Here is a 72,089-nt window from a genome sequence, read left to right on the forward strand (position 1 = left end):
TGGTGGGAAGGGAATTGCCCAGCATATGCCAGTTGTTTTCCTTCTCAAATTTAGAACAGAGACTCATCTTGGCCATTGGCTGCACAAAATATTCTAATCCTATGAAGATGATGGATTTTTGGAGCTAGCCGACCTGACCGGAAAAGTCCGCGACCAGAAGGAGGAGGAATATCAAGAGGAATGAAAGAAATTCAAAGACTATTTAGTTAAATATTGTTAAGATAACGTAAATAGAATAACTTGCGAGTATCAGATTGGCCTAGGATTTAAATATGTGAGGTTGTAGAATACTAGGGATAAAAGTTAAAATGAAAAGAAAGATGTTAATGGATTAAGTAAATTTTATGTGAAATCAGTTTTGGAAAACTGCTACAATGATTTATATGGAAACTCAGCCAGGGGGATTCAAGAAAGTCACTTAACAATGATAACAAAAGTGGAATTTCTACAGTCAGGATATTTGTTTGTTTGTTTTTTGATGTTTTATTTTTATGTTTGTGGATATGTTTGTTATAAATTTGGAAAACTAATAATTTTTTTTACAAAACCCCAAAATATTCTAGTCCTAAGGAACAGCAGTTAGCTTAAAAGTACTTCCTAAAAGCTTAAGCATTTCCTCGCAGCCCCTACAGCCATGATCCAGTCAAGGTTCACCATTTTCAAGTCTTACTGATTTTGGTGGAGGATACGCGATGTATGCTCAACACTTTTATTTATTATAGTCATATTCCACATTTCATCCAAGGAGTTTAAGGTGACATGCACGGTTCTCCCAATTTTATCCTCCCTCAAACCCTGTGAGGTAGGTTAGGCAGACAGTGACTGGCCCAAGGGCATCCAGTGAGCTGCATGGCGAAGTGAGGATTTGAATCCTGGTCTTCCAAATCCTTGTCCATAGGAGCCAACTCATTATGGGCTGAGACCCCTTCGGTCCCCCCAATAAAATATTTGAGGAGGCTACCCCCCCACAAAGTTCATGGGCAATGCCATTCAAATGGTGTGCACGCTCCACATCTTATGATCGATTACGCAGGGAGGGGCTTACCTGCCCCCCAGATCCAAGCTGGCACCCCTGTCCTAGTCCAACAATTAGACCATGAGACTTATTTGGATTATGCCAAATTTGTACCGATGAACTATAAATGTATTTCACTCACAAATTATTTTTCAGTTGTGAACCCCTCTACTGATTATTGGAATTGAAACTGAGAAAGCAACTTCTAAAAAGCTCTGCTCAACTGCAAATTTTGTGACTTTTGAACAAAATTAATATTTACTTTAAAATCAAGTTATGATTGCCGGTTGCTGGCCTCTTCTTATTCTCCTCCAGAAATATATATCCACACAAATTCTTTAGTTCTATTTCCTGCAAAATAATCTACGTTTCTCCAAATGCAAAATTGTTTAAACCTGTTTCTGATCTCTCTCATGCTTATTCTCCCAAACAGCCTATGAAGAAGTAAATCAATTCCCATGAAACTGCATGAGAACTCATGGCTGAATTTTGGTCAGGGAAATAGCTAGGCTGGAACCTTTCCCCCTAGACATTCAGTTTTCCATGTACAGATTTGTACATCGAAAAGATTTGCAGGAGTGCTCAGGGAACTCCTTTATTAGTGGGAGATATCATGTTTGCTCTCACCCGTCTAAAGTACAGTCCAGAGACAGATTTATCACCTCAAATGCTTCTTGTGAGAAGGGCCTCAATGATCGTAGAGAACAGCTGCTCTTATTCTTTAAAAAAGGAAGCTTATTTTATCATCAACACATAACAAGTGTAGCTTAAGAGAAAGTGAGGTGATAATTTCATATCATCCAATCATGCCTGTGTAAACAAAACATTTGTGCTTTAAATTATATATTAAACACACACAAACACAAGAATCCAAATAATTTTTTATTTCCCTTCCCAGAGACAAAACACAACATTTAAAACAATATTACAAAAGGACAAATATAAGCCTATAATAAATATTTTATTAAAATGACAAAAGCCACTATGGAGATGAAGACAATAGAAGCAGTTTTTGGAAATGCAACTGATGACATTAAGGCTACATGGTTAAGCGGAAGATTAATACACAGGAGCTTAAAGTTTAAATGTATTTTGGCTAACTATCACTGTACTTTAAGTGGCATTAGTACAAATGGAGTTTCATAATTTAAATGTCTCTGAATATCATTGGTTCTTTTATTAAAATACATAAGGGACATACAATGTAGTATATTTTAGCAAAATACATGCCTGTGCCTTCACATCCTAAGTTAAATATAAAATGTATACTGTATTCCCATTAAAGTTAATTACTTTTAAAATACTCAGGCAGTGCTTGAAAATGTAAACTCTTTTTCTAAATGTAGCAAAATATGGCTATATTTAAAAATATTCAGGCAGTGCTTGAAAATATAGAAACTTTTTCTAAATGTAGCAAAATATAGCTATATAAATATTCCGAAGTGTAGAGAGGAATTATATGAAGAAAAGTTAACAGCAACCAAGAGTGATCTCTAGATAAAAATGACAAATATTTTCAGAAATCTAAAGAATTGAAAGTGAGTGGAACTAAATAACATTTAACACTGGAAAATAAAACAAAGCTATATATGCTCACATATTTACTAATTCCTAGAAACTATAAATTAATAGTCCAGAATTTTGGAGTCACATGCTAACAGGGCTAGGACATTTCTGTTTTCACAATTCATTTAATACATTGTAGTAATTTAAAATCTATGCATTACTTTAAACACCTAAATCATGGTATACTTTCAAGGTTTAATACATTTTCCTTCTAATCTCTGGGTGTGTATGTTAGTCAATTAGGTTTTATACACATGGGTTTTAAAACAGACGAAAATTCATACTTGGAAATTTGCCTAAAAGTGCAAAATCACCTACCCTAACCCAACTCTTATTATCAGTGACAGTATGTGTATCAAAATTATCTTAAATAATTTATTTCAAAATCAGGAAACAAGGCCCCCCACAGCAGCTGATTGCTATGCGGACATTAGTGTCAACATGAGCAGAAGTTAGCTTGCATCCAGTAAGAAGTTTTTTTCTTTTTTCTATATGTAACAATACTTGAGGCTTGCATTAAGTTTTGGTTGGCCTGTGAAACGCAGCACCAGATAACCAAATTCTATAAACTGAGATTCACAGCCTCTGCATTTAGTTTGCCACCACTTAAGCTATGTATCATTGCTATCATATGAGAATGTTTGTTTAGCTCTTCCTGCTGGACTTTGACTAAAGCTTCCTTTTCTTCCAGTCGTCCTTCCAGCTGTGACTTCTGAACTTCCAAGGAAGATGCCTAAAGTCATATATTAAGATACTATTCAATCATATTTCTCCAAAATACATATTTGCCATCTAGTAAATTGGGTGAATCCATACATCACAACAAAGAACAGTTAAGGAAACTTTATTGGTTTGGTATCTAAATGGACAATCCATGGGTTATGACTGGACAGAAAACTGGAATCAAACCAAGCTTTGAGATGAGGTTTTGGAAACCATAGCTCATGCTAATTATATTTTGGAGTAACAACTGCCCTAGAGACTGTTGCACGATGGAAGTAGGAAATAATTTATGAATCGTAGTGCAGAGAGAACAGTGTGATGCTTCAGAAAGAGTCTGGCAGTAGCTGGTGGTTGCAAGTCCAGGGCAAACAATAAATTGCTGGTCAGAAAAATCACCATACTCAGCTGATTCCACACATGAGATGAGGGAAAAGCTGGAGGACACGAGACGTGCCTCATGTGACCAGAACTAGTGACAAAACTGACTGTCAGAAGATGCTGACAAGAAGGTGTGCATATCTATCTGTCAGTGGATCACAAAGAGAGACCACAAAAGGGGATACACAAGGGTGTACAATGCCATGAACAGGAAAGGGAGAGTTCAGAAAGCAGAGGATGCAGGGGACTTGGTAGGAGAGGGACAGAATGTACATAGCAGGGAACACAATCTGTGAGACAGAAGGTTTTGGCGATTCATTGGCCAGCAAGTTGAGGAAGATTTACTAGAATATGTTCAACTATAGGCTGTATTACTGTCCCTCCCCACTATGAGAATAGTCAGGCCTTATTATCTTTACACTATGGGTTCAGAATTGCAAACATCATTGCTCCACACAGAAGGGTCAATGATAAAATGCATTTCCCATCAGCCTCAACCAGCATAGCTAATGGTCAGAGATGATGGGAATGGTAATCCACAACTTCTGAACCACCAGTTTCCCAACACCTCAATCCTTCCCATCCTACATATGACTATGCAGAAGCTTGTCTTATTGAGTTCAATGAGGTTTACTCCCAGGTAAGCAAAAACAGCATTGCAGCCACCACCTACTCTACTTAGACAGAAATATTTATTTGCAACAGTAGTAACTAATTCCTTGATACCATTAGAATTTTTCTAAAATGACGAACTCCAGCAGAAAGCTTACCTTAATGCTCAATTCTTTTCTTGCTTGTTCCGTTTTACTCAATTCCTTTCTAAGGATGTCTACAGTCTCCTCCATATCTGATTTTTCCTTCTGCCTGGCTTTAAGTTTTTCTTCCTGAATCTTTACCTTCTGTTGCAAATCTTTTGAAGAATTTGTGAAAGAAAGAAGTTTGGGTTTTTCTTTTTGCCAGTTTACAAAACTTCTCTAAAGCGACCACTGAAAGAGTTACACCACAGTGCCATCTACTGAGCAAATGCTAATAGTTTGTGCTCCAGAGTTAAGTGATTGCCTGCCTAAGCAGATATACATCTTTCAGTTGAGACAATTGAGTTCAAAGGGGTAACACAGAGCTTTCCCCATTAAAGTATATTTACCTTTTTTAAAAATAAATAAATAAATAAATATAATGTGTCACCTGTGCTTTTTTAAACAAACATAATTTACTCTGAACACACAATGGAAGCTGCTTGCATCTAACAGGTTACTGTAGCTACAACATGACCACCTTATGACCAGTAAACAACCACCACAATGGTTACTGCTGTTTCGTAGACTGCGAGCAGGGACATACTGTTCTCAGGCCAAATGAAGAAAGTAGTTGTGACATCTGTACAAACCTGTGCTTGTGACTGTGCACCAATAAGGTGTCTGTGATGATTAATGGGAGTTTCCCAAAGTAGCAGCAGAAAATACCCATGAGCCATTAGAGGCATGCTACACTTGCATATTTGGTGGTTTATTTTGAGAGTTTGAATCTGGGTCTAAATGAGAGAACATGCTGTTCTTCAAACATCAGCAAATCCCAGAGCGAGCAAAGGAAACTGGGTAAAGTAATAGTATCATAGTGCTACAGAGCTGTAATTGCAAACTCCAAAGCAAAAATGATAGGATCACCCAATCTATTGAAATAAGAGGTAGGTCTGTGTATTTAAAGATGGTTCAAATGTAGCATAGCTGGAGAAAAACATGTTCCAGGTTTTCTCTATAAAGCCAGACTCCTGATGAAGCTAATATAGAAGTCAGAACTAACTTACTTGATATTTTCCCATCTTTCTCTTGCAAATGTTTGTGTAATTCTTTTCTATGCTCTTCTGTTTCTAGCAACTGACTGACAGTTCTGAAAAATTGAAGGATACAAACATTAAAGATCTTCCAATGGAAGAAACATGAGAAAATCGCCCCCCTTATCATTAGCGTCATATTACAGCAACATTTGCCTATCATTCAGTGTGATTAGCTAAGAAAGTCAAATGAATTTTTCAACTTTATTTCTTCCTGCATTTCATTATTTCCGTATTTATTGTAAGCCAAATAGTATTCCTCCATATTGTCAATTGCAGAAAAGGGACATAAATAAAGCAAAGTACAAACAAAACAAAACACCCACCACAGACATTTGCAAACAACATACCAAGCATTAGAACTTCCTATGTGAAAACAGGGGAGATACTATTTTTAATTTAATTGTACTTGCAACATCCCTGTAGATTGATTTTTTAATATATATCTTACTTAACATTCAAACGCTATGTATTTGAAACTCACACAAGATAACCACAGATCTTATCTCTCTATTTAACTGAAAACAAGAACAAGGCATTCTCCTACCCATCACCACCATGAACGTCAACTGGCATTTCCCACCCAATCATCATTTAAGAAAATGTTAAATGAGTCTAATTCTGAGATACCTATATGAACACATGGTTTCAATTCTCGTTTGTTGGGACAGGAGCCAGGAAATATATATAATTTATCAGATAGAGAGATGGAACAATGTGAATTTGCTGCCTTAGAATGGAGAGGTGAAGGTATACCTGATTTTCACACTGCATCCTCTTTACGAAACTTTTACACATAATTCCCCAAGTGGGTTACGTTCCGGGGTTTACGTTCGAGTGACCAATGTGCATAAGTGAAAATCACATAAGTAAGGAAGTACCCTCTAAATGCCCTCTCAGCCGCTTTCTCTCCAAAATACTACTCTCCCAAAATAAAAAAAATACAGTGGTACCTCGGGTTACAGATGCTTCAGGTTACAGACTCCGCTAACCCAGAAATAGTACTTCGGGTTAAGAACTTTGCTTCAGGATGAGAACAGAAATTGTGCAGCGGCAGCGGGAGGCCCCATTAGCTAAAGTGGTGCTTCAGGTTAAGGACAGTTTCAGGCTAAGAACGGACCTCCAGAACGAATTAAGTTCTTAACCCGAGGTACCACTGTACTGTACCAAAAATATCCACAACTGGAATCGAAGCTCTGGGACTGGCTGAAAGACATGTGAGAAAGCTGCTGCTGCATGCAACAGCCATGCCTCCAGTCTCTTCTCGACGCTCACAGAAGGGTCTCCTTGAAAGCCACAAGGACTTTCCAACTGTCTCCAGCCATTTCTGGGCTTGAATTTAATTCTTTTAACTTTTTCCCAGTGCCATGCATATACACAGTAGCAAACAAGTGGGGGGATGCCTGCAATGCACTATTCTGATTTCCAGCATAATTGTAACTCTAATGCTGAAGTAGACCCAAACCATCATCAACAGTTTTGTTTGTATGCTAGCTTTCCATGGTGAACCACGCTCAACCATCTCCCTTTCCCCCCCACCCCCAATACTCCATTCCACGCTGTTCAGGAGGGGCCCCCAGAAAGACTTTAGAAGGTGGTGACAAGGAGCCGACAGGAATGTCCCAGTTTGCAAGTTTCCTTCAGTTCGCAGTACTCAGGAGCCAAATCATTTTATTTTATGTAGTTCTAAAGGCAACTAACTGGACTATCTTGCATTGTTGAGTTTGTTGGAAGAGCTGTATTAATTTTTACTATTCATATATAAATATAGTCAGAAGGAAAATGAAACATTCTTGCCCTTCCACAGTTTTGAAAGCTTTTGTGAATGTGGGAAATGGGTGAAGTGAGAAGTTGAAAGTCTTGGTCAGAAGTGTCAAACAACTTCAAGTTGTGCATTTGACACAGATTCAAAATGATCTGCAACGAATTACACCAGAGATTAAGTTTAATTTAATAAAAAAAAACCCCAAACCCACAAAAGCCATAAACAATAGTTTCACTTTTACTACACAACTATATGAACCTGCTTGATTATCATCTTCATGATTGTTCTGTGCATGGAAAGGCAGCATACAAACCCTTTGAAAAACTGCAAACAAATCATAATACACTTCAGAATATTCCAGGTATGTTAAAAAAAAAAACCCCACTTAAAGCAGTTTTGATTAAAAATGAAGGTTTTCATTGAAACATAGCATCCTTTTAACTTAAGGTAAGAACTGAACTTACTTGTCGTTCTGTTGCTTGAGAGATTCATTCTGCCTTTTAATGGTCTCAAGTTGTTTATTCAGAGAATTACACATTAGCTGCAGGTCGTTATATTGTTTTTCAATGGTTTCATGCCTAAAAAAAGAAAAATATTATTATTAAACATAATTAATTTGAAGCGCTTTTCCTAAATGTGTTCTAGAAACATGTGCCAAAGTTCCTACTTTCAAAATTACTGGATTTGCTCACAGGTGTGTTGACAGATGTGCAGCTTTCAATATAAGCCTTAAAAGAGGGGTTATAGTGAATCATGATCACAGATTTTAAACATTTGAAATCTGTGATCAGGACGACTTTTCGCGGTTATACTAAAAGGCAGTTCATGGCCTAGGGAACTACTGCTAATTTCCCATGTATATATAACAATAAGAAACCTTGCACAGTAGGAAAAAGTCATAGAATTGTAGAGTTGGAAGGCTCATCTAGTTCAGCCCTCTGCAATGCAAGAATAAGAATAATTTTTTATTTATACCTTGCCCTTCCCGGTTCAGAAAACTGGGCTCAGGGAGACTAACAACAAATTTAAAACACTTAATTGTAACACACAGCTAAAGAACCCCTAACAGATGGCCATCCAACCAACCTCTGATTAAAAGCCTCCAGTGAAGGAAAGTTCTTATTAAAGTTCAGTCAGAATCTCATTTCTGGCAATTTGAAAGCATTGGTTCAGATCCCGCTCTCTGGAGCAGCAGAAAGCAAACTTGCTCTATCCTCCATGTGACAGCCCTTCAGATATTTGAAGATGGCTATCATATCACCTCTCTGTTTCTCTTCCCCAGGCTAAACATGTGCAACTCCCTTAACTGTTCCTCATAAGGCTTGGTTTCCAGACTCTTGATCATTGTGGGCACCCTCTTTTGCACAGGTTTCAGCTTGCCAATGTCCCTTTTAAAGTATGGTGCCCAGAAGTGGACACAGTACTCCAGATAGGGTCTAATCAAAGCAGAATACAGTGGTGGTACTATTATGCCTTTGATTTGGACACTCTACTTCTGTTGATGCAGTCTAGAATTGTCATAGGCTTTTTGCTGCTGTATCACACTGTTGTGGTCTGCTAACCCCTAGATCCTTTATGTGCTGCTGTCAAGCCAGGTGTCCCCCCTCCCCCATCCTTTACTTGTGCATCTGATTCTCATTGCTTACATATTCCTGCTTAACCTTACATTTGTCCCCAGTGAAATTAATTTCAAATTCATCACCAAGGACTAGCTTATTTTCTGGCAGTTGTGCCCAAGTGTCAACACACAAACCTGCTTTCGATAAGTCCTGTTCAGATGTTCAGCCTAACCAGCCAAGGACAAAAAGTGTGTAGGAGTCAGATACACACACACACACACACACACACACACACACACACACATATGCCAGCCCCACCTTCAACATCTCCATGTGCACCTCATTTCACCCTCCACTCCAACCTTTGTGTGAAGGTCAGCAGTGGAGAAGCAGAGCTGGAATCCATGTCCCTAGCCCTCTACATATCTGAAGAGGGCTAAAGACTGCAGAACCTAATTTGAGATGCCAGTTCTATAGAGGTGGAAGCTGCAACAAGATGTTGCAACATAGTCTCACCTCCTTTTAGAAGTGCTCTTTTTCCTGTGCTCTGGGCAGCCTGGATATTTCATCCCACACCTCAAATTTTCCATTTCCATTTTCAAACTGACACTTTGCATTCAGACACTGCTGGGAAAACTTAGCCTTCCTGGGCTGTTTGGTGTGGAGAAGAATTTGCACCTTCCTAGTATTTCCCCCCCAGATGCTTCTATGCCGATACCTCTCTCTTGTTTCTCTTGGTGGCTCCATTTCATCATAGTTCCCTATGAGACAGTTGCAAGCAAGCAAGGACACGAATTACCAAAATAATTCCTAGCCGAGATCAACCGTTGCCACCTAATTCTGCAAGCTTCCCTGAATATATAGATCAATCTGAATAATCTAATCTTATGAGATAAACTTCTATCCATATGTGTGAGGTCTTATATAAAAAAATCACATTCATGTCTTACAACTAAGGCCTAAATTCTCAAAACCACAGGTCATGGCTCATAGGCATTACCTGCTGTTTCTAGAATAAGAAGTGGTTATAAACACCAAGCCCCTTACCTAAAGGGAAAGTGTCATCCCCCCCCAAGACTGACTGTGCACCAGACTTGACCCCATGTTGTGTGCTCTGAAACCCATGCCCTGAATTCCTACTGTTGGATACTGTGGTTTTGGTTTGGCATCTACCAGATGCCCACCTCCATCCCTGCAACAACCAATACAACTTTTGCAAAATGTGCATATTTGTATAATCATCAAGTACATAAGGTTGTGGGGTTGTTGTTGTTTTGCTTCAAAGACTCATTTCTTCACACATTTTTCATGGTAGCTTAACATCTTACTTTTGAAGAAGGTCAATGGAAGATCTTTTCAGTATCTCATGTTCCTCTGCTATTGTCTGTAGCTTCCTATTGTGTTCAAAGAGTTGTTCAATATCACTCTGGGCCCGTTCAGATTCTACTTGCTGTGCTTTCAACAATGACTCAAGTTCTTCATTTTTTCGTTCAGTTTCCTTCAACATTGAAGCAAGTGTTCTAGCCTTTTGGAAAGACAAGGAGAATGTATTTCACTAGTGGCTTATGTTTGCTGCTCCATTCCATAGCTCACTTAAGGAACATTATCTGGTCAATGAGAAGTCTACATTCCATCAGTAACTTCCAAAGGGCACCAATCTATTCTTAAACTGGATAAATGTTAAAATTTTAAGGCTTTAGAAACATCAAGTATTGTGGACTGCAAAAGGATTGCAGTTATGCAAAAATTTAATATCAGTATTTATTCCACCCCCACCCCCAAGTAAGTATAACCTAGTCTTCAAAAACAAGGCATACTGATGTACAACAAGCTTGCAGTGGTAGCTATGGGCAGACAGCAAATTAATTCTTGTGCAAATGTTTGTTTTACATACCTCTGACTCAGCTTGAGCTCTCTGGCAACGGTACTGGGCAATAAGTCTATCAGCTTGAGCAAGTGCTAAAGCCTTTGCTTCCAAAAGGTCTTGCAATCTAGTTTCTTTGGACTAAAAGAAAAACCAAAAGCAAAAGTAAATTGAAATACAGGTATGGACAAAGCAATCAGATGAAAAATTGTGCATATTAAACATGTACTCACTGCTAATGCAGACAGTTTCTGCTCATACACATCCATTATGTCAGACACCCTTACATCAGTGGATGATTCTTTCACCTGTGGAAAATGTTAATAGCATAAGCTATGACAGAATCTTTCCTACTCGGGCAAATGAAAAGCTCAACAAAAGCAACAAAAAATGACTACTATATTGGCAGATAACATTGGTTATCATTCCTGTATTAACAAAACAGTAATATAAATTGTTAAAGGATTTATATAGAATCCATATAAATATATTTGTGCTTTATTCTCTGGCTGCAAGAAAGAGGGCTAGACAGTATTGCAGTAAGTCGTGTGGGAGATTCAGAGGTCTAACAGAAGTTAAGCTAGGTATAAGCTAACAGACATTTTTTTTATAAATTTTGACTGCCTTTCTTCAAATCATTGATCACTTATTTTATGTAATTATTGTATACCGTATGCTATAATTTTCAGTGTGGCAAATTGTGGTGGTTGGGATTTTTATTGCCTTTGGTTACTACAATAAACTTTTGATTGAACAGAATATAAATATACTGACATTTCATTCAACTAATTCTCCATGATCTTAAGCAATTTACACTTCAAACAAAATTATGGTAGAATTCAGCGTCGCACTATGATGAACATTTGCTTTGTGCAAGCAATTCAGCTTGCCTAATGGGAAAAAAATTCCCTCTCCTCCCCCTCTGCATTGTTCCAGGTGTTCTCCTAATGCCCCACCAACAAGGCCAATTTGGGTGGGGGGGAGGGAGCCCTGTTGCGAAAGTCTAAGTCTTTGTGCAGGGCTTCTGCTGCTGGGACTCATTAGGTGAATACAGACTACAGAATTTAATTTTTAGTTTGTGACATACTGATGTCTGCTACAGAAAGCACATTCATTTCAAGTTTATCTAGAACGCTTCTGTTCAGAAGTGTCCTGTTACACGTTATGTACTTAATCTACTTGCCAATAGGCTTTCTTGAGTTCAGTGGAGCTTGGCCTAATCCCTGGTCATTGTGGGTTCGGATCCCATATGGAACCTACTGCTTTGTAACAGTTTGGGCTTCTACTGTCTCTATCATGCCTTTGTGCAAAGCTTTCTATAGAAACTAGTCAGACTTCAGAAGCCTGAAAAATCCGATTGGAGCAGACTGCTTTGCATTTTACATATGCCAGGACAAAGCTGCTTTTATTCAAAAGCTGTATCTTAAAGCCATTAACCTCCAGGCTAGACTGGAGTTTCTGTATCAGGTCCTGAATGTTGAAAGTTGCAACATCGTCATTTGGAGCACAAGCAGAACATTTCATTGGGTTAACACAGGTAATGGATGCTTGCATGTGGTTCCTTTTAGATGCGTGCTCTGCTTCCTGTTGTCTGTAAGAGTTATTGGCCGCAATACTTTCACCAAGCCTATATGAAAAACACATATAAGATTAAATCAGCAGGAAGGAATTGCAAATAAAATATAAACAGCTTTTTAATGAAGCAGGATCAAAAACTGACAACAAAAGCCCAGAGTAAACTTTTAACACAAGACAATTTTTAAAAATATGAAGAATAAGAAACTCACTCTATGGCAGGAAAATCTGGCAATGGTGCTGCTTCAAACAGAATTCTAAGTCCTGCCTGCACTTGCTCTCTGTGGTCTGATGTTAAAGCAAAAGCCAAAGGTGTAACCAAACGTTGGTCCTAGACACAAACCACTTGTGAGTGCAGATAAGCAATTATTTTAAGCAGCTAGACAAATATATTACACAAGAAGGAAAAACAAGGAAAAACAAATGATAAACACGTTCACTTTATCTGTTGCATTCTTAATGAAGCATTCTTTCATTCAACCTTTAATGCCTCCTCTGGGATATTTTGAGTTGAAGCAGAAGATGTGGAAAGTAATCAGATCTGCTAAATTCTATTGGAAGATCTCAAATGCTGCCACTGTACAGCTACACTCTGCAACCAGGCCTTTGGATGATTAACACCCTAGACCCTTTAAAGTTTCTGTGGGAGGGGTTATTGGTTTGTGGGATTTTTTTGTCCTTGGTTTTATTATATACCTTGTGTTTATATCTTGTATTTTTATGTTGTAAACTGCCCTGAAATCTATGAAAGAATAAATAAAAACATACCCCATGCTATAGGCAATACTCTTCTAAAAATGAAACTGCACTAAAATTAAATTGGAACAATTATGTTGAATCAAGGGAAGTGTGAGCAAAACTCCACTTATACAGTGGGGCTTTCCTGGCCACCCCCCTTTTGCTCCCACAAAAGCTCCTAAAGGTTAAGTGATCCTTTAGAACAGGACAGATGAAAGCAAGGAATTGGGAGAGTTTGGAGGTAGAGGCCATTTCTATGCATACAAGGCACCTGTGGATTCAAAACACTGCCATGTACTTCTTAAAAAGGTATGACTAAATTGCAGTCTGGCTATGATGGAAAAGGTAAGTATTTGAAGAATGGCAGCTAGTATGTTGTCTGTGGATGCTGTTAGTCACTACCACAGAATGAGCATAATCATGTACACTGTCTATCTTAACAGGCATTTAAATGATCAAGCAAACCTTACCTGAAGAACTTTGTAAAAGTTGACTTCCATGTTAGAAACCAGCTGCTTAAGCTTGCTCATAAGATCCAGTGTTTTTAAGATTACATCAGCAGCAAGCTTGCTGAAAAAAAGGTGATAATTAAAAGAAAAGTTATTGTACACCATAAATTCCAGCAATGACTAGCATGTCACATCTACACACTGCAGCCACCTACCCCAAACCTGACATCTGCTATGGGGCAGATAAGGACATGTCTTCAAAGGAACAATTAGAAGCTTTAAGAGCTTCAGATTATTCCTTTGCAATTGGGGCTCATTGATCAACACTGACAGTGAGCCCCACTGTGATTGGCTACACTGCAAAGTTCTGCCCACCTGACAAATCAAAAAATGATTAGAATTATTAAAACCACCTATGAAGCAAGCCAACTTAGCCATATGGTAGAATTGATGTCATCCAGTAAAAGGATCCAGTCGTTCTCTGTTATGTTGGAGAGGACGCCAAATTATAGGTACATACTAACATATGTGGTGGGAATGTTCACAAATAGAACAATTTTAGAAGGAAGTTTCAAAAGAGATATCTCAGATTACAGCTCAGACAATCCCAATAAAGCCTCTTCAGATATGGACCAAGTAAGAAGCAAGGAATTTATTAACAGCAACTAGAAGAGTTATAGCCAGAACTTGGGAATCCTTGCAATTAATGAATATTGATCACTGGTATAATATAATCTGGCAAACAGCCATAATGGACAAGCTGTTGCAAAAATTCATGGTGCCAAAAGGAGAAAAAAAACAAGATTATTTCCATGCTGCATTGTGTGATTTTATTAAATACAGTAAGCCCGCAACTTACTCACATTTAACTCAGGCACATTCAGCTTTATGTGCTTGGCAAAAAATAAAAAGGGGGTGGGCACCCAGAAAAAAGGCTCTGGCAATCCCACCTGCCACTGAACCCAATGTGTTTTGACTATATGAGATTTTGGCTTTAGGCAGGATTGCTGGAAGGTAATCCCTGCATAAACTGCGGGCTTACTGTATACAAATGAAACAACACAGAGACAAGAAATACTCACAACGTATTTTGCAATATGGCATAGATAAGCAGGCAGTTCTCATTAGCTCACTCCTATTACTCTGTGTTTCTCCAAGTTCATTTCACTAGTTTACTGTTATCACCTCATTATTATGTACTGTAAAATAATGTTTCATATCTCCCCTACCCTGCTGTGACCCATTTTTTCTTAGTCATGTCATGCTTTATGATTTGTGTGTGTACAATTTTGTAACAATAAAATATTTTTTTATAAAACTACTTTTGTTTGTTTTTTTTAAACTGAAATGCAAAAAACAAAAAAGTAACAAACAGATTTTCTTTTGTGAAGAAACTTTGAACCAGCTATTTATATCTTACACTGCTCTTTGCTCTGACACTGGGTCTTTCATTTACATAGCTTTTGCCCTTGGAGGTTAAATCAAACGTTGCATATGTAATAGTCAATCTGCCTTGCATACCGAGATGTCTTGGAGTTCTTTTCTTAATTGAAAGAGGCCTGCTCTGATGAGTATTACTGTGATGATGCTTACAACATTTCCCCACCCCACCCTATTTGCCTGTTTAAAATTATGTATAAATGGAAAACTTGAACACAACACCTTTATTCCTTTCAAATGCATATCCATATAAATAGAAACTTCAGAATATTGTAATTAAAATGAAGGCCTTCAATTTCAAGGATATCTTGCCAGCTGCTAGGGTTCAACAAGAGTCAGTGTTAAGCCACCAGGCATGCTCACTTCCCCTCTCATGCAGCCAGGCCTTCTGCAGTGTTTACTTTTATTTTCATTGGATCCTGGCTGGTTGTACTTTACTAAATTAGTGGTTTTAAAAAGCCAGCGACATAACCCAGGGTTTGAAACTGGTTCCTTTTGAAATTGATTACAGTTTGTTTTAAAACATGGTCTGCTGTCTGTAGGACATGAGCAGTCAAGCTTTGCAGAAAGTGAAACTAAAAGTTGCAGAACTTGACCGCAGGAGGGGCAAAAGGGGAAGCGAAGTGCATGAACCTGAGGCTCCGCTCAAGCTTGTTGTAGCTTACACATGGCTTGGTGTTGTAAATGAACAAAATCTGTATGTTTGGGCTATTTTTCCCCTAAAGAAAGATAATGTAAGTGTATCCTTAAGAAGACTGAACCTAAGGGATTGGTCCAGGGGTTTTTAAACAAAAGGTGCTTACCTCAGTTCAGAGTCCATTACCTTTGTCCCAAAGCCGAAGTCAATCCCACTGCATGTAAAGTGGTATTCAATTAAAGATGTACATTTGTTAGCTGTTAGAGCCTTAGTAACATGCATTTTTAGCGTATCATCTGCACAAAGCGGTAGGTTCTGTTAAGGATAAAACTGACTAATGAAAGAAGATTTATTTTTTTTTACAGAAGGAAATATTTAGCAGGAGAACATTTGTACTTTACTAGGAGTCTCCAAGTAGTGTTCATAAGGGCTGATGCTATTCCTTAATTACTTTTCAGCAATTTAGAGACTGGATAACTATATGTATTTAAAAATAAATAAATAAGCCAAACAGAAATTTGCAGCTCTAAGCTAGTCTAATCGATCTTGATTTCTGTCTAAATGCCAGAAAAACTCAGATCATATAATCATGAAATTCAGGGCACTTTTTGGTCCATACTTTTCTGGATGTACATTTCCTATAATAAAAACGCAGTGCATGAAAGGAAAATGCATAAACACAGAGAATACATATTCAAGAAGTGCAACTGTTTGATTTCCAAACATTCCCTTCACATACTTAGACACATGACTCTTCACACTTATGTTTGTCATGACAAATGCTAGCTTTGTGCAGAAAATGAATCTGTTGTGTAAACTGTAAAGCAGTCTTTAGCAAACACTGTTCAAACATGTATCACCTTTCTAAAGTCCCTTTTAACCGTTACATTGTATTCCAGTTACAAAATATAATGCATAGACACCATATTTTATCCTGAACCATTTTAAGAGCAACCTTTTCTATAGTTTGCCTGTTTACCCAAAGTCTTGGGTTTAAAGTATTATTTAAATCAAATGCATTTCAACTATTTTACAGAATACTGAGTATAGTTTCATGGTAAGCTCATGATAAATAAAAAAAAAGAACGTGGATCAAGGATATTTCTCAAGATATCAACAGCCCCGATCATTCTTTCACACTTCTTCTTTGCCAACAGGTCTTCTAAGACATGATCCGGCAAATGAATATGGTCAAGAAGAACAGGAAGAAGAAGATCCACAAAGCGCTCAGCTGCAGCACTGCAGCCTGTATCAATAACATCCTGTAGTAGAAGAATGACATGCTTGTTGGCACCCAGGTAACTGATAAATAATATATACTACCCCCTCCTCAAATCTGCTTTCTAAGTCCAAAGCCACTCAGTCTTCATCTCAAGGTCCATGAAACATACCATTCCCATGATTAGTTTTTTTTCTCACAGAAGATAGATTCTGAAACATATTCCAGTCCAATCTGATGAAACTTAACTACAATATTTTGCAGTGGCAAGTGCACTACTGTTGGTCTTTATACTGTAAGCTTAAGAACTTGCAAAAACTATAAGTGGCAGACATTTTATTACAAGATGCATAAGCCTTGTTAAGCAGAGGCTTAAGATCAAGGGAAAAGAAAGGTTGGAGGATCCACGTACATCTTCTCCCTCTTCCTTTAGAAACAATTCTTCAATACTGTTCCTTTCCACCCCGTGGGGAGAAACATCAGACTTCACTTCCTTATCGGGGTACTGGGCTGATGCAGAGGAGTCCTAACCTAGCTACTCATGAAAACACCCTGAGCCAAGATGAGGCAAATATACTTACAGAACACCAGGTGTAAAGACTGCCCTCTCAAACACTAGATAGAGGTAGTTTACCCCAAATTTCCATTAAAGTTGATTTGCAAAAACATGCAAATAGCTAGCAATAACCTAATGGGAGTGGCCCAAATGCAACATGTATTTTTTAAAAAAAGTTAAACATGAACCTTTTGGGATATTGTTTATAAAATATAAGAACTATTTTTGCATTGGCTTCATTTGCTATTTTCATATACAGTTACCAGCTACAAAACTAGCTAAGGGCTTAACGATATTACCAAATGACAAGGCTAAAAGTGAAGCAAGTTGTTTCTTATTGGGATGTGTGTGGCACAGCTATGAGGCTGGAGCAAGTGCCTCATTTTCACATTGAATGGACTGGCTCGCTGAGAAGACATTTGAAGCCAATTGTAAAAGAAGTCGATACCTCAAATATCTCCCTGAACAGCTCCAATGCAAGAGCTGAGCAGTTTTCAGATGCTTCCAGCGGTTGGTTTGACCAATGTACTAAGAGGACAGATGGCTCTGAAGGCTTAGATCGAGTTGCAAGTCTTGTGCTCCCATAGCTTGCCTTATTTTGCTCCAATATTGCCTGACGCAAGATGTGACGGAGTTCCGTTACCGAACAGAAGGAAAGTAGCAACTCCAACACCTAAGCAGAAATGACTATCTTTCAGATTACAGTAATGGAAAGTTTCGACACACAAATAAACTGCTTGTTTTACCCATGTTACAGCTGTAAAGGACGTGCCAAAAATCTGACCTCCTATATACAAGTCTGTATTATACCGGAAACATACCACTGATGCATTCAGCCTGCAAATGCCAAATGTTTACAGTTCTCTCGCTTCTGCCCTCAGGGATACTTTAAAAGGAGATGTCAGGGCATGTAAAGTTTGTGGTTTTCCACAGACCTACGGTCAGTCAATGCCTGTATCAGGGAGATCTTATACAAAAGCATGGTGGAAATAGTGTTCACAAAATATGAAGGAACTGAACAGAGCATAAACCTCACAGCCACAGTTCAAACACACACATTTTCCTCACATGAGGATGTAACTTTCTACACAATCTGCAAACTGTTATATTTGAATACACACACTCATTCATATAATGTTGTGGCTTACTTGGCTTGTAAGTAAACTTTAATCTTACTGTAATAGTAAGCACAACATGATCCATACAAGCCTAGCTGCCCAAAATATGTAGGTATCAACATTAGTGTATTTCACCATATTTCAAGGCATTTACTTAAAGTTAAGGATGGATGTAAGAATGCTCAGTATCTGGATTCTGTTAAGGCGTATCACTACAAAGATATTTAGCTGTAAAGTACCTTTGCTGAAGAATCAGAATCCCTTCCATGAAGGAGACCCAATACCTGAGTGACGCAGGAGGTAAAATGTTCATATCTACATTGTTAAAAGAAAAAAAATGTTGAAATGCATTTTTCATTTTGGAGACATTACTCAACATTCAAAAGGAGGATTTCTTGAGTATTGCTCATAACTCATTTTTAGTTTAAATATTGTAGCTTTAACTATTGAAGAATGTCAATGAGTCACAGTAAGTGGTGCTAGGAAAAACTGGCTACAAGGGCTAATACACCAACTAAAAGAGTAAAAATAGCCCAAACACAGCATATCAATGCTATAAATCAATATTATCAAACAAGTGTTTTTGAGTCTGGGTGTCAATCCCAATGTCTAATTCACAGCACATAAAATAAAGTTCAAATTCTTACATGTTGTTAAGGCAATTCTAATTAAGCAAGACATAAAACCTAATGCAAATATGACAATTCTATGCACAGATGTCATTTAAGCATTTTTATCTTGCTCCTCGGCCAAAGACTTACATAAGATCAATAAAAACAAGGTCTCCCTGCCTACAGGCTTACAAACAGAAAGATGTCATACAAAAGGAAAAAGGGATGGGGAATGGGGTGGGGGAAGCAAACAAATGCAGACACCACTTCTTAAAATTTCAATGCTCTGGTAAGGACCACTTGAATAGAAACACTATGGGAGAGGAGTCAATTGGAACTTCTCTCTCAGCAAAACATGCCTGTATGAATATTGAGCACCTATTTGCTTTCCATTTAGAAAGCCATACATGTTTCAAATATCTATTCTGAAAATTAGATTCTGCTGCTCTTGGAATACAGCTGGAGACCTGCTGTTGATTACAGCATTATAGGAACTGACTGCAAATAAGAAAATGAGCATAATTTCATTTTCTGTTGATTCCAATATGGTGAAATTTCAGATCTAGCAGGTGATAACAATGTAGGCAAAGCTAAGCACATTCCACATGTGTTGAATGGGCACGAGTGATATAAAATTATATTCTGGTGCAAGGGAATAAAGATATTTATTGACACATCTTCCTGGGAATAAAATGGATGCTAACACCAAAAATGTCAGGCAGCTGGATAATCTACAGCTCTTTCTCAGTGGCAGCAGGAGGGAGAAATGACATCTAAGGGCATGATTATTGAAAATGTCCACTCCGCAGGCCTGTTTCACAAACAGAAGGGAATGCATCTTCTAAAATGGTGCTGAATGAAACAGTGGCCGTCATCATCTTTTACTATACTTTGAAATTTAGAAGCACCACAGGTAAAAGTGCTCAAGAGACAAATCCAGCCTGCCTCTTGCCTGACATTGGGGTGGCTATAATCCCAGTCTTCTCACCATAGACAGTTATGCACAAAGGGTTACAGGGAAGACTGAAGTAGAAAACTTAGCTTGTCACCTTTAAAGCCACATGATTACAGAGCTTAGGACAGAAAAACATGCAAAAATGAACACACAAATTAAGGAACAATAACAGAGAGCCCCCAAAAGAATATTTGTAGGTAGGTTTATTTTGAAGACATACTTGGTAAGATAAACTGCAATCTTGGGATTTTTCAGAAGATCCATGAGAAGATCAACAGAGTACTTTCTTGTTAGTGTTCCATCACCATTCACAAGAATGTTGAATATCAACTGGAAAGTCTGATGAATATTTCTGGAATGGAAAAGCTAAACAAAGAGCTCTGATTTACAATAATGAACCATCACACACCCAGCTATATCAATACAAACCTATAAACCTGAAATATGATAGCAATAAATATGATTCAATTGGATGATAAAAGATATGCATAGTTAGTATAACAGGCCTGCATTACTTGATTTGCACAGGTTGCTGGTGTAATTCCACATCCTGCCACAAATATTATTATCGGCAAGATTAACATGCCTGAAGTAAAAGCTATTTCTTTAAAGGAAGAAGAAAAGAACACATCCTTACCTTTTCTCCAACTTCTTCATTTAATGTAAGACTTGACAATATTGAAAGTGCGAATACAACCATTGTTAGACTACTGTGGGCCAAGAAACTGATCAGAGTACGATAGAAACTCTTCACATTTGTCTAGTACAAAGAGAAGAAAAAACATTCCTTAAAAAAGTTGCATTTGAGTGTAACCTGTTGCTGCCTAAGTCAATATATTCTATTCCTTACCATTTCACTAGATTAATTAGAAGATTGCTTTCCCATGGAATGTACATGTCATTTCACCAATATTCACTGGAACCGATAATGCATTAATGTTTTATTTTAATGTTACTTTGGAATTATGTTTAGAAACCTTTAGAGTGTGAAGGGCAGTAGAGATCCAGGATGGCCAACTCAACAAAATAAAAGTTTACACTTCATCTCTGAAGTTATTTATATGCAAATTTCCACTGAAATCAATGAGATTCATACACATTTGTGAAAGATTGCGAAATGTTGGTGTTCACTGAGAAGTGAAGTGTATTTTTTGAGGAATTGGATTTCAGAAATATTAGCATAGCTAAAGGGGGGGGGAATGAGGAAATGTGAAATCTATATAAAAGACCTTTACCGATGAACTTGGCCAAAATTAGATCTAGTGTTTGTTAAAATAATCAAAAGCAAGAGAAGTCATATCCAAGTGCGGTGGAAAGTCCTCATTCTCGACTTTTCTGCATTACATTAGTGTAATCATTTTCTCTGGGCTGATTAGCATAAGGTTATAGTCCTGTAGTTTTGAAGGTACACAGGAAATGTCTTTACCACCTCTGCTAAATATGTAAATACAGAAGGAAATTTCCCCAGATTAACCAAGCCATTTCTTGAAATTCTAATTTCTTCCATGTTCTTTGGAGATAATGGTTGCGCTCATCTGCTATATAAGATCAAGAGAAAGAATCAACTCCCACTTGCTCACTTAAAGTGCTAATGTTTCACACGCTCAAATGATTAGACTCCCCTTTCTTCAAAAAGATTTCAATAAATAAAGTTTCTTACCAATGACTTAATATGTGCTTGAATGGATAGATTGTGTCGACACAGATTTGCCATAAGTCCTAGGCATGGTATTGTTAACTCGTCTTCTGTAGACTGACTAAAATAAAAGCCCATAATAAAGCAATCTGCTTTGTTAACATGTTTATTAGAATTCCATACTTCGTTTCTTATAAAACTGATTCCTTCAATTTAATCATTATCCCCTCAGAGCAGCTTTCACTTTGTTATCCAAATCAGCAGAATGATCCCACGTGCAGAACACAAGTAAATCACTGCACTGGAATTGCTGTATGCTTATACCTATCATTTCTCAAACTATGTGCTGCTGACTTTATAATTATGCACAGAGTGCAATCCTGCAAAAGTAAGCTCCACTGAGTTTAACAGGACATACTCCAAGGTTAGTGTGTACAGGATTGCAGCATAAGCCGTTCAAACCACATATCAGCCTGCCCACCCACATACAGCTGTTGGTGTCATAATGACTTTAGTGGTAGGACTTAACACTTCTTGCAGAAGAGAAGCCACTAAGGAGAATGAAAACCCAAGTGTAATTATCCTTATAATTTTTACTGAAAACAAAAGTTATATGTCTTATTCCCCTGCCCAAATACATATGCTACTTTTATTTTAGTGCATTTTAGAGACTGACCTGAAGGTGGCCAATTAAACTCTCCTCTGAAACTAAACAGGAGTGGGTATGACAAATATCTGCATAGGACTCTCATTCCTTGGAGGTTTTTGAGCAGAGGTTGGATGGCCGTCTGTCATGGATGCTTTAGCTGAGATTCCTGCATTGCAGGGGGTTGGACTAGATGACCCTAGGGTCCCTTCCAACTCTAAGATTCTATGATTTTATGATTCTATGAAACCACCTGGGAAGTGGAGAGGAGGGCAGGGAGTTTGCTTATTGCAAGTTCAGCTCTACCCACCAACACTACCTCTTTCCCATCTTCCTATCTCCTAACTCAATCGGTAGAGCATGAGACTTTTAATCTCAGAGTTGTGGGTGTGCGCCCCATATTGGGCAAAAGTTTCCTGAGTTACAGGGGGTTGGACTATATGACCCTCGTGGTCCCTTACAACTCTACATTCTACGATTCTATGAATATACCTCTGCTGGAAAATATTTGGTCGTTTTGTTCTATCATCCTCAGTCTAACAGTCTTCTGTTCCTTAAAATGCACCTGCCCTTTCTCTCGCTGCCCCAAGGCCTTAACTACCTCCCTGAAAACAGCTCAGCAGTTTTTACTCCAAGATGAGCAAGTATACAACTGTAGCCTTACTGAGATAAAGATTTAATCCTATGAGGTACTTACATATGGTGCATAAGAAATGAAATTAAGTCATCAATATTAGTACTGCCATGGAATACTCTTGCATTATAGGTCAATTTCTGCAGCAGTTGAATACTCTTGAGGGGGAGAAAAAAACAAATTATGATACAACTAAAAGATGTAACTTCTAGATATTAGGTAAGTATTTATCTGTATTAGAGCCATTGCATTCCATTTTCAGATTAGGAACTAGACAATATACTATTTCAAAACTATTAAAATCATTTCTCCTTGATGATTAATAGTCTTCTAAAAATTCAGTTTATACAACTAATCGGTAGGTTAAGGCAGAGGTTTTCAAAGTTTTTGAGTCCGCAGCTCCCTTGACCATCTACATTCTTTCTGTGGCAGCCCTGTGGGACTCAGGAGCCCAGTTATGTCACCCCTTGCCTATGGAGCTGGCAGCCTCTCACCCTTTTTTAAATACCCTCCCTTGCAAAGTGTTCCCTTAGCCTCCTCTCCTCTCCCCTCTCCTTGGGAGTCTTCCAGGCAGCCACTCTTGGTCTCTGAGCTGCCTGCTCCAACCCCAAAGAGAGGTACCTCCTCATGCCACCTACCAGGGTCCTGGGAAGAGGGTGCCCTCAGCCTAAGTGGATCAACAAAGACTGTCCAAAGGTGAACGTGAGGCCAGCACCTTATCTTGGGAGGCTGCAGTAGCAGCAGCAGGCGCTGCTGGGCCTGCATGCTGGAAAGGCTCCCCTTCAGCACTGGACACTCAGCTTCCAGGCAGGCCTTGCAATCAGCAATCACAAGAAAGGCCAGCACAGTGCCTGCCTGGCCTCCCACTTGTCTGTGGACTGGCTGGCGGGCCTCCCTCCCTCACCCACCTGCTTGCTTATTCCAAGGCCACCTCAGCTCCTGCAACCAGCACCCCAAGACCAACCCCAGAGGCACCATTCGCCTGGGGAGTTTGTAGCCCGGGCTGCTGCAACATACAGCCGCACAAGCCTTTGGGAGGCAGAGATGCAAGAGGACATCAGAGAAGGGAGAGAAGGAAAGAAGGACAGAGACCAACATTGCCCGTGCCACCTCTGACTATCATTCAAGTGTGCCATGGTACACTGGTTGAAAACAACTGGGTTAAGGGCTCAATTGTATGCACAAGAAGCTGTCATGAAGCAAGCTTAAGCCTGGAAGAGGGGAAACATGCCTTTCAATGTTCTACACCAAGTTGCAAGATCACATGACCAAGCTGAATGGGCTTAGGATCCAGCCTAAGTCCTCACTCTATGGTCAGGCTCTTGCCACACCCCAGAACACATTTTTTGGGACTTACACAGGCCTAGGTTCAGCCAGCTTAGGCTCACTTGGATGAGCAAGTTATGTGCTGGGGCTGGGGACTTAACATTAGCTGAGCCACAAAAGCGCTTCACCCTAAGGTGCTCATCCTGGCTGATTGCACCCTAAGACTATTAATCATCAAGGGGAATTAATCACTGAAGTGCAGATGTGAAACCAGTAGTTGGCCAGGGGAGGGGGTGGAATAAAACCAAAACAGTTTCTCTCACTGACTCTAGTCAATCAAGTTTTGGTTTTAGTGAAGATGAGACTAACCCATTATTTCACACCAAAAAGAACATGAAGCAGAAATAATTGTTCCATGGCTATAGGATACAAATCTATTTAAATCAAGCAAGGCAGGCGTGCCATTACTTTTCCACATTTTATTAGAAATCTCTACATTTTCATTTCACCTATAGCCTGATGGCATGGACACCTAAGCAGGTTTGGATCTCATGTGTGCTTGGGTGGGAGGACCGCCCCCCCCATGTGAACATAGCTTTAAGTTCCATGGAAGAAAGGCAAAACATAGCTAAAAATAATTTTAAAGCTTTGTTGTTGTTGTTGTTGTTTAGTCGTTTAGTCGTGTCCGACTCTTCGTGACCCCATGGACCAGAGCACGCCAGGCACTTCTGTCCTCCACTGCCTCCCGCAGTTTGATCAAACTCATGCTGGTAGCTTCAAGAACACCATCCAACCATCTCATCCTCTGTCGTCCCCTTCTCCTTGTGCCCTCCATCTTCCCCAACATCAGGGTCTTTTCCAGGGAGTCTTCTCTTCTCATGAGGTGGCCAAAATATTGGAGCCTCAGCTTCACGATCTGTCCTTCCAGTGAGCACTCAGGGCTGATTTCCTTAAGAATGGATACGTTTGATCTTCTTGCAGTCCATGGGACTCTCAAGAGTCTCCTCCAGCACCATAATTCAAAAGCATCAATTCTTCGGCGATCAGCCTTCTTTATGGTCCAGCTCTCACTTCCATACATCACTACTGGGAAAACCATAGCTTTAACTATACGGACCTTTGTTGGCAAGGTGATGTCTCTACTTTTTAAGATGCTGTCTAGTTTAAAGCTTTACATTACCACAAAAAATAATTCCCACTATATGAAGTGTTAAGCATTACATTATGTTACCTGTAATAATACTGGATCAAGAGGATTGATAGAACTTCGATGAATCACACCTGCCAGGACACTACACAAATTGTAAGTATTCAGAAGGGCTTCTCTGATCTCATTATCTAAAACTAAAATATAAACATACACACATAGTCACTAGAAGCAACGCATCAAGAACAAAGGCAATTAGAAAATATTTCAGAAAATTTATAAAGCAAAATTTCCATCCAACAGCCAATTATATTTTAATAAAGAGTCTTTGAACCTATTTTTTTTTAATTTTCCTGAAATGTGCTGGGATATAAAGTAACTTAATTAAGCATATTAAGAAGAAATGCTAGTTGCTTCTATAGATCTAGTCTTACACACTGGAAACAAGTAAATTTCCATATTAAAACAAAAAGCCAGTTAACATATTTCCCCAAAGTCTGGCATATCTGCAATAAAATCTGCTAAAGTAATGTTGACATATCTCTAGCTTAACACTATATCGCTGCTCACTCAGCAGCATTCAAATCACCATCTCATTTATTTAAAAATATTTTTTAACCATTCATCAAAAGTTTGTGTAAGTATACAAAAGTGTGAATAGAATTAATTCAATACAACTTATAAATACAATGTAAAAATAAACAAATAAACAAAGTAAAATAAAAGATAGAATACACCACAATTCCAAAGGCCATGTAAAATTTAAAATGCTTGGTCAAATAGGAAGGTTTTCAACTAGCACCAAAGCTTGTAATTTCAGTGCCAGCCATGCCATCGTAAGGACGCCATTCCAAAGTTGTGGCACCATTGAACAAAGAGCTTTCTCCTTGTAGAACCACAACATACATATACTAAAGAGGGTACTTGGAGCAGAGCCTCTCCAGAAGATAAGACATGGGGGGGCTGCTATGGAAGGAAGCACTCCAGAATGTGGGTTCCAATTCTTACAGGGTTTTAAGGTAAAAGCATCAGCATCTTTAATTGGACTTGGAAGCAGATAGGCAATCAATATAGATCTTTCAAAATAGGTGCAATATGAACAGCTCTGGCTAAACCTGTCAAAATTCTAGCAGATGAGTTATGACCTTCCATAAACTCTTAAAAGGGCAGCCCCAACACATTACAGAACTCCAACCAGGCTAACAGAGTGGTAATCAGCATGGCAAAGCTATCTTGTCACATGTGGTGAACCAGCCATAGGTAATAAAAGGCACTCCAGGAATCAAGTGACAATGATGGATCAAGGAGTACTCCCACCCTGTATACCTGTTCCCATCCAGAGCAAGTGAATACCAATTTCCTGGACTCCAAGTACTACCCACCCACATCCATCTTGTTAGGATTGTGCTTCAGTTTATTGACCTCATCCAATGCATTACTAAGTACAGACACTGATTTTGTATTCCTGCTTTTCTTACAATAACTAACTTGTTGCATTCATGAGCTGCACAAAAGCAATAAATTTAATATTTAAAAAATGATTTTTTTAAAAAAAAATCCAGCCAAGAAATTTTGGTTATGACGATCAGAACACTCTACATTTTAGTGTGATGTCTAAGAAAGTTATACACAAAAGTATGCAAGAAATCAGAGCCAATCGTAAGTTTTACACTACACTTTATCTGTAATTATGAAGTATCTTGACCTATAAAGTATTAAACAGCTCAGGATATGCCACTCAAATGTATTTAAGGCTTACCCAGTTGAGAGAGCAAGCCTACCACATTCAGGGTTAACTGGGGGCTTGTATTTGGATCTTCAATGAGTTCCACTAAGCAGCATAGACATTCACTTGGTAAAATCTGGTTCGATGCAAAAAATCTTGTCAGCTTCAATCCTGAGATGACCTGGAAAAATGTATTTAATATGGTAACTACTAACTGAAGCTAAATAGTAACACTGAACCAAAGACTCCTTAAGTATATTGGAACTCTAGTGAATACACAGCAGTCTTCCACAAAGCTAAGTGAACTATTCACTTCACTGAAAGTGAGTACAAAGACATAGTACAGTATCCTTAACTTAAAATCAATAGAACTTAACAGGGCTTAATTTAGAGTGCGGCCATTCTTTTCAAAGACCATTCTTTGAAATAAGTACACAATCAAATACATACACAATAACTTACTATATGTTATGTCTTTACCATACTTCTAAAGAGAGTTCTATTAGTATAAACACACCAGAGCTAAATAACATGTTAACAGCATCTTCCAAAAGTATGACAGTTGAACAAAACTGACAGTTGAAAAAAATTGTCCTTGTGAAGAACACTTCAACCTAGATGCTTACAAAATTGAGGCTCTCAAGAAGTGGCTAAAGGTACCATAGTTTTTTCTCTGTATTCTATCAGATCTGCAAGAATTCTAACCTGAATACTGTATGCAGACAGAATTGGGGAGCTGGTGGAAATTCTACATAGATTTATTAACTACAATAAGAGTATTTTCAGACTTGTTCTATGCATTTTAATTAATTAAAAAAACTAACCAAGTGGCTTCCAACTGAAAATAGGCAATATAGACTCCAGTGCTACAAGAACTGCCAAATGCCTATGGATAAGCACTTTCTTCCATAGCACCCACTTTCCAGAGGGGGTCAAGGTTACAATTAAGCGAAATGTAGTTCAGATAAATAATGAATATTGATGTTCCCTATTTAAGATTTATCTCCTCCACCTTTCTGAACATCAAAAGGGGTTTGTAAACCAATATAAAATAAACAAACCAGAAAGCCAAAGCAATCAGAACTAGCACCTAAACAAAATTTCCCAAATCAGTTGATTCTGAATGCCTTTTTTAATACAAGTGTATACAGGCAACCATCTTAGACGTGTCTGATGTGTTCGACCATGCAGTATATGCAATTTCACTTAAATGTGTGGTGCTTTGGAACGTAACCGCTGTGTAAATTGGGAGTTGCCTGTATAGATTTATTTCAGAATGATCCAAGGGAGCCTCAGTAGAGATTAAGTTCCGTAAGTTTGGTGGTCCTCTCCCCTGTGACCACCTTCCATACCTCTGAAACAGAAAGTACACAGAGAAGAGTCTCCATAGTCAACCACAGTGTGTGACTAGGTTCAGATTGTGAATCCCACAGATCAGGGCTTTTAACATTTAGTGGGAAATTACGTAAGCCATTCCGAGTCCATAGAATACAGCAAGCTATAAAATAAAGTGCAATAAATAAAAGAAAAAGCCTGTGATGAGATCCTGAGTTAAGGGGTTTCAGAATCATATGCTCCTTACGATGTGGCATTATAGCCCTCATATGTTGCTGGACTCCAGCTAGATAAGTTTCAATCCACAGGTCAATCATCAGAGTGAAAATTCAGCTTTGCCTGGAGGGCCACTGGGACCCCATCCCTCCTTGAACAGCAGTGCCACACAGCACACATTGCAGTAACCACTACAAACACACTGCAACTAAACATGCTGTACAATTCCTTGATTGCATATGCATTCATAAGAATCTTTATTTGCAACAGCCACTAGCCATAGCAATAAAATGTAAGAACTTAACTATGCAAAATATATTTTGGAGGTTTGCATGAATAATCAAATAATATATCTTATTCTAATTGCCCCCGCCAAAAACCTTACAGTTTTTGCTGATGATTGCGTATGTATGGCAGCTTCCTTTGTTGTGAGCAGGCCTGTTATACCCCTGCCAACTAAGGAACCAGTAGAAATCAAACGGGGGTGTATTTCCCCTCCCCGCTTCCAATCTCCACCCCTACCTCTCACTTCTTTTTCAAATAATGTAGAAAACTGCAGTTTGGGTCCCCACGATCGCCAAATAGGGCTTACTGCCAGGTTAAGTTTGCAAAGGTTGTTTGCCTCGGCCGCTTTATTTGCAAGGCACTTATTCGCTGTGCGCATCGGGGTTTGTTTGTTTGTTGCAGTTGTTTTGCTTTCGAGAGAAAACTCCTAAAAACAGAAATCCCAAAGGAAAAGGGCCATTCCCAGCCGCTTCCGTCCACTCCCGGCCAGGCACCCGCGACCAGCCGAGCCGAGAGAACGGAAAGCCGCACACCGAGCAGGTCCGCTCGGCTGCTCTCACCTCCAGACTCCGCTGCAGTAGCGCTGCGTTGGGCGGGGTCCGCGCAGCCCGGTACTGGGAAGCCGCGAGGAGCAGCGACTTCATACAAGCCGGCGCGTCCATAGCGCTGGCGGCCCAGCCGCCTCCGCGGACCTTCCCTCGCAGCGCCTCAAATCCCGCCGTCAGAAAATCGTATTTGGCGCCTTGGCCGCCATTTTGACGCGAGGAGCCGCCCCCGGCGCAGGCCGGAAGCCCCGGTGCATGCCGGGAAGTTGGAGAGGAGAGCCGTTGAAGTCCTCTCGTCCCAGTCGAAAGGAGGAACGGAGGGGCGGGGGGAGGAACGGGGGCAACAAAACAATACACGAGACACCCCCTCGCAGCCTAGAAATCGATGCTAGACGGAGTGGGCGGCCGGGGCAGAGTTATTTCCGTCCGCGGCGGTGGTTCTTTCGCGTCGTGTGGCAAAGTAGCAGCTCTGTGGGAACCAGGGCGAGCTCGAGAGCGAAGCAGCCCTTCCCCCGGTGCATGCTGGGAGGGAAGGGTCACAAGCGGCGCTATTTTTGTCCTGTGGCTGCGGGTGAGGTGATGCTTTTCTCCTCGCGTGGGAGCTCTCGTGGCGGATGCGCACGCAAAGCCGGTCCGGGGTGGGCGCAGCTGTCCGGTAGGAAATGAAAGATAACAGCCGCGGAAGAAACGTGGCTGGACAAACATCACAACAAGCAGCAGTGAACTGGCCCGTTTCCTATTGTGCGTGCGTGTGTTGTGCCAATTTGGTTTGCGTGTTTACATCAAGATAGGGTGCTGCTCTGTGGCTCTCGTGCAATAAGCGCAACAGTGCATTGTAATTCCCCATGCATATACAGTACCGGTTTATTTAACATCTCAAAGGAATGGCCAGGCTACCTAGAAAAGGCAATCAGATCAGGCAGGAATGTCCAACAGGTAGATCGTTATCTATTGTAGATCACTGGCTCCCCCCAAAGAAGCTCAACAGCTTTGGCTCCCCTAAAAAAAGCTCAACATTTAACATTTTAGCCCTTTACCCCCCAAAAAACGGGACTTTCCTCCCGCCTCAAAAAATCTCAACAACTTTGACCTGAACCCCTAAAACACGGAGCTTTCCTCCTCCCTAAAAAAAGCTTAACTTTGACCTGAACCCCGAAAAGGGGGTAGATCACTGTCAGTTTTTAACTCTATGAGTAGATCGCAGTCTGTTCAGAGCTGGCCACCCCTTAGATAAGGCTTTATCAGGTATCCTGGCAGACAGAAGAGAAGCAACACACTCAAATTTCTGCTGGGGACCACCTGTTTCTGTGATGCATGTATGATGTTTTGGGGGGTGATCTTGAGCTACAGGGTAGGCAATTTCAAAAGTCTATATAAGAGCTTGCACCCCAATGTTCCAGGTTCCTTTCCTCCCTCCCTGCGTTGGGTGAGCGGGGAACCCTGTTGCAACAGTTTAATAAAGATTATGCTTACTCGCTGCTTTGCTTCTCAATATTCTCTGGTTGGCCTCTGTTATTTTCTCCTACCAATAGAGAAACTACATAAGGACTCTATATGGGCTCTTGGATACCTCATAAAGGAAAAAGGAGCAGGTTTTTCTTACAACAGTGACTTACTACATACAACTGATGAGGTGGACTCTAGTCTAAGGTTGCTGCAGTTTTTTTTCCTGCCACTATTTAAAATACCATTTCCCACTACTATATAAGGATACTCATCCAGGCCTGTGCTCAGTGAAATGAATGGTGGAAAACAAGAAGCATAAATAGAAACACTTAAATGTACCTCACAAACCAAAAACATCATGCAGAGATGTTCAGGACGGTGCTCCTTAATCTTCCCTGGAGATGACGGGGTTATTCATTTTTTGGAAATCCTCTAACGTTACAACAAAACACTGCTTCTGAGTGAATGTGGATGAAATGTTCTGCTAGCAGCTGTACAACTTCCTGCTCACATTTGCTGTCCATCTTATCTCTCCTGATCAGTTTTCATGTGTTGAGATTATTCTTGAAATTGTTGCACTGAACTTTGTTCTGATTTTGCCCTTTTTAATTCCAGGATGGAATTTGGTATTTGGTACGTTGATTGACCTGCAAGGTAGGTTTCTTCTCTTATCATTGCTTACTATCTTCATATAATCATAAAGAGGACATCTACAAGGGTCCTCTGGTGTTTGGTGAAGCCTAAGGCTAACCCTTTTGGCAGCCCCAAAGACACAGCTTCTGGCTCCTCTCCCTTGGCCAGTTAATCCACTTTCTATGTCTTGTTATTTCAGTTTCTGCATTCTTCTCTTCCAGATACCATTCCCATGGTCTTTAAAATTGTGTAGATGCCCTACATCTGTGGGGTTACTTCCATGGCTACCGGAACTCTTAATTTTGAAATTTTATTGTGCAGATGAAACTATGTATTGTTCTGACATGGTGGCTGTGTGACTTGGTGCTTACATAGCTACTTTAACTCTGTTCCAGCAGGAAGTATCACATTGGATCAGTTATGGTTAACCTAGGACTCTCCCAGTATTGTTGGATTCCAATTCTCATCAGTCCTAGCCAGCATGGCCAACAATCAGAGATAATTGGGGTGGGGGGGAGGAGAGTGCAGCAACATCTGAGCTCAATAGATGAACCAGCCTTGCCTGGGATAGTATGACTATAATAGGACTTATCTGGAGTAAATAAGTAGAGGCAGCCAAAATAGATATGAACTGCTATTTCCTGTGGGCACAGATAACTTTAAAGGGGTATTGACACGCTAAAACAACCAGCCACTATGAAAGTGCTAAATCCTGTGTAAGCTAGGTGCTAACATATTTTCCACCCACTTCTGACATTGTAATGTGTACAAAAGAGTTGAGTAAATTGAACAAGGAGTTTTGCTGTAAAAAACTGTGTTGGAAGTAAGCCTGATATACAGGAATGATAAGTACAATTATGACTTAAGAATTAAAATTCCAGTAAAATTAAGTTTAAAATATAATAATAGTAATCAGAACAACACAACTTAAAAGAGAGTAGCATAAAAGTAGAGCTAAAACAGGTCATATTAAAAACCCTGGGAAAATATAACTGTCTTTGCCTGGTATTAAAACAACATCAAAGTTGGTGGCACTTGAGAGATGTATGTTCAGGCATTGTGCATTAGTGCAACGGGGCTTTATTTCTTGCCATCTTATGGTACAGGTAAAGTGGTACAGGTGTCCTACAAGCTGAAAAAATAGGAGGAAAGCTGTTGTGTGCAAGTGAATCACATAGCACCATATAGTTGTAATGTATGAGCAAACAATGGATTTGGACATCTGGCAGCCTCAGATCATGAGCGTCCTAATATGGTACCTTAAACTGGTGTATGGAGTAGTTTTATTTATGTTTTACCAACTTAAAACAATTATGAATTTAATATGACCACAGGTTGCATGTTAAAATTGTCATGTAATATTTACAATTCTGGCTATGTATAGACTGGCTACATATAAACTGCTTTCCTTTTCACTAGAATAGGGGTATTGGGAACTTAAAGCTATTCTGAAGGAGAGACAGAGCCTTACTATCTATAGAAGGAAAAAGTCCTATTTTCTAAATGCTCTTACCTCCCTTAGGCCCAAGCTAGTCAATTAAGTGATTAAATTAATGAGACTGCAAACTGCGCTATGTCTATTCCAGAATGAAAATGCGCCTTTAAAGCACTAGCTTCTACAAACTCTTTTTTCTTTACTACATATAAGTAAAAGGGGGAAAGCTGAAGGGGGGGTTCAAAAATAGTTCCCAGAGTGTGCTATGCTTTTTAGCTACCTGCAAACACTTGCACCTAAATGTACATGTGTATTGCTGTAAAACTGGTTATACTTCTGGGGAGTAGTTTTGGCATTTCCGGGGTATAGCTTGAAGTCCTTTGGGAAGTAGAGTGGCCTCTGACCTGACTAGAGACTACAGTGAGACATTTAAAAATAATTGAACTGTGGACAGTGACAACTTTATAGTACTGTCTTTGAAAATTTAAAGATCCTTAACAATATAATTATAAAATTGCTGTGACTTCGCCAGGATAACAAGATACAGTTGAATCAAATTATCGTTTAGTATTTGATATATTGTTATGGATATCAGCAGTAACTCTTGCAGAGCTCTACGGTGTATATCAAACTTAATCCCCAATTATTTCAGTAGGATTTAATTGCAAGTAAATATATTTAGCATTACTCTGTTCAACATGCTGCTACTGATGCTAGTTGCGAATTGCCAAAATAAATAAGTGAAAATTTAAAAAATAAAAGCAACTGACACTTGTGTTCATGACTATTCACAAAGTTGAATGAAGAAAACAACTAAAGATTAAAAACTAAAAATTGTTACAGAATAAGCTTTTCTGGTCTAGAGTCCACTTCATAATTGATGTAGCAAGTTTAAACTTGAGTCCATGTAGGGCAGGCATAGTAAAACTTGGCCCTCCAGATGGTTTGGGGCTACAATTCCCATCATCCTTGACCACTTGTCCTGTTAGCTAGGGATGATTGGAGTTGTAGTCCCAAAACATCTGGAGGGCCAAGTTTGGCCATACCTGATGTATGGGATGCAATTAAACTTGCTTCTCTTAAAATGGAAACACCTTAAGCACTGCAGCTTTTATCGTGGCATAAGCTTTTGCAGCTCAGTTTCCATTTCATCAGGTCTATGAAGTGGTCACTTAAGTGGGCAGGTATAGGTACCACGAATACAGGAAGGAAAAGGAAGAGTGTTGGTTTTTTTGCTGGAGCAAGAGCCAAGCGAGCAAGAGATAACCATGTGGGCAGTACTATCTAGAGCACAAATGAAAACAAAATCCAGTCAAATGGACTATCCAGTTAGCAAGAGTGTGACCCACTCAAGACTAGTGTCTGTGTTGAGAGATGAAGCAAGTCATGAGAAATGTTCCCTCAGCCAATCACTCAGGTAAGACTTCAAGATAATCCTCAGCATCTTCATTTTCTGGGGAGGAAAAAAAAGCAAGTCATTTGATTACTGAGTACTGTGACGCTTATTTATCCCAGTTGCAAGTTGCTCCCTTCTAATTCCTCTTTTCCTGAGAAGGGTCCATCGAGGCGAGGCTTTTGCTCACAAAGTTTCAGCATAATATGTGCTTCTGCGAGCACATAATAATTTTGCCCAATTTGGGCTCATTCCTTCCACAAAGCTGCAATGGGAAAGGTGGAAATAAAGCCCAGTTGCTCAAGCAGAATAACACTTGTAGTTTATTAGATCCAAACCAAGTCAGGAAATATTTCCATTTAGACCAAGGGTGGTTAACCTCTGACCTTACAGATTTTACTGGACCATAGTTTACATATCCCCATTAGTTGCACTGGTGGGGGGCTAATAGGAATTAGAGTCTTAACAACATCTTATTTAGACTGTTCAACTGTTGCATCATTTTTTAATTCAATTTTGGTCCTTTGAATTGGAAGTAATGCAAATATCTAAACTGGGCATTTGTGATCTAAACTTGGACCAAATGGGGAATTGTTCAAACATTCACAGCATTTACTCCCTCCACTTGGCAAATATATTAGTAAAAATATTCAATAAATTACAACAAGGCAGGCAAAGGTAGCATGAGATATCTTTCCCTGCCAGTGATATAGCTTCGTTCCTAATTAAAGCAAAGGTATCACTCAAATTGTAAAATATTCTAATTCATTCCTTATCTAATGGGAATAGAGAAAAGTCATGATGGACAATGTTAATATGATGCACCCAGCACACTACAAAAAAGTTGACTCTTTCACTTAAAGAAGGGATGGAAACAATTCCAATTTCTTCCTCTTCCTTCAATCACCTGTTGCTCTAGTGATTCTACAACCGTCCTGGGTGAATGTTTACTCTGGTGAATGTACATATGGCTTCTGATTCCATTTTCAAAGTTCTGAAGGGTAGAGTCTAAATCCAACACCTCCGGGTCAAACATTTTATTTATAGATTAACTATTTAAAACAGGCTTTCCATTTTGAAAATGTTATAGTTCCTGAACAAACATATACCTTACTGGTTACTACAGTCATTAAAACATAGCGGCTCGAAAGTAGATAGAATCATTTGTACAACTGATACTGAATTCCTTGCTATTTATTGCTTCATTGTGGTGGGTTTTGGAAACAATTTCTAAAAATTATTTTATAGTAGAAAGATGGTAAATGAATGAAAGAAGTATGATCCAAAGCTCTTTTCGTGCAGCCTACGTGCATTTTAGTATTGGGCCATAAGCATTATGTATTCTATGAATCTTTACAAATTTAATATACAGCTGTGCTGCTATAATTTTAAAACAAAAATTAAAACCTGTATCCAGTGCTGGTCATATGCTAGTGGAAGAGACTTGCACAGTGGAATTTTCCTCTTTTAAATGCCTCTAAATAAGCTCCAAAGGGTTGGGAGAGTAGATTATGGGGGAGCAGATTTTAGGGGCTGCAGATTGAAGAAGTGCACAAGTGGAAGTCTGATCATGCTGTATTTTATTCCACTTCACAGATATTCTCAAACTGACATTTCAATAGCTCCAATGACTTGAATCACAAATTCCTTGACCTATCCCATTTTGCATTCATTCTGCAGCATTTGCAAATAGAAGAACAAATCATTTATTACCTTTATTCATTATTTAAAATTTCATCTTCCTTACCTAATGCATATTTTTCAAAGCCATATGTGAAAAGGAATGAACATAACATAATGTGTAAATCAATTTTCATTGCTTTATTAGTAGGAATACCCACAAAGAAAAGACCAGGTAGAATACATCCCTGTTGGGTATCTCTTGATAGAGTAAGATTGGATTATATATGCTCATTTGTTGTTACTTTTGCTTTGGGATTGGTTAAAGCTATCCAGTTCTAAATATTGAATCATAACAAAACTCCAAAACTTGAAATAGAAAAGGGCACTCAACATTATCAAATGCTTTTTTCAGTGTCTAAAAAGAGCAAGAGTCTCTTCTTTAGCGGGATTCCCTTGAACTGCAGTCCTGTTCAAACTTACCTGGAAGTCTCATTGAGCACAATGAGAATTACTTCTAAGTAAATGTGTATAAACTGTGTATAAAATATGGCTAAAATCCAATACACATTCAAATCGGGGATGGGGATGGAATTCCAGCTGAACTTAATGAGTCCTAATTAAGAGTAAACATGTCTGTGATTCCATAAATATATTATTTCCCCTACATTATCTGTATCCTCTTACATATAAAGCTAATTGTTCTAATTATTTTATAATAATTATTTAAGAGTGATATTTTTCTGTAAGAAGTAATTTAGAGACAAATTCTTACCTTGCTTAAATGTAGGCTATATAAACTTCTATCCAAAAGTTCTTTTTTTTTTAAGATTTCATTTACAGTACCTCTTAATGCCTCAGTCAAAATCTTCAAAGACTTTGGAATAGCTGATTAGACCAGTTAAGCTGAGAGCAGTGCAGTATAATGATTAGAGTATTGGACTAAGCCCTGGGAAACCAAGATTTTAGTCCCCACTCAGTCATTGAGCTCATTGGGTGACCTTGGACCAGTTGCTGTCTCTTAGTCTAACCTAAATCATGTTGTGAAGTGAAAATGGGGAGAGGAAGAACAATGTACACCACCTTGAACTCCTTGGAGAAAAGGTGGAATTTAAGTATAATAATCAGATCCAGGAATTTTATGGTGCCTCACTGTTGTTGCAACCTTTTTTATTTCCTCTTTGGTAACTAGTGAATCTAGTTCTTTAGGCTCTGAAGCTGTCAGTTTTGTGATTTTTATTAAAGTAAACTTTTGTATATGTGATTGATACTACTTTTTATATAGAGATTTGAAATAATTCCTCTGATATGTCATCATATAGCACCTTTAAAGCTGTTGACTACTTCAAATAGGACATTCTTACTATGTTCTATTTTATAGCTCTAATTGAATTAAATAGACCATTGACATTGAGCAAACATGCATAATTTTGCATATGAATTATGAGAAAAAGCCTATGTGTTTTTAAATTCTGTACTCACATTTTAAGGATAGCCATTATCTCCTATGTGTGAGATCAAGGATATTATCTGTTCTAAGATGGTACCTGCTGGCCTTGGTTTTAGTGAGTATCAATTAGAATCTGCTGCTTGATTGAAACTTCCCTTTTTACTCAGAAGGTTTAATTGCTTAATTGACACAGCGCTGCTTTCAGAACCTCCTAAACTATTCTATGCTTTTAATGTCAAGTTCCATGGAAATTCATGAAGGGCATATCTGTTAATACAGTGGTATCTGGTTAAGAACTTAATTCGTTCCAGAGGTCCGTTCTTAACCTGAAACTGTTCTTAACCTGAAGCACCACTTTAGCTAATGGGGCCTCCTGCTGCCACCACACGATTTCTGTTCTCATCCTGAAGCAAAGTTCTTAACCCAAGGTACTATTTCTGGGTTAGCGGAATCTGTAACCTGAAGCGTCTGTAACCCGAGGTACCACTGTACATGTTTTCTTATATTATTATTTTATATATTTTTCCCCCTCTGATTTTTTTAAAAAAACATATCTATTATATTTTAACCCAACTCTGCCTCCTCAAAACTCAAAGCAGATACATGGTCCCCTTACCCCAATGTTCCAAGTCATGGGTACATTGTGGCTGAGAGGAGACTTGTGTTTAGGTTTAGGTCTCCAGAGTGCTAGCTGTGCACTCTTAAACTACCATCCCACACCAGGCTTGCTTTATCATTTTTAAAAAGATAGAGCATTGTGATAGTAAGGGCCGCTCAAGCTGTTTGAGAGTGGAACAGTCTCCTTCGAGAGGTTGTCGGTTCTCCTTCCTTGGAGATTTTTAAGCAGAGGTTGGATGGTCATCTGTCATGGATGCTTTAGCTACGATTCCTGCATTGCAGGGGGTTGGACTAGATGACCCTTGGGTCCCTTCCAACTCTATGATTTTATTTATAATCAATCCTCTACTGCAGAGTTTATTGACCTTTCCCATTACAGATCATGGTAATATTCAATGTTAGCCATACCCAGAATAGACCCATTACAATCAATGGTCTTTAAAGTCTTGATTTCATTGGGTCCACTGTGAGTGAAACTTAATTGGCTTTCATCCCATGTTGTTTCACTACTTTTGTTAATTTGAAAAAAATATATATACCCGTAATTTTCCTGCATTACAAGAATTGTTATACAGCATAGTATTAGTAGTATGTCATTCTTTTCTGATTATTATTATGTGGGTCTCTTACCAGGAATCAAATATGCTTCACCTTTAGTGACGTAGACGGTCTGAGATCTTTGGGATGTTGTAGGTCTATTTACTGGATAGCGCAGGTTGCTTACTAGCCCTTGATTTGGTTTCTCATAAGTAGCAATTAAATCCTTTAAAGTTCTGAAGTCCTGTTTTGGAGCACCCTCAGAAGTCTGCAAAAGAAGTAGATTGTTGCCACATTTTCATTTGATTATACTATTTGTAAACTGCTGTTCCTCACAAGAGCGAAGATTAATTAATTTCACTGAAATGGATAACTAGAATAGTACTCTCCTTCCTTGGAGGTTTTTAAGCAGAGGTTTGATGGCCATCTGACATGGATGCCTTAGCTGAGTTTCCCGCATTGCAGGGGGTCAGACTAGATGGCTCTTGGGGTCCCTTCCAACTCTACAATTCTGTGATACTGTGAATATGAAACTGATACATATTGTGCTCTTGGCAGAGTTCCATCCCGCTGAAAATTAAGGTCATGGTGGCCACCAACTGTTAGAATGAATGAATACCCCCAAAATAAGGTCATCCAGAGACGTAGATTTTTTTAAAAAGTAGTTAAATAAACAAAAAGGTTAAGTAAGGTGGCATATGCGTCTAGTAGGACCTATTAAGTGCATATTTATTACATTATTTTACTCTAGATGTAGTCGTTTTCTTACCCAATAAACACACAAGATGTATCTGGCTGTACTTTTGAATCAAATTGTAGGTTTCAACGGAAGCCTCATAAAGTTCAACGAAAAAAGCAGAAGACCCAGTGGATCAGTTCATTCTCTAGTCAGACTGCAACCACTACTATGCTATAAGATCCACTATCCTGTAATATTACGTATGAGCCTGTTCTACTGATGAAGCCTAGCACGGTGAAACAAGGCTAATATTCAGGAAATCCTTGTCTTAGACTCTGTGAAAGGATTCTGTGGAACTGTAACAACCCTTCATGTGGATTATTGGACTCTTTGAACAGACAGGTGGAATAGATACTTTTACATGTATGGACCTTATGCATGAACTGACTAGAGAATGAACTGATCCGCTGGATCTTCTGCTTTTTTTTTATGAGGCTTCCGTTGAAATCTACAAATTGATACAATGAATAATATACCTTATTTATTCAAAAGTACATATTGAGTATGTTTCATGTAACCATAGGTTTGTTGTTGTTGTGTCGTTTTCTTACCTGCATCATAAAGTGTCCGTTATGTTTCCTGAAGATTCGGTAAGTGTAGATAATCTGTTCATAGCTGATTTTTAAATAGGAAACAGACACATTAATAAATAATTGCCTTATTTGTCAAATTGCTGTAATAGTCATATATGTCAAAGAGTCATTAGGTCTGTAAATCCTACCCAGTTCATTCAGAGAGAAATGGTCATGTGAGCTACCACATTATGCTAGAGGAAGACTGCCATTCATGCTGCTAGATTTCTGGTTATCTCTTATGAGCTGAATGGAATCCCTGCTATAATTAAATTTGTATAGCACTTCAAAAGAAATAGATGTGTTCCAAGTAGTGTGTACATGAACTCTCTTCTGATGGTATCTGGGGTTGTTAGCAATAATTCTGGCTTTCTGATAAGGAGATCAGAGATTGCACTAGTTTTGCCTAGTTTTGTCCAGCAAGCCGTTAAGATATGTCTTCAGTGTGAGACAAACAAATGTTATTTTCCTACAACTCAGAAACAACAACTAACAAATCAGAGTAATCATGTTTGGGAAACGGTGTAAGTTCGATACAGCAGAAACTATAAATATAACTTGATTTCCAGTAATATTTACGACGATGAGGTTTCTTGTACTGATTGAGATCAACAGTCCATTGTGATCAATACTACACTTGCCATCATTCATATGTGATAACTGGTTTTATTATGTAGATCACTCCTCTGGATGTAAACCTGCACATCTAAAAAGACTCTGCTCCTACACCACAAAAACATTGGAGAAGGTATGGTGGAGAATAACGTACCAATATATGGGTGAGAGATGAAATCTGTAGCTTACTAGTTGAAAAACTTGCTGATTTAAAGATTTTTTTGTGAACATTGTGCGTGTGGAGGGGTTATAAGTACCGTTTACTATGAATATGTAAAGAGACAATTGATTTACCAAATATTTAGAGTTATGGCTTCGATAATTTGAAGAAATTAAAATAGATTTCTGACAAAAATTGTGCCAATATATATTTTACTGTATATGTACATTTTACAGCAAAAGAAGTACTTTGATCTGAGCCAGACTCTAAATGCAACTTACAATCAAAAGCAGAATCATTTTCATGTGCACATACCCCTGGGATTACATTTATATCCACCTAGATGAACTTCTTTGATTTCTTAAAATCAGGGGGCTGTTATCTCTCAAAAATTCCAAACATAATAAAGATTGGACCCAATCCATAGAAAGTTGTTTGTAAGCCCCATTGATATCTGATAACTGAAGTGTAGTTAGGTTTCTCTGAACTGAAGCTATTCTCTCCAAAAGAAAAGCAAGATAACTAGTTTAAATGAAAAGGGAAATACTTACAAAACACAAAGGCACAAGACTCCTGGAATACTCTCACTGTTTCGTATTAAAAAGCTCCCATTTTTTCCTGTTTTGCTCAGTAATTTTTCACAGTCGTCTTTAGTTATAGTTCCGTGGAAATACTGCAGTTCCATTTACCTATGAAAATGTTTTCAGATCAATTATTAAAGATTTAGATCAAAAAGAGGATCTGTTCTTTACCTAACTAAAGCCAACCTGTTGAGCACAGATGTTGAAACTGGCACAGCGCCTTTATGAAAGGCTTTCAACTGTGTTGATTCAGTTCAACAACGTGATTGTTTTTTCCCCTATGCAAAACCTAGGAAACAGCACAGGAAATGTAAAACTGATAAATGGATTAGTCGTCACCAGAGCTCTTTAAACAAAGAACTTTACTGGGTTTCTTAGTGGTTGGTTGTGGGGGAGAAAGGTGAAGATTGAATCATTTCTTGAAATATATTTATAATCTTTTGTCAGCATGATTAAGATGATTATGAGCTACACAAAGATATGCTTATTCAAAAGGATTTTGTGTGTGTGCGCGCACCCAACAAATGATCATCTGTCAGAAATGGAAGGGGCTGGATACACTTATTTGGCAAAGTGAACAAGGGTCATTGGTTTTGTCTTGCAAGTACAATCCAGTCCAGCAACTGAAATAGTGTACATGGCAATTGGTTTGTGATACATTGCTCCAAGGAAGGACAACTGTTCCACAGCAAACTCTTACATGTGAGATTCAAAACACAGGAGATCCAATTACCTGAAAACTGCTCCACAGGATTTCTCCTGCAATGTTGGGGTGCTAGGCTCAAGATTTTGTTCAGCCACGTTTTACTCAGTGGCCTGTCAGTTCCAGTTCCCCCTAGCTCAATAATGCTCCTATTTTATCAATCTCACAAGCAAGTTGTGAAGGCAGAATACAGGAAGCATTATAGAGCAATGTAAAATGTAACATTAGAGTGGGGATCAACATTTCTTTATGTTTGATGTTGCAACAACCCTATGTTATAGTCCTCTCTTTTTTCTCTCCCTGTAGATGGAGATCTGTGGCTAATTTTTATTTGACTCTTCTGTATCAAATGAATAAACAGTAAAAAACACACACGCAAGTGCCAAAGGTTGCACGGTGTGCATTTTATTATTCTGTTACAGTAAGCTCAAGAATGTATTCTTGCATATTTTAATTCAGCGGGTACTGATTCATCCAAAACTATCCAGTACAGAAATTACTGAGCTGGGATTTTAAAAAATTCATTGATTTCTAAACCAGATACTTAAAAGGTGCCACTTTACACAGTAGATCTACAGTGTCAAATGTGCCACCTATTCTCATTGTTGATTGTCATCTATATCAGTCTCCTCCATTTCTGTCTTTTTTTTGTCTGGAACCCTTTTGCTGGTGTGATCAAGGGAGAATTTTTTAGATAGCTGAGAGGGAGGAGGTGATAATGGTCTCCCCATAAGTCCCTTTCCTACGGGCAAAAAAACCATACTGATTTTTATGCAAAAAGTTGTCTAGCTCTAGGCCACATTTCCATATTCATTCCCACCACTGATGGGTCTTCTCACTAATATGGTCACGGTGATAGACCACTGCAGGTTAGGTACCCCAGCATACTGAGTACTCACATACAAGGAAATATGCATGCATCTGCTTGCCAGATGTTTATCGCCACCAACTTTGACAGCACTGATCACCTTTGAGGAGTACAGAAGGGCAGTGGGCCCATTCACATGGCCTGCCCTCTGATGAAACCCGATTATGTGTTCCTGAATGATCTGGCGGATTTTCCAGCAGAGAAAGTTGATGGCTCTGTTGAAAGCCTGGTTTCAGTATGGAATGGTGAGATGGAATGGGCGGTTTACACAGTATCTCCCAAGCATCCTCTGGTGTTGTGGAGCCCAAGTGATTCCTTGGTATTTGGGGGGAGTTTCAGGTTTTGAAGCAAGCCAGATCAAGACTGCAACATTAGTGGCATAAGTCTCACACCAAAGCTGACCAAACACTGGTTAGTGCATGTAATCCTGCCCGCCATGTGGCAGTGTCAGGTGTGAAGATGGCTCATTTTGCAGCTTGCATTGCATCCTCTAGGAGCCATCCAGCAGAGTTATTTTGGATGTTCCAGAGATTACTGACCCCCTCTGTAATTTCAGTGCTGTAATTTCATATAATCCTAGAATTGTAGAGTTGGAAGTGATGCCAGAGGTCATCTAGTCCAATCCCCAGCAATTCAGGAATCCTAACTAAAGCATCCCTGGCAAGCGGCCATCCAACCTCTGTTTAAAAACCTCCAATGATGAAAAGTTATTCCTGATGTTTAGTCACAATCTCCTTTCTTGCAATTTGAATCCATTGGTTTGTGTCCTCCCTTCTAGAACAGCAGAAAACAAGTTTGCTCCATCTTCCATGTGATAGCCCTTTAGATATTTGAAAATGGCTATCGTATCACCTCTGAATTTCCTCTTTGCCAGGCTAAACATGCCCATCTCCTTCAACCACTTCCCACAAGGCTTAGTTTCCAGATCTTTTCTAATCTTGGTTGCCCGCTGCACATGTTCCAGCGTTGAAATTTACCACAATTCATGCAGCTTTCTTCAAAATTCTTGGAGATACTTTGCCCCCTCCAACTCCAGCTCCAAATTGGCTTAAAATAAAATTTCATGACAATGTTAACATTCAGTTGTATTTATTGCAAAATTCGTATCCTGCCAAGTAACTGACTTTTGCAGCAGCTAGTACTAATTTAAAATAGGAAATTAAAAATACAAGAATTACAGATACAGGTAGGTAGCTGTGTTAGTCTGCCGTAGTCGAAACAAAATTAAAAAATTCCTTCCAGTAGAACCTTAGAGACCAACTACGTTTATTATTGGTATGAGCTTTCGTGTGCATGCACACTTCTTGTGTAAACTGCAAACAAGAGAGAGCGAAAAGGCATGAAAAAGCAATGCAGCTGTTCTCCAAGTAATATCTTGGCCTGCTTTCTTGACCACAGAGGTATTTCTAAATGAGTAGCCAGCCAAAGGAAAAGGCCTAGTTGCCTCCCTTGCGAGGGTGGAGTGGATCAGGTCACAGAGGCCAAAGATGACAAGTACCCAGGTTCTACTCAAGTCAACTTTCTGGCAGCAACTGCAAGTCAACCTGACACCAGGGATCTTGAGGTTATGAAACTGGCATTGTTTTTGTGTGCATGTGTGAGTGAAGTGGTTTTGCACAGAGAAAGCCTCCCGTCTGCCAGCGTAGTTGCTAAAGCCATTTCCATCAGTGAGCTGTCAACATATAGTTTCCTGTTCCCCTCTGAGAGTCTGATTAAGCTCTTAGAGTTCATCCTTGCCTGTTTTACTCCATGCTGTGCACCTGCATGAAGCTGAAGCCGGGAGTTATTTTACTGCTTGGTGAAAAATAAGCAAAAGCCTGTCACATCAGTTTTTCATGCTGAAACGATCCAGCAAATTGCCTTCCTTGCTCAGAAAGCCTGCTTGTTCGTGATCTTTTGTAACACAAAATGTCACTCAAACAGTTACCACTGCCCCCTGTCCCTGTCAGAATATCAGGACTGTTCTATACAAAACTATCATTGTTTGATACATTATTCTGTAATGCAGATATATTGGAATGTCCCCCAGGAGCAGGCATGTACAGGATATATCCCTTGCTGAGTTTTTTTTTCATGAGATTTTTGTCATGAGGAAGAAATTGTACTTTACTGTTATGGGCTGTTGCATTTTACTTCAGCGGGAATGCATATTTTCTAGGCTTTGTTTAAACAGACGGTTGGTACAAACTGTTGCATATAATATCAGATGCATATTTTCACTTGTCTGTTCAATGTGGATTATAGGGGTAATTTGGAAGCCTAGCAAATGCTGAGAGTTTCAGCTATCAAGGCAATGAAACGCCATTGTGGAAGTGAAAGATGGCACATATCTTGGCTTCAGGGGTTCTGTGACACTGAGTGGAGCATATGATTGACAAGTGGAGACTGTATCTTGGGATAGCCAGCCTGGAGACAAGCAGTTTTGATGTGGTACAAGGAAGAAAGGCCGCTACTCAAGAGTAAGATTCTCCTGAGAGCCTGGTTGAGTTTATGGACTGATTCATCCAGGGCTATTGGATTGCTCCAATAGGGAATATGTTAGTTTCCTGCAACTTATGCATTGCATTAACTGTCTTTTCCATCTTGGTGAACTATTTTCTTGTTTCCTAAACCTGGGGTTGCTTCTCTTTATTTTAACACCTTCATGCCTGGAAGCCTTAACCTATTCTACCTTGCAAAGCTTCAGAGGAGCTCAGGAAGGCTGATCGATGAAGGGGAAGCCTAGGAGAAAACCCACCCCTTTATCCAGGGGCAGCAAATTCTTTTAAAGATGGGGCTGAGCAGAGGCGTACACTCTGTGCTACCCAGGAACAGGCTTCCTCAAATGGCAGGAGACCTAGGGGGGCCGAGAGGTGGCTGCCATTCAACCCAGACTTTGAGTGAATGAGAATCTTTTGGAATCGTGTGCCATACTCTTCTTTCCAATAAAAATCCAAGACATGTAGTGAAACGGTTTTGACCGCATTCTCCCTTTCAGAACTTCAGGGGACCACCCCCTCCTCCTGCAGTATGCTTATATTCCAAGCGGTGGCGATATATCTCAATCTTCCAGGCCACTCCACCACTGACGTACATGTTGAAATTCTTCTACAAAGGAGTTATTATTCTACAGAGTGTAGCTTAGCTCAACAGGGCTAGGAGGCTGCTGTTGTGAATTGACACAGTGTTTATCTTGCATACTTCTCACCTTTCAACATATTGCCTCCATTCACCCTCCACAATATCTGAAACCCACTGCTTGTTGTTTTCTGCACCCTCATGCACTGTTGGTGTTGTTGATTATAGCCTCTTGAAACCTTTAGATGGCACTGTAACTCTGCCTAATGCAAAGGCACAGGAAGCAACAATATCAGTTTTAAAACGTTCCTGTCCCCCAGCGGATAAAGAAATCAAAGCCACTCAGTGATATGCTTCTAACTCCTGATATACTGTTCCGTATTGGGCAAGTACTGCAATCATTTGAGTTATATATTATTAATAGGATTTTGTGCCACGATACTCATGTATGCTTGATGGAGAATTTGGAAGCAATGCCTGAGCGATGAATAAGAGCATAATTGTTGGTGCGTGAATAAACAAGCAATTCACTTCAAGGAAGTGTGCAAAAAACGGCTAATATTTCGTTTTCATCTTAAGATCAAAAGTTGGTCTGTGTTGAGCAGCAGAGTTCATAACCATATGTTCCATTCAGGGTATTGGGCGGGGCTGTCCCCTGGTGCTGAGTGCAGGGCAAAAGGACATTCTTCAAATTCTAGAGAACCTCTTAATATAATGCTCCATATTTATAAGCTATCTTACACAGCATGCTCACCTCCAGAATTACTTTGCTTCCCCAAGTAGAAGAAGGGAAAGGAGTAGACTGTGATTTAGAAACCTGTTATCTTATACAAGAGCGAGGCTCACCAGTGCATCTTCCTTCAAGGAATGGGATTGCTGGCTGCGACTGATGGGATTCTTAGACTAAAACGCTGGGTTGGTTCTCAATGACTAGGCTCGTTTAGAACAGGAGGCAGGATTAAGCCCCACACCAAGTGTGGTCCAGTACTAAAATGTAACCACTGCGACTAGTGGACAATCATTCATGGAGTGCTGCAGATTGGCACTACACAGGCAAAACGTCTACATTTTCAAATTCCCACACCCCCTTTCAGAAAAAGAACAGAGAGCAGTATAAGCTTCCCATCAGTCATTTCACTCTTTGATCGGATGTTTACCAAAGCAAGTAAGCAGTACTGATGAAATAATGCTCCTGCTGCGATGTCATCAGGAGTGTTTCTGTAACAGCCCCATGGGAACATATATTGCTATCTAATTAAGGCTTATTTTTCAGCTATCAGACAGACAAATTTGTTTCTAACTGCAGCTAGCTGCTGCTGAATCGGAAGCCTGTGAGATTTAAAATGAATTATATGCTACAGAAAGGGGAAGAGATAATAGGGAAGATCCAGTGCAATATCACACAGACATAGCTTCCTTAAACTGTGAACCCAGTCCAGAGAAATGCTGCAGTCATGTTCAGATTTACATGGGAAATACTCCCATCGGATTCAGTGAGGCTTACTTCTGAGCAGACATGTCTAGAGTTGCACTCAAAGTTGCATTGCTGTTGGCATCAGGGGACATCTTCATCATAGCTAACTTGTCCCATTCATTTCAATGGAATTCAAGGTCCATTCATACTCTGGCTTGGGGCATTTGTCTCTTGTATGTGACCCTGATCTTTCTTGAAAATGGGCATCATATAGTCATTCACTCAGAAGAACCAGAGTTTTGTGGAAAGTGCATTTGCTTACTATTCACTCAGCAAAGGAAAAGGACCTTTCGTTTTCGGTATTTATGTTTTCTTGTTGACAACAAAGGAAACTGCCTTATACCAGGTCATATTATCTGCACATCTAGATCAGCATAGTTGCTTCTTGAATGGCAACAGTTCCCCAGGGTTTCCAACAAAGAGTGATTTCCCCAATCACTACCTTACCCTTCTCACTCGGGTTGCAGGTCCAACCCCCTGCCATACAGGAATCATATCTGAAGAACCCCTGACAGATGACCACCCAAATTCTGTTTACAAATCTCCACTGAAAGTGAGTCCATTACCTTCTACTGTAGTCCATTCCACTGTCAGGCAGCTCTTACTGCCAGAAAGTTCCTCTAAATGTTGAATCAGAATCTACTTCCTTGGAATTTTAAATCCATTGGTTCGTGTCCCAACCACTGGAACAGCAGAAAACAAGTTTGTTCCATCATCTACCAGCCCTTCAGATATTTGAAGGCGGCTATCATATCACTTCTCAGTTTTCTCTTCTCCAGGCTAAATGTCCCCAACTCTCTCAACCATTCCTCATAAGGTTTGGTTTCCTTGATCATCTCCCTTGAATGGTTGTGGGCTCTCCTCCCTTGGAGATTTTTAAGCAGAGGTTGGATGGTCATCTGTCATGGATGCTTTAGCTGAGACTCCTGCATTGCAGGGGGTTGGACTAGGTTTACCCTCAAAGTCCCTTCCAACTCTACAATTCTATGATCTTGGTCACCTTCCTCTGCACACGTTCCAGCTTGTCAATATCCTTCTTAAATTGTGCTGCCCAGAACTGGGCACAGTACTCCAGGTGTGGTCTGACCAAGGCAGAATAGAGTGGGACTATTCTTTCCCTTGATCTGGACACTATGCTTCTGTTGATGCAGCCTAAAATAGCATTAGCTTTCTTTTTCTTTTATTTCTGGTGCATCACACTGTTTCCTTTATGGAAAAATAATAATCACATTTTAGAAGTGTCCAACACACACAGTAAAAATGCCTATGATTGGGCAGGCTTCATCCACTCTGAAGGGGCTACTGTGCCTGCAAATTTCATCCACTTCCATCAATAGGAAAAAAGTTAAAGCATAAAAATTAATTTAAAAATCCCTAATAGTAAAAGTGTTGAGAGGCATGAAGGAGACCAGTTAGGCTGCCTCTGAATTGGCTATTTTATAAAGTGCTGAATTGTGTGAAGCAAATCTTGTACTCCAGGGAACACCCTTAGAAGTTGATAAACTTTTTTGAAAAGACAAATTACACAGCACTATTTTACAATTGGATCATCCTTTCCTAATATTAATGTCCACAGTCAAGTGTGATAACAAACCACCACAGTTCTGCTGCTGACTGTTTCTGTGCAAATGCTCATTAGATCCATTACCTAATTAGCTAGCACATTAGCACTGAAAGCCTTTTGTGTACATATGCAATACTTTATGTATAATGGTTGTGCAAGGCAAATTGGAACGATGTCATATCTGGGCGATTTTCCTAATTAAAAGGCTTTCTATAACCCAAACATTGTAATTGCTGTGTATTCACAATGTGGTCTCTATGACTATTCTTTTTTAAAAAAAATCTGTACATCCACAAAATGAAATTCCAAATGCTTTAATTGAGACAATTAATGCCTTAGGGAGGCCAACCACTAGAACCCAATCCCCTAGAACAGATGTGTGGTGCAAGGTAGAGGACATACATACAAGACTCAAATATAGGCTGTGTACACATTACTGCCTTACATTGCAGCTAAATTGTTCATTTGCTCAATTCACATCAAAGCCGATTTCTAGGGGAAACGTATAAAAGCTCAGTATTCCCCAAAATTGACAGTGTAAAAACGGAGCACGCCTCAACATTCCATTGTTGCACTCATAACCTTGTTTTAAGGTGCCTTTTAGCTCCTAGCTTTCATATCTCAGTTTCTAACACTGGGGCTGGGCCTCTTTAAACATGCTCAGTGTGATATCAGCTCTTGTATAACATTCAGTCAATTTGGCCATTGGTAGGAAAAGGGATAAAATCATTCTACCCTGTGTCAACACTTTTGAGAACATAACACAATGGTTTTGCTCATCTCTGTATTTGTTAAAATGTTTTTCACTTGTACAAATATGACTTTATTTTGTGCTCACAAGCAATTGTTTCTAAGTCATTCAACAATGGGTTAACTGGAACACACCAACATCCTTATTTGGACATGTACTACGAAAGCTGACTTTCAGTACTGGTTTCCTGTTTTCGATTCGTATCTAACTTCCGTCACATAAAATCTCTTTTTTTAACACCTTCATGCAGATTTTGGGTTCTAAGTCTAAAACGACTTAGAATTACTATTTAGAAAACAACCCAATCTCAGCCAGAACTCTTGATGAATGGAGTTCTGCTCAAAACATTATTACAAAGTAGATCAGCGTCATATCAGCGCGTTGAAGTTTTTATTGCCTTTCCATTTCAAATAATGGTTCCCTTGTCACAAGGGCTTAATAGAGGGCATCTTTTAGCTTGACAGCATGATTGATATAATCTGCATCATAACTCAAGAACAGATATGCAAATCAGAAATATTTCTTGAAGCAGTGAACTGGCATCTAGTCTGCAGGATGAAGCCTGTGAATACACGGCCATTTGCTGTTTTGCCAAACGCAATAGTTCTTTCGGATTCAGGGGCGATAACACTAGTGGAGAGTAGTTCTGTCCTTTTATTAAGTAGCAAGCTTGAATACAGAATAAATGGCAGTGAAACAGTCTTAAAGCATAAAAACAGAGCACAGACAAGATAAAATACTTTCCCATTCACTTATTGAGAGCTCCAAGGAATGTGAACAGAGAGACTAAAGCTGGCTAGTACACAGCCCTCTCAGAGTCAGGGCCTACACTGAAGCTCAAAACCTTAGAGCCCATCAGGGAGATTTATATACCTGAGAGCTCGAGTGGCTATGTGATGGCTGGCATATTATCTCTCCTGTTCCAGAAGCCATTATTGGGATGGTATGAGGATGTTACATCACCTGCAAGGTGAGCTAGGCTAATATACAGGGGCCAAAACAAATACAATACCTTGTTATGGAGATGCAATAGTTACAACATATAGAGCGCAATAGGCTGAATGGTAATGTTTGTAACAAATCTCTTTACTGGTTACTTCCTACAAGTTGGTAACTGCACTTATAGAACAAGGTTACCAACTTACGGTGGTGTCCACAGCCATACAGAGAACTAAAACGAAGGATAGATCCACACTTTTAAAAACCCGTACTGACATTCATGAGAACACCAAGAGAATCCATTCTTCCTTAGAATTTAATCACATGATGAGAGACATTGAGAGAATAGTGAAACGCCACTGGTATATCTTAAAAGAGATTCCTGGTTGCGAGGTCGCTCCACTCTTTGGGAAACGACGCACTAGATCCCTTTGAGATATACTGGTACACACTGATCTAAAACCCATACCACAACAACAGACTTTAATAACAGCCCTGAGAGGTTTTTTCAAGTGCAGACACTGCATTGCATGCAGATATGCACTTCCAGTAAAAGAGTTCGCCAACAGTGAGAGTTTTAAATTCACCATATGATCATTTGCCACATGTGCTACTGCATGCACTGTATATATATAAAAAATGCAAATGTGGTTTATTATACGTGAGACAAACCACAAGACCAATCCAGGATATCGGAACATCATTCTAGGATCAGAAATAGAATTTTGGATGCTCCTCTGGTATCCCATTTCATCCAAAAATCACACACTGAGGATGTCCTGACATTTTTTGTACTTTGGACCTATCAAGGACCTCTTGAAAATGCAGGAAGAGTCCTTACACAGAAGGAAAGCAGATTTGTTTTCTTACTCAGCACTTCATCCTTTAGGTTTAAATACTGAATTGGACTATACCTGCTTCTTATAATGACATATCCCATACAAGCTATGTGAAATATATACTATATAAGAGCTCTGCCTGTGACACACCATTGTGGTCATATTCCTTTAAGATTACATTTAGGTTAATTATCTATACCTGTCTCATCACATGGTTTTGCTTATTAATGGTGTATTGAGACTCACTGGCCATTACTACTGAGAATCATCCAAGAATCATTGCTTACGTAATCTGTTATACAGAGGTTGTACATACCATCAAAGTGTGTCTTCTAATGCTTGATAATGCTTAATAATGTGTGAATTCTATTTTTTAGTCAGGATGTAACAGATTTGTATTTGTAATTTGTACATGTCAAATATTAATCATTGTATTACCAAGTGTTTATATTATATAGAACTATTAACAGCTGAGGAAGCCCTTCAGGGCAAAACAAGGAAATATCCGGAAACCTTGTTCTACCCAACCCAGCTGCCTGAGGCAGCCTGCCTGTGTCTGCTACCTATGCTAGCCAACCTCATCAGCTGTATTGTCCATGACATTCTGGGGACCTTTCCTTAACCACATTCGAGGACTGTGTAATATATGAACACAAACAAGAATGTATTAAGAAAGGAAGAAATAGATCTGCATAGGATTTAATTAAATAGGTTATATACCTTGCTTAAGGATTGTATATGGTGTATATCCTGGACTTGAATTGTATGTTAGGAAGTAACCAGTAAAGAAATTTGTTACAAAGATTATTATTTAGCCTGTTGCGCTCTATATGTTGTAACTAATAAACAGGGGCCAACATAATTCATTGTTTTTAAACGAGTTGTAAGGCTATTGGGTGGGATGTGCCTGGCAGGAGAGGAGTGGGGAAGAGCCAGGGGAGCCCGAATTGCCGTGGTTCCGGGTAGGGGGAGGTATGGTGTGGGAAGAGACACAGACCGGGTAAGGAGCACACAGCCCAGGCAGTTAGTGACTGTGCCATATGCCAGCTCCTCCTCTATTATAGGGAATTGCAGTTGTCATATCAGCCAGCCCTCAGGTCTGTGACTGCTGCTGTTAAATGCCAGGTCAGCCCAGGAAAAAATTTAACTCATCCATCATCTGGTTATGGATGAAGAGGCTGATATGGCATGTATCAGTGAAACCTGGCTGGGTGAACAGGGTGGAGTTGGTCTCACCCAGCTGTGCCCACCTGGGTACTCAGCGCAGCACCATGGCAGACTCAAGGGTCAGGGAGGGGCAGTTGCTGTGAACTGTAGAGATTCTCTATCTCCAGGCTCTCTGTCCAGTTGGGAGGGAAACCAGAGTGTGTGTTCCTGGCACTGGGCAATCAGAACAGATTAGGGATTCCACTGGTTTACCGCCTGCCTCTCTGCCCAGCAGTCTCCCTACCTGAACTGATAGAGCTGGTCTCGGAGACAGTGTTGAGGACACTCAGACTTCAACATCCATGCCGAGGCAGCTGGCTCAGGGGCGGCTCAGGACTTCATGGCCACCATGACAACCATGGGGCTGTCCCAACATGTTACCAGCCCGATGCACAAGGCAGGCCACACTCTGGACCTTGTTTTCTCGACTGGGCAAGAAGGGGGTGATTTGAAGGTGGGGGACATTGTCATCAGTCCCTTGTCATGGTCAGATCACTTCCTGTTGAGATTTAGTACGTCAGCACCATTTCCCCTCCACAGAGGCAGAGGACCTATTAGGAAGGTCTGCCCTCGGAGGCTGATGGATCCAGTGGGATTCCAAACAGTACTGGGGGATTTTCCGGCTGATACGACTGGTGCTCCTGTCGCAGCCCTGGCCAATGGCCAACCTCTGGAACATCCGAATGGCTCAGGCTATTGACACAATCACCCCTGAGTGCCTTCTCCCACTTTGTGGAGCCTGATTGGCCCCCTGGTATACTCCAGAGCTTAGGGCTAAGAAACAAGCTGGGAAACGGCTTGAATGCAACTTCAGGATCCAAATGAATGCAACTGAAGACTTGTAAGGGCTCATTATCAAGTCTACCTAGTGGCAGTGAAGGCAACAAAGAAGGCATACTTTGCTGCCTCCATTGCATCCTCATTATGTCATCTGGCAGAGCTTTTCCGGGTTGTATGGGGCACAGGCTGGCCCAAAGGAGGTGATAGAACCAACAGTAGCTCACTGTGACTTGCTTGCAAAGCATTTTGAGGATAAAATTGCTTGCATCCCCCAAGACCTTGACTTTGCTGTTATAGCAGATGAATCTCACGGGATGTTCAGAGCACAGTCTAGTCGTGTTGTGTCGGATGAGTTTCAGATGGTAAGTCTCGAGGATGTGGACAAGGTCCTTGGATCAGTCAGGGCAACCAGTTGCTCTCTAGATCCTTGCCACTCTTGGCTGATAAAAAACAGCAGGGAGGGAACAGCTGACTGGACCAGGGAAGTGATCAATGCCTCTTTATGAGAGGGGGTGGTTGGGGATTTGCAGGATACTGGATAAGTCTGCAGGCTTCAACAGGATGATGCAATACTCTGCTGGGTCAGAGTGACTCAGCAGGAGTGTGATTAGTGTGATTGGCTATCACCTGTTTTAAAAAGGAAAAGCCTGTTTAACAGTGGGTGTGGTGGTTGTGCTGTAGTGTGGTGGTGCTGTGGTGGAGAGTATTCGTTTGTAAGTACTCTGTATGGACTGTTTCTTTTGTAAGTGCCTGTATATAGCTCACATTAAAAAAGACTGCACTGGAAAAACCTGGAACTCTTAGTGTTTCGCTGAAAGCACCGCGTGGAATACACAACAGTGGTCCCTGCCTGTTTGAAGGAGGCAGTGGTAAAACCGCTCCTTAAGAAACCTTCCCTGCATTCAGAAAACCTAACTACCAGCCAGTTGCTAATCTCCCTTTCTTGGGCAAGGTTCTGGAGTGAGTGGTAGCAGACCAGATCCAGGTGCTTTTGGGAGAAACTGAATTTCTGGGTCCATTTCAATTGGGGTTTAGGCCTGGTTTTGGCATAGAAACTGCCTTGGTCGCCCTGTACCTCTGTCGAGAGAGGGACAAGGGAAACGTCCCTGTTAATTCTTCTCGACCTCTCAGCGGCTTTCAATACTATCGAGCATGGTATCCTTCTGGAGTGACTCTCTGAACTAGGGTTGGGTGGCACCGCTTTGTGATGGTTCCAGTCCTACTTGGATGGTAGTTCCCAGAGGATGTTGCTTGGGAAGTTAAAAAAAAAAAAAGGCACAGACTTTATCGCATCAGATATAGATATATATAAAAGAGGAATTGTAATCTATGCTAATCCAAAATTAGATCTGAAACTATTATTTAAGGATGAAGGTAGAATTATAGTTTAAATAACATATGAAAGAAAGGAAATTATTATAACAGGAATTTATGCTCCAAATGAAAGGCAGAATTTTATAAATGACTGGAGGAAAGAATGCTGGACTATAGTAATGAAAAGATAGCACTATTAGGTGACTTCAATTGTAACTCCATTAGAACTAGATAGAACAGTAAGAGAAAAAGAATCTAAAGAAGACCACCACTGATCTTCTTCCAACTGGTGGAGAACCTTAACTTAGAGGATGTTTGGAGACTTAAACACCCAAACGAGAAAGAATTTACTCACTTTTCAGATGCAAAACAATCAGCAGTGAGAACAGTTGTGATATGCATGTCAAGTAATTTAATACTGGGGAAAAAGAAATACAACCAAGACTAATCTCGGACCATAATCCAGTCACTTTAGAACTGAGATCAACAGGAAAACAAGATGGAGATGGAGATGGAGAAGGAAGACATCTTGAATGATAATTTTTTTTTAAAAAAAAAGCACAAGAAACTTTAAAAGAATTTTTTGAAATAAATACAAATCAGAAAACTGATATCAAAGTAATTTGGGGTGCCAGCAAGGCTTGTAGGCAAGTTTTCTGTATTCAACAAAATGTCATCCAGAAGAAAATTAGAGAAAATAAAATGGAGCAAATTAGGAAAGAGATAAATATAAATGAGAAAGAACTATAAAAAGCCCAAAGAATGAGACTGCAAAGCAAAATATTAAAATGCTGCAAACCCAATTTTCCATCTTTTTAAATTGTGAAATATAAAATAAAATGGCTAAAGCAAGAGTTTTGAATTTGCTAACAAACTGGGTAGAATGCTGGATTAGCAGTTAAAGAAGAAACAAAAAGAAAAGATAATAGGAAAACTTATAGAAGGAGGGAAAACAATTGAAGAACCCGAGCAAATAAGTAAAAGTTTCACAAAATATTTCAAAGATCTTTATCAATCAAGAAAAGAAGACGAGAAAATAGAAAAATATCTAAGTCAAAGTAAATTTTCAAAAATCACAAATGATAAACATGAATATTTAAATTCACCTATAACAATGATGGAAATTCACCAAGCAATCCCCCGCTCCATCAATTAGTAATAGGAAGATATCCTGTCTGCTGTATGCCGATGATGTGGTGCTCCTATCACTCTCCCGGTTAGGTCTTAATAATCTACTCACAGCTTTCAGCTCATATTGCAAGCAAGAAGAGCTTGTTGTGAATTATTCTAAGACCAAAATTTTGGTCTTTGAGAAGCGTAGCCCCACTTTCAAGTGGGAAATGGACTAGCAGAATCTTGAGCAGATTCGCACCTTTAGGTATCTGGGAGTTCTTTTCACTGAGACACTATCATGGAAGGGACACACTGAGGCTGTGAAACTCAAAGCACAGAAAGCTTGTGGGGCATTAATGAAATTCTATTTTATGGTGGGTAGCCAGTTACTAGAACCTGTGTTGAAAATCTATGCTGGTAAAGTGGCTTCCCAGATGCTTCATAAAGTAGCAATATGGGGCATGGATCCAAATGCTAACAAAGCCTTAGAAATAGTGTAGAATAAATTCCTCAGGAAAGTGCTCTCGCTCCCCAATGGGACCCCAGCTGCTCTTCTCCGCGTGAAAGCAGATGTGACAACAATATGAGCTAGAACTATCTGTGTCTAAACTATGTGAAAAGACATCAATTTCTCTTGGAGGAGAGATTCCCCATTATGGCCCACACAGAAGGGGAACAGACCAAATGTTGGAAGGATGACACCCAACGCCTCTTGACCCAATATCAATTACAAGATCTTCAAGTGATCACGAAGATGGATAAGAGGCACTTAAGAGATTGTCTCTTCAGGTCCGATGCAGAAAGGGATTTAACCACGATTACCTCTACCAAAAGTTCACCATGGCTGAAGATGATGGATTTTTCGGAGCTAGCCGACCTGACTGGAAGAGTCCACGACCAGAAGGAGGAGGAGTACCAGGAAGAATGGATAAAATTCCAAGACTATTTAGCTAAATATGTTAAGATAACTTAATTGGAAAAGCTTGCAAATATGAGTTAGGCTTAGGACTTAAATATGTTAGGATAGGAATAAAGATGTTTAAGGTCAGATTAGAAAGAATGAAAGATGTTAAGTGATCAAGATAAATTTTCTTTGAGAAGATTGATTTTGGAAAACTGTTAAAATGGTATATAATGAAATTCAAGCAGGGGGATTTGAGGAAGCTACTTAACAATGTTATCAAGATTGGTTTAATTACAAACAGGATGTATGTTTGCTTGTTTCAATTTTTTTTTTGAAAATAATAAATAAATAAATAAATAAATAAATAAACAAAAGTTCACCATGGTTCCCACTTATCAAAATGGAGCACATCCAAGCTACTTATTTGACAAAGCTCCCACTTGCCTTGGCAGTGGTGGATGGTCGGTATGGCAAAGTACAGTACAAGAAGAGACTTTGTGTGGGCAACCTTGCGTAGAGGACCTGTACCACTATTTATTGCAATGCCTGCTATACATAGAACCAAGAGACTGATTAATAAAACCCCTGCTCACCAATGGAACACACTCGAACAGGATGGAAAGGGTGAAATGGCTGCTGAGTGATACTGATGACTTTGTAACTTATAAAGTAGCGCTATATGCATTGGCAGCTAAGAAGATCAGGAGAAAAGAACTAGAAAAAATGGCGGTCAATTGAAAAGGTGATTCAGACATTTAAGCTGGCACATTCTACCTGAGAACCCCTTGCCATTTTATTGTATGCAACAAATAATTTTTAGGAGAAGTGATCATGGTTTATTGTATCTGAAGTGCCGGATGTTTTTATGGTTTTTTATGGCTATTGTTGCTTTTCTTTTTGTTCCCTTTGTGAATGATGCCATGGCCTTTGGCTAGTGCAATAAAGTTTATGATGATGATGATGATGACCAAGCAATAACCAAGGCGAAGTTAGGAAAATCTCCAGGACCGGACGGACTGTCGGCAATCTACTACAAGAAACTAGAAGAAGTACTATCATCGCTACTTAAGACAATAATGAATAAGATCCTAAAAGAGGGGCTGATACCAGAATTATGGCAAGAAGCGTTTATAACATTGATCCCAAAGCGGGGAACAGACTTAACATCAGTCAAAAACTACAGACCAATATCACTTTTGAACAATGACTACAAATTATTTGCATATGTGTGTTGGGAAAGACACATTCTGCAAAGAAACAGTAAAGATGTTTGTACCTTTAAGAACAGTTTTTGTGAACTCTGGGCTAATTGGTTGCAGCTGGCCATGGCTACAAAAGGAGAAAAACTGCAGTTTGAACCCTGCCTGCAGGAAAACACCCACAAGCTTTGCTGTTTTTTGTTTTGAAATAAAGTCCTTTATTTAGTTTGGTTTTACACCAGTCTCATGGTGTCACAGTCTCTGTCATCTGCCAATAGTAGAAAATCCCCTTCTAACAATGTGATGGCAAATAGGTTAAAGAAAATATTGAAAGACGTTATTAACAAAGATCAAGCAGGGTTCCTTCCAGGAAGACGGATGAGTAACAACATGAGAATGGTGATCGATATTCTAAAATATTTAGAGATGAGACCAGATATGCAAGTGGCTTTGATGTTTGTAGATGCTGAAAAAGCATTCAGTAACGTTTCATGGAAATTTATGGAAAGAACTATAGAAGCAATGGGAGTAGGGCAACTATTTGGAAGGGGAATAAAAGCAATTTATAAGAATCAAAAAGCCAAAATAATCATAAATAATGAGTTATCAGAGACCTTCCAAATAATGAAAGGAACCAGACAAGGTTGCCCGCTCTCTCCATTATTGTTTATCATGGTCCTGGAAATACTTGCAACAGCTATAAGAACAGACTCGGAAACCAAAGGAATCACATTAGGAAATAAATCTTTTAAGTTAAAAGCCTTTGTGGACAATCTTATAATGGCAGAAAATCCATTTGAAAGCATCCCAAAAAAGCTGGAAAGAATGCATGAATTTGGTCAGGTATCAGGATTTAAATTGAATAAAAATAAAACAAAGTTGTTGGTAAGAAATATGGGTGACCAAGAAAAACAGGAATTACAAAGAATGGTTTGATGATAAAGAAAAAAATTAAATACCTGGGAATTTGGATCACAGCAAAAAAATAATAATCTGTTTAATGATAATTACAATAAGACATGGAAAGAGATCAAGAAAGATCTGGAAATTAGGAACAAATTAAACCTGTCACTTTGGGGAAGAATATCAACTATTAAAATGAATGTGCTGCCAAAATGTTGTTTCTATTTCAGATGATCCCAATTATAGGGGGGGGGGGGATTGGATGTTTTTGTTGGGAATTCCATTCCTCCCGTGCTGCAGATGTGTGTGGGATTGTTACATGTCACATGTCTGATTACATTCCAGCACTGATTGTTGGAGCCTTGTGAGAGGAAATTGAGATACGCTGTTTCCGCTCTGTATAGCTTTTGCAGCTCTCTCTCCGAGGAAGAAAGACAGAGAGGAGCCGTGTTTTCTTTGTTCTGTTACGTTTGATTTAATTTGCAATAAATTAGGCTTAGTTTATGTTACTCCTCAAGGCTGAGCTTCTGTTTTGAACTCTGCTTGTCGTGTGCTCATGTCCCTGGATATGGGCCACATCAGCGTGACGGGAGTCCGGAGGAATGAATCCGGGGTGACGCTGAGTTGGAGGGAGGCACCAGGCCTCAGTGTTATCACCCAACAGTTTTAAGGATTGGCAGAGGGAGTTATCCAAATTAATTGGCAAGGGAAGAAACCCTGAATTAAATATAAACTACTACTAATGGATATACAGTGGTACCTCGCAAGACGAAATTAATTCGTTCTGCGAGTTTTTTCATCTTGCGAATTTTTCGTCTTGCGAAGCACGGATTCCCTGGGTATTAACGGTTTTAAGAAAAAGGAAACAAACTTGCAAGACGTTTTCGTCTTGCGAAACAAGCCCATAGGGAAATTCGTCTTGCGAAGCAACTCAAAAAATGAAAAACTCTTTCGTCTTGCGAGTTTTTCATCTTACGAGGCATTCGTCTTGCGAGGTACCACTGTAAAGGAAAGAGGGGTTTTTGCATTACCAGATCTAAAGCTTTATTATGAGGCCTCATGTCTGTGTTGTTTAAAAGAATGGATGACCCTGCAAAATACTGATATATTGGACATAGAAGGATGAGACAACAGATATTTAGGCTATAATAAAGGGAAAGTACATAGGGAATTTCTAAATCATATAATTCAAAAATCTCTATATACAGTGTGGGACAGATATAAAAAATTGCTGGAACCAAAGACACCTTTGGTGCCTGTCACCTTTAGAGGCTTTCTCAGTAAAGAAAAGAATATGGAAACAAATCGGGGAACTTATAAAGAAATTCTAGAGGAAGAGCATAACCAACTCAAACTTTTTTTTAAAGAAATCATACATTATTGTATGGATTGGCTACAATACCACCAATTAAATGATGTCTTCAAAATAGACAGGAAAAATGGGTTTGAGAAAGAAACATCATAGCTAAATAAAGAATTACTACAAAACAAAAAGGAAACACTATCTAAAACCTACAGACTCCTGCTGGACTGGGAGGTCAAGGACGAAGAGATCAAAGAAGTGATGATCAAATGGGCAAAAGATCTTGGTTACTCCATCCAGATGGAGGATTGGGAAAGATTATGGCAAAAAGATTTAAAATTTACAGCCTGCTACACAATAAAAGAAAACTTCACGAAAATGCTATATAGGTGGTACATGACCCACAGCAAATTGGCCAAAATATATAAATCAAAGTAAAATGTATGCTGGAGGTGGAATCAAGGGGAAGGAACGATGTGGTGGGGTTGTGACAACATTTTTAAAAATCTGGAATACTGTCTATGATAAATTTTTAAAAAAATGTTCAGACAAACATTTGAGAAGAAACCTGAAAGCCTTTCTTCTGAGGATTATGAAAATTGATATTTCAGATGATAAAAAAGGGTGTTCCCATGTTCTACAACAGCAGCAAAAATGTTAATGGCAAAAACTTGGAAGGGGGATAAGGACATCAACAAAGGAAGAATGGCAAACCAAATTGTGTGAGTATTTGGAATTAGGAACCAACCAAACCAAAAACTTAAAAAAGGAGTGGGAATGTGTTAAAGAGTATCTGGGAAAACACTGTTCTCAGATAAAATCCTTGATATGTTTCGACTAAATTTTGCAAATTAAAGAACAGATAGATAAGGTAGATTATGTAGTAGAAGGGTAATAAGGAAAAACAACACAGTTGAAAAGAGAAGGAAGAGAAGGAAGAGAAGGAAGCTGCAATGAGGTGGTTGGGAAGTCACTTGTGAAGAAATATTGTTACTGTTTGGACCATATAAGCTCGCTAATTGGTTAATTTTTGCTGGCGATTCGTGGCTGCCTCATGATTGTCTCATGATCTGTGCTTGGCAATAAAACCTCACCTTCTTTTTTCCATTGCTGCATCTGCCTGATCCTTATTCACACTAAGTGGGTACCTGCTATACCTTCACGTGTTACACAAGTATAGGGCGGTGTATAAGTTGAAAAAATAACAAACAACAACAATAATTACAACTACTGCTGGCAGGCAACTCGGCTTTCAGATGGCCCAGAAATGGGTTGTCCCACATCCTGCCAATACTTATCCCTGAAGCACAAGCAACAAATCAAAACAATAAAGCAAACAAAAAACCCTTGAGAGTCCTAAAGGGTTAATCCCTTCAGGATGCACCAATAAGCAAGGAAGGCAAATCGTACAAACCAATGACACTATCTCCTCGAAATACAAAATTCTTCCGCAATGGGTTCCCCCTAAATTCCACCCCTTTGGTATGTACAATTCGCCTCCATGCCCTGGCACTCTTTTACTTCAGTTTTGAACGTAAGCTATATTTTTGCATACAGTTTGAGTTCTGACATACAAAAGACTTACTAATACAAATGAAATTGCTACAGAAATAAAAAAAGAACGTCATACTAGATTCAGAATATTTTTCATCATTGGGCTCCAACCTGAGAAAATGTCCCACCAATGATGCAACGTCAGATCTTCTATGCCTTGGGTAACCCGAACTAACTCAGCTCATTCTTGCTTAATTCCCATCTTCATCCCTTTATCATATTTGGATAAGGCATGCAATTTGGCCTGAACGTCCTTACTTTCCCAGAGAATTTGGGCTACTGAAGCCCCAAAGAGGCAGGAGCAGCTTTGATCAGCCCAGAAGTCATCACACTCGCCCTCTTTGTAGGAGGGGCAGAGCGTCCATTACCTGGTTGCCTTTGCTGGCTATGCGGTGCAGCTCCTGCTGCAAGTTGAGCCTGGAGGTGTTCAGATCCCACTTTGAAGGGTGAGGAGGGATCACCCTATATTCCTCACGTCACAATCTGCTGCTCAATAACGCTGGTACTCAATGTCCCAAAGAAAGCTTCTTCAAATGAATTTCTTTGTTTTCTACTCTTGCTTGATTCTTAATGATAAGTAGCAGAACTTGAAACATCGTCCATGCAAATATCACACTGAGAATTCCACAGGTACCATCTTGCTGATGGCTGGACATAACCCTGGTGACCCAAGTGGCGGATCTATTACAGCTTGATCTTGGCATCAGTGACTTTTGGAGGAAAACCAAAGGCTGGAGACCGCGATAGAAGCTACTGAAGAAAAGTCACCCTGGCTTGAAAGAAAAGATGAAGGCAGTGAAGACATGGAATGCTCTAAATCCCCAAAAGGCTCCTTAGATGGTGTGAAGAATCCCTGTGGCTATTTTTCTCATTTTATATGTATTTCTATAATCTTTTTTTTAAAGGTTTATTTCAAATGAAAATTGCTGCTGCTGCTCCTTAATAAACGACAACTGCAAATTCTAAGAAGAAATAATGGAAATTCACAAATTCCACAATACTTTAATTGCATTATGTTAATGAAAACTATTATTGATTCATAATCCTATCAAATTAAATTTGAGCAATGGCTCTTCACGTTAAAACACATGCCGTTCAAATTTCCTGCATAACTCAGAAAACTTTTATCCCAAGGCACAAGAAGAGACAAATCAAAATAGTTCAAGTTGTTGAGGAACTTCTGCCTCCTTTACTAACCACCTGTCTTAAAAAGAAAATCTGTGGCATACATCTCCTTTGCTTGTTACAGTTTGAAAATATGGTCCCAGATTGTGTAGACTGTGGAGTATAGGAATGCAATATTTCTATAGTCTCTTGAAAATGAAACATTGCTTTGTGTATTCAGTTCCCCACTATTTATGCCTACCACACCCCTCACTAAATCCTAGTGCAAGTGCCCTGGAACATTCACTGTTACGATTCTGGGATTTTTCAAGACAAATGAAAATCTGTTTTATGCTTACAATGCTATACTCACCCTTGCCCAATTCATCGTCATCGCTACAAAACCCATTTCTCACATAGTGGACAAGGTGTTCTCCAAAACTGCCACAGGGACTATATGGCCATCAAACAATTATATATAAAAAATAAATGTTAGAAATCATTGCATTCAGCTGAGGAAGGGAATAGCTTTGCTGGCACTCCTCATATAGCAATGAGAATTCCAAACATAGAAAAGAAGTCATTAACACATTGTGGCCTGGAAGGAAAGCATTGTATTGCTTGTAAATGGGCTGTCATATCAGTTCTGGGACATTCATGAAGACCTTTCTCCACCTGCCCATGGCATTGGACACAGACATTGAGGTAGTAGAAATGTGGAAGATAACTGGTTAACCCAAGGAAGCCTTGCACAATTAACCCTTCATGTGCTCATATGGAAGCAGGACTTTACAGCTCTCCTAAGCTCAGCAGTAGTGATTCTAATGCCGACTGCTGCTGACTTGATTGCTTGCAGCAGTGCTCCTTCTGTGGTGATAACACAGCTGTAGATTAATTCCTTTGCTTGCCTGCTAGCGTAGATCATGAGACACACCCTCCCCCCAGCCAGGTAAAGGTAGCTTAGCAATTAGGCCTCATGACTTGGGGCATACAAGGGTATGAAAATCCTTAGCATATTTAGTAAAGAGATAGGGTGCTTTGATGCATGCTTGAACAGATGTAGGCATAGCCTGGCCAGACTGAGGTCTACTCTGCTGCTACATCCCTGGGGCTCCCACTCAGACGAGAGAATGCCACTTGTTCCGTATGTTCGTCTATTCTATCCTTGTGTAAGATAAGCCTGCTGCTCAGTAAATTTCAGCTTTTCTTCACTGTGTTTTGCATTTGCTTCAGAGATATAAAATAAAAAACCTAATAGAAAAAAACCCTTTTGCCTTTGGTGAAACACTGGGGAAGGGGGAGGACTATACACAATTTTGCTTTACGTGCAATCTCTGGAACATAACCCCCACGTAAGTTGTGGGCTTACTGTAATGTGGCTTGAGTAATAGGACGATACTGTATTCCTGTAACAAAAGTGTTTTCTTGCTGTCTCCATCCAATGGAACAAATTTATTACATGGAAAGTATTTTTCGGGGTGGCAGGTGGTGACATCATCAACTAAGATAGCTGCTTAATTTGCCTCTCCACCTTACACTGTTGTTTAAATGCAAATTAAATTGTCAAAAACAAGAGCCTCAGATGGGGTGTGCCTCGTAGAAAAACAAACCTGGTCTGCTCAACTCGTGGATTTCACCTTCTCTTCCTTCAGCAACCTTGCTGGTGTCACCAGACCCACAGAGAGCAACAGTGCTGGCCAGGATCTCACAAGGTGGGAACAGAGAGACAAGTCTGATGAACAAGAAGAATTACAACAGCTGAACTAGTGGGTCCATATCTGGAAACAACTGGCTCAGGATCGGTCCAAGATTGGTCCATAGCTCTCTTCCCTCTGAGAAAGGATGTTGCTAACTCTAATAAAACACTAGCTGAAACACAGACTACCAAAAATGAAGCCTTTGTCCAGAGCCTTCAGTACAAAGCATCCTTAAGATCCCTTGGAAATTCACAAGCAGAATAAAAAATTCAAATGGAAGACATTTTGGACCGTGAGAGATCCTTTAACATTAGGGCCACAGAGTTGTCAGAGGACTTTGGGGAGCAACACTTTCAAGAGGCCTTCCTCTCACAGAATAATTCTTTTTCAGGATCTCTCTCCAAGGACTTTGCAACAGAGATGAGAGTTCTGAGCTTATACCCTAGTGCTAACTGGAGTTCAGTATAATTGGGGCTACCCTTTTAAATTATGAGTAAGCCACAACATCATAACCAAATCGACAACAAAGCTAAAAAACTACTTAATCACTTCAGTTTACAGCCTGAATTGAAATACTAGGAAATACAGGTGGGGATGTGTTAAAATTAATTTGGGGGGGGGGGAATATACATGAGGAACTCAAAAAATGTTTAAAACAACCATTGGTAAGAAGCCGGAAACATTCCTTTTAGGAATTATAACAAATGACATCCCCAAAGACATGAAGAGAATCTTTTTATATGCAACAGCCGCCGCAAGGTTACTGATTGCAAAAAAATTGAAAGACTGGCAACATATTTTTTTGAAATGATTGCATTCTAATTGTTGCCGTCATTTTTGCTAATTCAATCTAATCAAAATCTCAAACAGGAATGGAAATGTGTAGAAGAATATATGACCAAAAGATGCTCCAACAAGAATTTATTGATGTGTATAGACTGATTTCACAAAGTTAAGTTAAGCAGATATATAAAATTGAATGTTTAATTATTAAGGTACAAAAATACAATCTCAATAATAAAGTTACAATAATAATAAGGAAGTCACGCATGGGTGGAGGGAAGACACAGGGCAAGAAATAAGAAATGGATAAATGTTGGTACATAATGAAATGCGAATTTACAAATATAATGTATATGTATATGTATCATTATGTAAAGATTTCTTATATGTATTGCAACATTAATAATAAACAAAATGTTTTTTTTTAAAAAAAGAAATACCAGGAAATACAGTAAAGAAGAAACAGATCCAGATAACCATTCTTGGCAGCTCAAGCTGAAAAGAGGAAGGGGGAAAAACATAAGACAGACCTTACGGGAAAGAAAATGTATTCTGAACCCAACAGGGCTGCTTAACATGGATATATAACTTGACAGTGATTAATCCCACCTCCTTGAAATTTTGTGGGAGGGAGGGGAGGGGTCTACCAAGTTTCCTCTGACTTGTCCCTGCTGCATCAGATTCAGAGTTTTCTGTGGATCTGTCAGTGATTTGGGGATTGTTGTTATTGTTTTGGAGGAAGAGGGGAGGAGGCTGGATTATTTTCTGGTATTACAGAGCAGGGGAGGCCACTGCTTCGCTCCTCAGAAATTGGAACCATCAATATCTTTGACCATGCCCCTGGGGAATTAGTATTACCAATGGGAAGTGAAATACTGCCCCCCTCCCTTATGTAGGCCTGGTTCATGACTTCTCCAAAGTACAACCACTCTCAAAACTACAAAAAGATCTTCCCAAATTTGTTGAATTAGATGATTATGGTTCATACTCTTCTGCTTTAATTTGGGAGACTTTCAAAGCAGTGGTTAGTGGAATTTTAAATAGCAAGCATAAAAGAATCAAAAGAGAAAATGCCATTACTTCTACCCTCACCCAAAAATGAGGAATGTGAAAAGAAACAAATCCACTGCAAGCAAAAGGATCAACAGTAAGTTACTATGCAAGAGAAGAGACTGAGAATAATTAACAATACCCAAAATAAAAGACTCAATGCAATACTCAAAACAGAAATGCCATTAATTTGGCAATAAAAACTCTAGATTACTAGTTAATCAACTCCACAAGTGTTAACCTAAAAGTCAGGTCCACTCTTTGAAATTTGGTGCCTAAATATTCCAAAATTAACTCTAGAACAGAAATATCTCCTTTTACTATAAAGAAACTGCAAAACTGAAAGCCCTTTAAATCACCAGCTCCAGATACACTGTGTACAAAACTTTTACTGACCAGTTGACACCATTCATCTTAAAACTTCTTTTTGCTATCCAGTCAGGGTGAGGAAATGGATCCCCAATATGTGGGGGAAAAACAACATAGTAGCAATATCTAAACCTCAAAAAGACCTAGAAGCAGTTGACTCTTATTGCCCAATATCTCTCATTAGTGTATATAATAAGCTTTTTACATGATTATTCGCCTTAGTTTTACCAAATTACATACACCCAGAACAACAAAGTGACATCTAGATACATCTAGGTAAAGTGATAGTTATTCATGTTTTAGAAAGAACATCGTATCATTCACCTTTTGTTACCATTTTAGGGAAACGGAAGGATGGGTCAAATGTTGTTGTTGTTGTTGTTATTGTTATTATTATTATTATATTATTATTATTATTATTTATGTTTGTTATATTGTGCCTTCTATGTTTTGATATATGTACAAAAACCAAATACACAGGATTTTTTTAAAAAGTATTTTTAAATAGTGTCTTCTGCAGTGACCGCAAACTATTCCGGACCTGTCCATGGTTGGGAAAATCCATATGAATACCCCTTCATCTCCCTTCAACAGCAGTGACATTCAGTTATTATCAGCCTAAGCCATGTTCAAGCCAGTGAGGTGAAAGGCTATTTGTATCCTGTTACCAATCCCCCTGAGCCAAACAGGCATTCTATGGTGCTTCTCTTAATCCGGTTACCCAAAGCCAATTTGTTTCTTTATAATGAATTGTGACTTAATAAGATTGTACAGGGTGTACTAGAAGGGGATGCACAATGCAAAGCAAACTGCCGCCCCTCCCCCCATGGAGGCAGATTTTGATATAGGTCTTTCAATAATATTCCTTGCTAACTAAAATTAATTCTGCACCCATCTTAAAAAAAAAAAGGCACCAGCTCCTGCATTTTCCTTTATAAGACATAATTTGCTTTCGTTTTCGGAAATCATTTGCTAACTCTGATTAGTTCACTACTACTTAAACCAAGCTAATGCTTATATAATTAGGAATCTGTTCCTATGCTGCCATGTCATTTAGAAGAGGAAAATATCACATAGGATATTATCAAAGGCAAGCCCCATAAGCGGAAGCTGTGCAAATTGTGCTCGTCAGTAGCCCCCATTCATTTTAATGGAGAAACATGCCCTAGGAAAACGCACACCCCGTCTCAGATTGTATTCCGTATTCATGGACAAAATAAGCAGCTAGAGAGGTAAAAATCCCCAAAGTTAGAAAGCCTCATATTGTGCGGAGAATGACAGCGCTTAAATACAGATGTCAGTCACACTTGCTTCCAGCAGTCCGAATAGATTATAAAATTGAGAGGCTAAGTTAAGATTAAAGAGCAATGATTTGGAGATGTTACCCTAAATCATTTCAATGAAGAATAATGAAGGTTTAAATTGGCTTAGCATCAAGACGGACAACTGAGGTTAAGAAAATAGGTCACCCAGGACGTTGTAGCGCCACTGGCAAGGAAGGGGTATAAATGAAGGCAGCTGCCCTTTGCACTTATCTCCTTAATTATTTCACTTGGCCTGCCACACAGCTTCACCGTGCTTGACAAAGAGCAGAAAATCCAGTGATAAAGATTGGCTTTCCTTTTTAAAAAAAAATGATACAAAATAAAAATAAACTCCAGCTAAAGATCCTTGAGCTGTGAAATACAGTGATCACCAGTTTGCATGATAGAGGCTCTTACACAACCTTTAGCCAGGTGAAACAGGTAGAAATTAACATGCAAGACCTTTGCCTGGCAAATGCAGTGATAGACAGAAATCAACAGGGGTAGCTTTTGCTGTTTGTGAAACTGTGTAAAAAGTGACAATAGTCTCAATCTTGTGCGACAAACACACAGAGTGCAATGAGATTGAGTGTTTGGGGAGGGAGGGAGACTCGGTTAATTTCATTGTACACAGGTTGTACATTGCCAATAAAGGTATTATTATATTAATCCACATCACAACAAGCCTCTCCAGGTTCTGTGTCGTGTTAAACAAATTTTACCCAGTTGCTAACATTGCCTTCTTTGGCAAAGCAAAGGATAAATGTCCATTAGCTAGAAAGAATGATTTGGCGGGCAATTCCTTTTTTCTGTCAGTGCTCCTGTGCTTTTAACATTACACGGCAGTTCAAAACTCATTTGGTTTCCACTGCCATGGAGATGCAGCAATAGGGAAAGCTATTTAAGGTCAGCCTGCCATGGAGATGTCAAATCCTTTGGGTAAAAGAGGTAGCTGCCCTAATACCTGAGCTGGAGGCTGGAGGCTGTTTGTAGAATGAGAAGTCACCTAGAAGAGAGCCTGCAACACAAGAGATTGAAAAAGGCTGGAGTGACACACTTCCTGAACATCTGGTAAAAGCCAACGAACAATGAAAGCCACTATTAGCCATCTCCAAATACAGGGCAGCCTGTCTCTAGCCCTTGGCATATTTGTGTTCAAAGCCGTATAGACTTCGAAGCAGAAGAGCAATTTGATCAGAAATGCCAAAATGGACTGTGATGGTGCATGACTAACCTCATTCACATCTACATTTAAACATGTGTAGACTGTATAGGCAGTTTGTCAGGCCTTTGGCCAGGGCACAGCCTGACTCCCTCCTTTGGCAATCCTCACAGAACTCTAGCCCAACGGTTGCCATTAATCTGATTTGAATTAATTTTATAATGAAATGATTTTAGAATGTTTTATCATTTTACTGTTGTTAGCCGCTCTGAGCTCGGCTTCGGCTGGGGAGGGCGGGATATAAATTTATTATTATTATTAATTATTATTATTATTATTATTATTATTATTATTATTATTATTATTTGCAGTGCATAGTCAATACAAAAGTCAGTGAGCACATATCACCACAGATAGAAGCAGTTCCTAACAGAGTCAGCCTAATAGATCAGCCAACCCAACCCAACTACTTCAATGTCCAACATTTCATGAGATTTCAGACTTTTTTGGTTTCCGAAAAGGAAGGAAGAAATGGTGAAAAAATAATTTGACTGAACAGTGAAATACAAGATTTGGTTCCCAGCAGAACAGCGCAACATCTACATTTGCTTTGATTTTTAGAGCCGTGTGGGTGGTAAGCATGCATTGCCTGGGCATCTAGGGTCAGGCATTACTGAACCACAGAGACTTCACATGAGCAACTTGCCCCCCCCCAAAAAAATGCCAAAAGCAAAGCAAACCAAGCTATTTTTTAAGGCTCGCCTTCCCTCCTTCCCAACAACATTTCCTAAGCTCCAGCTGCTAGTGGAGAACTTCACTTCTTAAAGGGCAACCCTTTGGCCTGAAGAGAAGTGTTTCTGCATTCCAGAGACTTTTGCCTGTGACACTGGACTACTGAGGTATTAGGGGAGCCACTGGGTCCCTTGGGATCAGGAAAAGTTGCCCATGAAGGTCCTGAGTCCCTGGTGCTGTGGGAGGCTGTTTTGTGCCCCTGTCTGTGTCAGCTTCAGGCCCAGTGGTCTCTCTATTGCTAGGTACAGGCTCAGAGTCTTGAATCCATCTAGCCCAGTGGTTCTCAACCTGTGGGTCCCCAGGTGTTGTTGGACTACAACTCCCATCATCCCAACATCATCTGGGGACCCACAGGTTGAGAACCGCTGGTCTTGCCCCTTAGCTGGTGACTTGGCAGATGCCAGCTCTGCATCTTGGTTGCTGGACTCTGGGGTCATTCCATTGGTTCTCCACTTCCAAAACTAACCCCAGCAGGAAGTGCCAACACTGAGAGGCAGCAGGAAGAGAAGCATTTTCTAAGCGGTTCTTTTGAATACCTTGAAGGCCAAAGTAGGTATGATATTAAATAAGTTTAGCATTTAATATGCAGCTTTTTAAAAATAAAAAATGCATGTGGCATCAACAGTGTGGTGGGGCTGATTGCTATTGAGACTGCAGTAGGTAGTAGGATACTGAACCCTTCTTCCCCAGCTGCAATCTTGAAACAAACCTCTGCTTTGAAGCTGGTGTTTTCAGTGGGAGGAATACTCCTGTCCGCAGCTTTAGAGATATGGCTTTCTCCATTCATATGTATTTTCTTCTTTGCTAGAAATAATAAAATCTACTTGTGCCTATACTGTAACTAACAGAGTATGATTAGTGAGCGGTAGCAAAACTGCACCATTTAAAATTTTATTTTAGAATTTTTTGTTCTGTTTCCAAGTGGGCTCTCAAAAATGAAAGATAATAATAAAGCAATAACTATATCCAGATACTCAGTATCAAAACACACATTGGTGAACAAATACAGCCTAAGAGATGCAAGAGTCTGACTCAGAAGGGTAGAGAGGATGCATGGTGAATTTCCCCAGGGAGGGTGTTCCAGAATTGCAGCACTACCCCTGAAAAGGCACCATCTCTAGTAAAGTATTAGGAAAAGGGTGGCAGCACAATTTGTTTGGTCGATATAAAACTTCTAATTCTGCCATCCAAGCCACCTTCCAACAATTATTAATTATATTAATTATATACCACATACATCTATGTAGTATATGCCTGACAAAGACAACAGGCATATTACCACATAGATGTATTCAAATATTGGGCAATACTGTATTAATATACTTCTCACTTCAGACAACATGTTGTTGAAAACAGTGTGGTACATTGCTACTGATTAACTGTTTCTTATGTTTCAGCAGCATCCAAAGGAACTGCAGGTTCTGAATGAAACACCAGGTACATAACAGGAATGAGTTATTGATTTGAGCTTGTGAAGCACTTCCAGCCACACAAAAAAAACCTATGGTAGGTGCAAAACCTTTGTCACAAACGTCAAATCACTACAAGTCAGCACAGCGTGGCGTTTCATATTAGTATCTAAAAAGTGTGTTAACCAGACATTGCTGCTTAAAAATATAGATTGTTAGGTACTTCGACTTGGCAATCAAACACGGTAACATCAATATCTAACTAATGCAGCAGGGGTTGCCGCATTTATTTTTGGAAGTGTTCCTGTATGCCTTCAATAGCTGTGTGTCAAGCAGGACATCAGCAGGTGACCAATGGCCAGTCTAGAGCCGATGGTGAGAGGGCCCATAGCTCATTGGTAGAGCACATACTTTACATGCAAAGATCCTAGGTTCAGTTCCCACTATCCCCAACCAACATGGCCGTAAAGGACCTCTGGCCAATCCTTGCAAGGCTCAGCACTAGTCGTGGTACCTACCGGCTCAGTATTTCATGGGAGGCACTGGGTTCCTCCAGATGGGTGTTTTTGCAGACACATTCTGCAACATGCTATTTATGCAGTAATAGTGCCTTTGCGGTGAATTTATACTGGACCATCACTGTTACCGCATGCCATCTGGAAGGTTAACCTTGTGTTCTTGGGCTTTAGCACTACAAAAGCAGGACTAACACCC

General features: G+C 39.5%; 2 protein-coding genes across 3 annotated transcripts; both read right to left on the reverse strand.

Moving 5' to 3' along the window:
• Positions 1-1,884: 1,884 nt before the first annotated feature.
• On the reverse strand, positions 1,885-29,953 carry CIP2A (cellular inhibitor of PP2A). 2 transcript variants are annotated; one of them, XM_053386282.1, is made up of 21 exons: positions 29,451-29,953; positions 27,088-27,235; positions 25,413-25,525; positions 22,979-23,073; positions 21,660-21,756; positions 20,637-20,759; positions 20,220-20,365; positions 18,673-18,748; positions 17,764-17,988; positions 16,643-16,802; positions 15,707-15,848; positions 13,485-13,584; positions 12,489-12,607; positions 12,139-12,328; positions 10,935-11,009; positions 10,732-10,842; positions 10,166-10,362; positions 7,743-7,856; positions 5,487-5,569; positions 4,453-4,592; positions 1,885-3,314 (listed from the first exon to the last, which is right to left on the reverse strand). In XM_053386282.1, exons 1-21 carry the CDS (start codon positions 29,550-29,552, stop codon positions 3,144-3,146), a joined length of 2,727 nt encoding a protein of 908 aa, XP_053242257.1. In that variant the 5' UTR covers positions 29,553-29,953; the 3' UTR covers positions 1,885-3,143. The 2 variants fall into 2 exon arrangements, with proteins under 2 accessions (XP_053242257.1, XP_053242258.1); XM_053386283.1 differs by lacking the exon at positions 16,643-16,802 and having other exon boundaries at positions 15,707-15,855.
• Positions 29,954-33,231: 3,278 nt separating this feature from the next.
• LOC128412838 (SH2 domain-containing protein 1B-like) lies at positions 33,232-41,975 on the reverse strand. The gene is made up of 4 exons (XM_053386284.1): positions 41,205-41,975; positions 39,858-39,921; positions 38,661-38,835; positions 33,232-34,402 (listed from the first exon to the last, which is right to left on the reverse strand). Exons 1-4 carry the CDS (start codon positions 41,336-41,338, stop codon positions 34,359-34,361), a joined length of 417 nt encoding a protein of 138 aa, XP_053242259.1. The 5' UTR covers positions 41,339-41,975; the 3' UTR covers positions 33,232-34,358.
• Positions 41,976-72,089: the final 30,114 nt, after the last annotated feature.

This window comes from Podarcis raffonei, chromosome 4 (genome assembly GCF_027172205.1).
Source record: "Podarcis raffonei isolate rPodRaf1 chromosome 4, rPodRaf1.pri, whole genome shotgun sequence".
Lineage (NCBI taxonomy): Eukaryota > Metazoa > Chordata > Lepidosauria > Squamata > Lacertidae > Podarcis > Podarcis raffonei.

Excerpts from the sequence above, each read along its gene's own strand:
- CIP2A (XM_053386282.1), bottom strand. The coding sequence starts at position 29,552 with ATGGACGCGCCGGCTTGTATGAAGTCGCTGCTCCTCGCGGCTTCCCAG. Across the intron at positions 25,526-27,087 it reads AGGCTTGCTCTCTCAACTGG|TTTTAGATAATGAGATCAGA; the intron begins GTAAGCCTTAAA and ends TTTATATTTTAG. Across the intron at positions 20,366-20,636 it reads ATGAAGAAGTTGGAGAAAAG|CTTTTCCATTCCAGAAATAT; the intron begins GTAAGGATGTGT and ends CTCTTTGTTTAG.
- LOC128412838 (XM_053386284.1), bottom strand. The coding sequence starts at position 41,338 with ATGGAACTGCAGTATTTCCACGGAACTATAACTAAAGACGACTGTGAA. Across the intron at positions 39,922-41,204 it reads GTCTTGTGCCTTTGTGTTTT|CTATGAACAGATTATCTACA; the intron begins GTAAGTATTTCC and ends TTTAAAAATCAG. Across the intron at positions 34,403-38,660 it reads TGAAGCATATTTGATTCCTG|AAAATGAAGATGCTGAGGAT; the intron begins GTAAGAGACCCA and ends TTTCCTCCCCAG.